Here is a 71,149-nt window from a genome sequence, read left to right as displayed (position 1 = left end):
GTACTTTGGAAGGATATTCTAACAGGACAATGGAAAGGTCCTGACCCAGTGATTGTCTGGAGTCAGGGGTCTGTTAGTGTATTTCCACAGGGAGAACAGCAGCCTATTTGGATTCCAGAGAGATTAACTAAAGCAAATTCTACAGACCAAAAAGAAGATGACTTGGCTCAAATCCATAAGAGCTGATATCCTTACATCTGCAACAGTGGTTCTCCTACACCTGGAGGCTAATGAATAATGAACACCATCAAAGCCTATTTCAGATGTAAAAAACCTTGGGGCTTGCTTGTGGGAATACCTTCAGACCCATTGTGCAAGTTACAGGAAAAAGGATGGGATATCCAAAAAAGAGTCAAACCCAGGTGGTAACCAGGATGTCTTTTTTCAATATCTATTTTATTATTGGCCTTCCCCACATACTAAAGTTTTATTTTATTTTTTGAGCTCATACAGATCTAGGTTAATATTTTTCTGATCAGTGTAATTTTTTTACTTTGGAGTTTTTAGACATTGCAATGGAGATTTCACCTGTGAAAAGCTACAAGGCCTTTACTATTGTCTTATATGTTGTATGTTATGTGTGTACACTTATGTTTTGTGTTGTCTTATGTGTTGTATGTTATGTGTGCACACTTGTGTTTTGTGTTGTATGTCTGTATGTGCATATGTCCATATATCATATATGAGGAGCACTCATGAAAAAATGAATCCAAATATTTTTATTATTCACATGATTTAAATGGTTTAATTTAAATTGAGTAAAGAGCTGTTGAGGATTGTTTTAGTATGTGAACAAATAAGGAGGTTAACAGATCTGTTTGTTTACTTTCACCTTTCCTTTTCATTATATTTAAGAATTCTGTTCAGGATAATGTAAATTGTTCAGAAAATTGTTTTCTTAGTACCTGTTGGAATGTTACATAATTTTTTTTAGCATCATTGCCAGAATTCCTATCTTCATCCCAGTGCTGGTGAAGACAAAGATAAAAACAAACTACAGCTTCTTCAATAGTTATCACAACAAACTGTATAAACTGATGCATCAATGAATAATAACTCAACAAGTAATGCTCAATCAAGGAGTCGATTTACTTTGGGAGGAAATGGACATACTGATGGATTCCTCTGCTTTAAACTGCTTGCAGAACTTGCCTGCACTATGTATCACTTGTATACATTGTGAACTATCTGTTCATGCAGCGAATTGTGGTAGTACTGGCATATCTTTGCTGATGGTGTCACCAGTGATACAATTTTTCCAAAGGAGTCATCAATTGGCTTGGTGTTGTGGCATTCTGTATCCTCCTCCCTTCTGCTAGTGATGGTCTAAAATTTGGGGGCCAACAGAGGTGAGGCAAAGAACCTCACCCCCCCACTGGCACCAAGGCCAAATTTGGGGGCCAACAGAGGTGAGGCAAAGAACCTCACCCCCCCACTGGTGCAAAGGCCTATCCACAAGTATGGCTGTAGGCTGGACCGGTAGTCAGTGACAGGTATGATCCAATTGCAGTGGTACCAACCTAAGACAGGAGGCTGACGCCTAGAGGTCAGCTCATCCTATGACAGGTAAGGACCATGTGTAGTATTGGACAGCCTAACAGGCACGGTCCCTAAGCCACATTGCTTGTTGTTTAATTAAACAGAAGTGTGGAGATGTTAAGGGCCACAGCCAAGTTGGGATGACGCATGGCATTTTTGCCAGAAGTAGTAGTTGAGAGGTGACGCCAGCGAGTTCTTGCAGAGTTACCGTTGAGTTCCAGTTGAGCTGTAGTGGGGATTCCCAAAGAGTTTCCATTGTTTGGGGAGTGCCGGAGGAGGGATATTTCCAGTTGCTGGTTCCTGGACGAGCCACGTGGTTCGAGAGTATTCCCGGGGAGCGTGTGTGGAATGTGCTGGTGGAGTTCAGATATAAAGTTTGTTCCTGCTTCAGTGGCTCGTGATTTGTGCCCAGCCAGACGGTGGCACCACAGAACACTCTTAGACATATACCCACCCTGTTGAGTTGTTTATCTACAAATAACAGGAGAGATCTGTGGAGCCAGGTGTCCCTGACTCAGTCTAGGTGAGGACACATAACAACCCCCTAGCGACCACCAATCAGCATGAGACAGGTAAAATACCTGGGATATCAGATGATCCTCCCAGTACTTTATGGTGGTTGATAACAGGTTGGGAAACTATGTAGTTCAGCACGTACTCCCCTCGTGGTTAAACCAATAAGTTCAAATAAATCCCACCTCTTGTACTTACCAATCACCTTTACCCAACTTGTTCCCACCAGTGAGTGTGCTAATCATGTTTTAGAGTTGTTTTATGATTTTCCCACGGTGTGTGATGATTTGATAAGAGATGCTATGATGTAGGTGGAGTCCCTGCCTTCCCCAACGAGTGTCTAAAACTGCTGCAAACCCTGGGCTTGGGGCTTCTCAGCATCACCAGTTGTCGTGTGCCTGTGCAAAGGACTGAGCTAACTCACAATAAACACATCTTTGCTGCTTACATCAATCTTGATCTCTGGTGGTCTTTTGGGGGTCCTGAATTCAAGAATGGCCTAGGCAGCTCTCAATAAAGTTTTCAATACAGAGCAGTCAGGTTGGGTTCTGCTGAAGCCACTTCCTACTCTTCTGTCCAGGCCTGGAGAGCAATTTGTGTGAGTACACACTGTCCCTAGTCCCAATCTGCCTTGGATGTGTGGAGGTGAATGAAGGAGTATGGAACAACTGCAGAATTTCTGGCTGGAATACACTTTGGCAAAAATCCTAAAATTCCTTCTCTGAAAACTCCTCCCGATTGCCCTAAGGGGTATCTAAGATGATGGTAGATGAGTGGCACTGAGGGAAAGCCCCAATGACATTTGCCTACATCAAGCCATGCAACACTCCCAACACCACATCCATTCCCTCCTGGATGCTCCCTTCCTTTGCCAATCAGAAACACTAGCAATTAAGATTGTGGACAGAGAGAAAGACAAGGGATGATTAGTAAGAAAACATCAGGTTTCCTTTGTTCACATAGTTAGCCTTCACAAGCCAATTTATACTCTCCCATTAGTCCTCCTGTGCTCAGATGTATTTAATGTATTAAAAAAACAAAAATGCTGCAAGAGGGAGGCACTCTATTTTAACCAACTCCTCCCATAAATTCCTCTGGAAAATAGTATTTGTTATGCACTTAACAACCAATAGATGTTCCCCTTACCCCTAGGAGATTCCTTTAGTCTACAGGACAGCAATTAGGCACAAAAGGTTAAGACAAACACAATTATTCTCTTTTTTCATAATCAGGAGTTATAGTGGCAGAGAGGAAAGCAGTAATGCTCTTAAGTCTCAATCCTCCAAGGGTCTCTGGAATACGGCAAATTGGGACCCTATCACTTTGTCAAAGAAAGCCAGAAATAACTTTGGCAAAGCCAGGTGATGAAATACGGGTTTTCTGGACCGTAATTAAGCTCAAGTTTAGGGACGTGCCCCTAACATATCAGATAAAGAATTTTCTCTGATGCAGTAGAAAACTTAAAATTTCCATCACTCAGGTGGGAGCTTCTCTCTCAAAACAGTATGTAGATTGACCACTAGTCTACATACTGAGAAATTACAAATGATCAGGAAAGTGCCTCATTTTCATGTGCTGTCAGGACTAACCTCAATGTCTACCAGGAGAGAATGCCTTAAGGAATCACCTACTGAGGAAAAGAAATCAAGGGGACCCTCCCCCAACTCAAATAAGAACAAATTCAGGGAAATTTTGGGGGGATCTAAATAAATATATTGGGATGTTTCAAAACTTATGCCAGGTGCTTGACCTCACCTGGAAAGATATTATATTATTATTTAGCCAAACTTTAGCCCTCAGTAAGAAGGAGCCACCCTAAAGCAAGAGGCTAAAAAATTGGAGGATGGACCTACATCTTGGGTATGCCCCAGCATCACAAACTACCAACAATCCTAATTATTTATCTAGAACACAGGCAATTCCAGAAACATCTTGACTGGGACCCAAATAATAAACAGGATGCTTAGATGATTACACATTTCCAAATGTTGGTCCTTGAAGCCCTCAGAAAGTTAAGCAAAAGCCCATTAACTATTCCAAGGTCTCTGAAATTACTCAGGGATTCCAGGAAAACCCTCCTATTTTCATGAGAAACTCAGGGAGACAATAAAAACACTGCCCTAAGTCCTGAATTCATAAAGGGCCTTTTAAAGGATAAATTTACCAAAAAGTTTATTCCTCCTCTGAGTTATAAACAGGTTTTTGAAGCCTTTAAGACATTAAACGGGGCCTTAATTTGAGCCCCTGTTCTCAACTTAACTATGGAGCAAAATTTTAGCAATTTGTCACTGTGGTTCTAGGAATGGTCACAGAAAATAATGGACCTGCTCAGGAAGGAGCTTAATATCATCACTTTGTTCTCAACATTAATAGAAAATAAGGTATCATAATTTTCAATATCCAAACCTGTCCAATTTCCAACAAGAAAAAAAAATGGTTAAAATGCCTTAGGCTCAGAATAGCAGTTTTTCCCCTTCCTTCCAGAATTCAGCCAGGACTTAAAATGAAATGCAAATGAAAGAAGCCTGCAAGCTCAGACTGATCTTAGGCCCAAGGAAAAAAAACTAAAAGTGTCTTTTACCTGAACTCAAACTAGACTAAATCAAAAAGTAAATTGCATGGTACTTTACTAATTACCAACCAGTTATTTTTCTAGGACTCTTGCTTTTTTCTTTGATTCTGTATTTTTTTTTAGCTTATGATTTTGATCCTACAGACCTAGGTTAATATTTTTCTGATCAGTTCTATTTTTATTTAACTATGGAGTCTTTAAACATTGCAATGGAAATTTTACCTGTAAAAAGCTACAAGGCCTTTAGTATTGTGTTATATGTGTGCACATGTGTTATGTGTTGTATGTCAATGTGCATAGGTCCATATATCATGTACATGATATAAAAATTGGAAGATAAAAGGAGCACTCATAAAATTTAAAAAATAGATCCAAATATCTTTAATTCATGTGATTTTAAATGGTTCAATTTAAATTGGGTAAATAGATAAAAATAAAAATGTCTTTACAATTAAACTTACAAGTTTTTCTAGGTGGTCAAAGAACTAATAAAATGTTGATGTCTATAAAATGTCTAATATTCCATGGTTCTAGGACTTTTATTCAACAAGGAAGAAATGGCTAATACTTGTAAATACACTTGTCTGATATTTTGGTAAAAAAATTGACTTGGGATTACTCATATGTATGAGTAATTTTGTTAGACATCTGATTAATCTACAAGATTAAATTTATAAATGTTATATATACCATCAAGTATTGATGTTTTCATAAATTTGAAAATGAAGAAAAAAGAATTTGAAGTTGCCTTATCATCACTAAAAAAAAAATGTTACAGGTTCTATATACTTAAACATTGTGTTTTCATGAAATGGTAAACAGATGTGATTCTATATACAAAGATTTATAGAAGATTTCTATATACAAAGGCCCAAAAGTTTCAACTGTTCAAATTAAGAGTACTGTATGTAAGATAAGTATTTCTTTTATTAAAATGAAATAATTTGCCTAAATTCAAAAATTTTCAAGGATTGCTTTAAAAATGTGAATAGAAAAGGAGGTTAACAGATGAAAAGGAGAAATCAGAACATTCTAGGTATGGAAACCATATTTAATAGAAGGGAAAAAAGTGATTCTAAAAAGGTTTTATGTGATGAAGTAAAGAGGGTTTAAGGAAGTGATAAAGAAGGTCTGTGTGAGTTTGTTTTTGTAATCAGTCATGTGTTAAAAGGAAAAATATTCCTTAAAACATTAGTTTACCCATAGCATTGTGTTTATTAAGTTTTGTCCTTTTTTCTAGAGCAAGTAACCTTAAAAGAAATTAAATAACTCATTAAAAAAGAACTATTATTTTAGAACATTTTACTGTCATTTCTTTAAAAGCTAAATTTGGTTAATATAAAAACATCAGTATAATTGTGGTGCTATTACTCTTCCTTGCATATTAAATGCGTTTATATCTTCCAGGTATTTAAGTTTTTAAGGTAGAAGCTTTAAAAGAGCATTATATCAAGCTGGTGTTCTCCAAACAAAAGTTGTATGGTAATTTTAGGCATAAAAAAATAACATTGGGGATTTTTTATATCATTTAATGTTCTATAACTGGACCTATTATCAATAAAACATATAAAGTTTTATGTTACTTTTTTCACTGGGGTACAATTCAAGTGAATTTCTAAATTAATGAGAGCCTAATCTATGTAAAGGTTGATATTGTAAAACACAAAAGTATTTTTCTACTTTTCCACAAAAGGTTAAAAGCTTTCAACCTTTATTTAATTCATGTTTTAAATGTGATATCTTATTGTGTTAGCTAATATTCATGTGACCTCAATCAACAATTTATGTGAACTTTATAAAATGATATTTAAGAAGCAAAGATCAGCTTCAAAACTAGAACACTTAAGATTTATGAAGAACCGAACCTTACCTGAGATAAGGTTCTGTGTCCCATCTAACTACATGTCAGAATGACTCCACAGTCGACCATATTTTAGTTCATTTAAAGTTGTGTTCAAAAGTTGGTTTTTGTCAAGATTACTAGGATCTCAAACAGGGGATATGATGTATAACTAAGCCAAAATTCAAGGTAGATATTACACGAACTAAATATGTCATTACTCTGGTTAATTTCATTTTGTAGTTTCCTTATAAATGGTCTAAAGATTGCCTATTGATGTTTTTCAGAGGTATTGCTTTAATAACACACATCCTGGGTTAATTTAAGATAATAAGCCATCACCTACAGGATAGAGAGGTAGACATTAAAGCCCAGTACTTTTAATTTAAGACAGGTGAGATTGATTTGCTAGATGTTTAAGATCACGTTTAAAAATTAAAATTAAATTAAAAGGGCCAAAACAAACAAACAAACAACAAAAACAAAACAAACAAACAAAGAAAACAATATTTGGCTCTTGCCCTCTGAGTCAGTCTGAATCCAGGAAAAAGGAGACTTCTCTAAAGAGTTTGTAGCTCTGGGCCACATAACCTCCTGATCAGGGAGATTAATGAGTCCCCTAGAAAATAGAAAGTCAATCAATGCATTTACTATGAAGAGGAGGGTCATTGGAGAAGGGAGCATCCCAATGCTTCCAAAGGAAGCCACATGGTCAAGCAAGATCTGGACCCATCTTAGCACAAATGGCACTAATAGAACTAAGAAGTTGCTCTCAAGTTCCCTTACAAGTGACACCCATGGAAACTCAGCTGACTGTTAACAATAGATAGAAACAAAAGTCAGTTTGCTTCATTTTCATCACCTAGCAAAAACAGCTAAAACCAAAACCCAGCTATTCCTGGGCATTTAAAAAAATAAATTAATAATAATAATAATAATAATAATATAACTTAAGTATATACCTTGTGTTAGCCCCCAAGAATAAGTAAGACTGGGGCTGGGTTGTGGCTCAGTGGTAGAGCACTTGCGTAGCATGTGCAAGGTCCTGTGTTTAATCCTCAGCACCACATTAAATAAATAAATAAATAAACAAACAAACAAACAAATAAATAAATAAATAAAATATATTGTGTTCAACTAAAACTCAAAAAATAAATATATGAAAAAGAATAAGTATCAAAAGAAACCAAGTGTCAATAGGAACTGCTACAGTAGTTTTAGTTTAAAGCCTAAAGTTATTCCTAACCTACACAGGTAGAATTTATGTTTACTTGCATGATTATCCAGCCCTAAGTAACAGAATTAAAAGGTTCTTAAAGGTGAGTAACACACTTGAGATGAAGATTCAACCAAGAATTGGGGGGCTGCCCGAAAGGAAAGAAGAGGAGAGGCAGAGAGCAAAGAAAGGAGAGGAGGAGGGCAGATAGGGAGAGGAAGAGAGCAGAGAGAAAGTGAAAGAGTGGGGAGAAAGAAGGGGAAGAGAACAAAGAGCAGAGAGGAAGAGGGCAGAGAGCATGAGCTTGAAAGCTTGGGCTTAAAAAGGGTTGTGTAGGCAATGTGGCGGGAGCTGATTGGCAGGGTGACTCACGAACTGTGACCAGACACTGTGTCCCGTGGGGATTGGTTGAGAAAACTTTTGAATTTGGTCCTCTTCAGCTTGTCACCCTTTGGAGAGGAGGGGGAGGGGTAAGGGATTCCCTGATGTTCTTTCCAGAGGGAAACTTAAGCAGGGAGTCTCCCACACACCCAACAGTTTCTCTATTAGACCCAGAGCTCATACATACCACTAGAGAGATTTCCCAAGGTCAGATAACATTGAATTATTCAACTACATCTTATGATGATCTTATGGGGATGGACATCTGTAACATTAAAAATTAAATGTTATGTTTACATTCCTGATAACTGGGGATGTTAAAGATCTACATTCCCAACTAACAGCCTTGTCTTTTGCAACCTTGTTTTCCCAAAGAAATGCCTTGTCCTCTCCAACTTTGTTATGGGGACAAATTCTCAGCCTTCACACCTCCTGGTGAGAAAATTTCTATTATACATTGACATGTTCCAGCTGCTGCAACATTTATTAAACTCATGTTTTTTCTTTCTCTCTCATAGAAGCTCCCATCCCCAGATGACTTTACAACCTGTTCTTCCCAACCAGACTTCAAACCAACCTGACTTCTAAAAGGGAACTCCAAAGCTACTTACCCCTTCATGTCACCCCCTCTCAGCTTTGAAGCAGCCAGAAAGATCATTGCCCATTCTCCTTACAGCAGTAAGGAGTTCCTAAAATTAGAGGGGGGAATAAAGCCAGAATTAGACAGGCAGTCAGTGTAGATAGGTAAATTGAGTCAGGATGGATCCAGGAGGCCAATTTTGAGTGACTCTGGGAAGTTGGAGACTGCCCCAGGAGGGATCTTATCAAGAACCTGCCCCTGCTCCAAATGTTGCCAAGGTAACCTGTCCCAGGAATTTCCCCTCCCTACAGGGTTGTTGATGTGTCCTTGTCTACTCTGCCCTGCCTTACCCCTTCAGCCCACCTATTTCCCACCTTTTGGCCATCCCACCAAGCATTCCTAGGCCTAGTCACATATGCAAGAAGGAGAAAGATAAGAGGGAAAAGCAGGAGAACAAAGGAATCCTAAGATGATTAAAAAGGGCCAAACACTTCACTTCTTGGGATACCAGGATACAAGCTAAGGCTCCCTTCTCTCTCACAGGAGAAGTCTATGTTACCCCTTTTAAAATAAACCCTGTCTCATATGCTTGCTTTGGCATCCTTCTCTAATGTTCAAACTTCAACACGTGGGGGGGAAGCAGGACTTGTCACCAGTAACCAGCGGTATCAATATGATGATCAAATCTTCAGGACCCTCCTCACCGCCCCTGCCTGTTTATTCCCCCATGCCAGCAAGCCTGAGAGCTCAGTCCTCTCATCTTCCTGACCTACCAACAGCCACTCTATCAGTAGATCTGATGGCTGACCTTTCACTAGGAAACTAAGAAAGACACGTCACAATATTTTACCAGTGCATTCCAGTTGGTGTGAATGTGTCAGATGGAAAAAATCTGTGATTTATACTTTTCAAACTGGAGACTTTTAGGAAAATCCACCACCTCTAGGATTTGACCTGCTATGATTCATCAGCTGACAGTACCACATGCGCTTGTGGCCTCTGCATGTCACTCAGTGTAGGGGGGTGGAACAAGCCCCCAACCTGTGGGTCAAGTCAAGTTTTGAGCTTCTCTAATATTCAAAATTCAACATATGGGGAAGCAGGACTTGTCACCTGGAACTTCTCATTTGGGGAGAATTTTTTACAGTAAAAATGAGAACTTTCCTTCCTGCTGCTATGTCACATGAGGGGCCACAGTGAATATACAATGATCTGTAAATATAGGAAAAGCTCTAAAATAGTGGCTACCTCAAATCAGGCTCTATGCTGTGTCCCTGAATATTCAGAAGCCTGCAGAAGCTGAGATGTTGTTGCTCAAGGCAGGGCCTGGTTACCACAGAGCAGGTCAGGGAACAACCTCAGACCTCCCTGCATTTACTGAGGCTTCTGAGTTTTATACAGAGCACTGTGGAGCTGAGGCTTCCTGCCCAGACTCACACGAGCTGAATGTCCAGAGGGCAGAGACACAGCAGCAGGCAAGGCTTCCTCTGACTGGAGGCCTGGACACAATCGGGACTCCACACTCTGCTGCCATTCGCTGTAGCCACCTCCTGAAGTGCTAGTCCTGCTTCCACCTGTGTCTGAGCAGCTGGACACTTCCTGTGAGTCTGTGATATGGAGCAGAACCATCACTGCTGATGACAGACACATTTGTAGCCTGTTGCCTCTGCAGAGCACAAACTCCGGGCAGAGCCTCATTTGGGTAGCAGAGGCTGGTTGAAGACAGCTGATACTAGCCCGGCCCAGTGGAGAGACCTAAATAAAGCAAGACCTAAACATGCTGGGCAAACATTTTGTGGAGCTCCACCTATAGTGTCAGGGTCACATGGCAAAAAGAGGTGATTTCCAAAGCACGTGGGCAGCCCTGCCTCCTTGGCCTTGCCAGTTGCCATGCACATGGGTGTGGTGAGCCGTTTCTGCCGCTTATGCAGATTATGGTCGCCATTACAAGATGGCGCTGACTCCGCTGTGGTATGTGACAAACAACTCCTTATTTGGGAGAGTTGGCGCATGGCTTTTCAGCACCCTATGAGAAAGTACCACGTGGCAGCTTCGCATTGGGCCTTGAGATGCTTTATTAAGGCTGGGAGGGGCATCCGAGGAGTAGTAGAAGAAATAACAAGGGCCTGAATAAACCGCTGAAAGAAGATTCCCGAGTTGTGTCTTCCTTGCGGGCAAGGGGTCGCGACACATGTGTTTCCTTTAGGCTGGCTCTCCACACAGCCAGCTGCTGTTCTCAGGAGATAGCCCACATAATTGGCACCTCTTCATTTCATTGGCTTCATCTTCACAGCATCTGCATCAATTTCAGAGGCAGACTGCAGGACTCTGACCCTCCTACACTTTGCCTGGCTTCCCAGGGCTTCCTTTGAAATATTAGTGGAAGACTCTATGAACCCCTACCTCCTCCAGCATCCTGCATTCTTGCAGAAAAGTCTCCACATGGATAATTCCAAGGCTCAAAACCATTTTGCATAGTACCTGGGCCCTCTGGGATCAAAACTGCAGCAGCCTCTGAGTGCCTGGGGGAATGAGCATGGTGAAACAATTTCCTAGGTCTCCCCATGTGAGCAGTGGGCCCCCATTGTCTCTTCACAAATGAATTTCCCCTCTTATACCCTTTAACCTGTGACTCATCTTGTTTTGCCAATCCCTGTGATGCCCTCAAGCCATCTTTTCTATTGTCTCTGTGCAAACTACCTAGCAAAATTTAGTTTCCATAATCTCAAAAAAAAAAATCAACAACAACAACAACAACAAAACACCAAGACTTTCTTGGCCTTAGTTATACATGCACATTTGTGGGCAAAATGCAATTTTTAAAAACCTTCATGCCTACTTTCTGGTCCTGATTTGCATAGTAAACCTGACTAAAATCTGTCAGCAAAGTCCAAGCCTCTGACTAAAGGCTGTGCTGCCTTGAAATTTCCTCTACCAGATTACTTAGTCCATCACCTCTGAATTTGGTCTCACAAAAAGTCTGAGGATATGAGGTAAATGGAGGCAAGTTTTTTCCCAGAATATAACACAAATGACATGCAGCTGAATTGCCAATAGAGTCCTCACTCCCCTCTGAAACTGCCTAAGCATTGGCCATATTTCTGTCAGTGTTCTGGTTTTCTGAGAATCAGAAGTAAGAACCACCCATTTAGCTCTGCTTACCACATTGTAAGGCTTCTTTGTCCTGCAACACCAACCTTTTCCGGACTTCTCTCAGCAAGTAGATCTAAATGCTTCTGAACCACATTGAAAAACTAGCCTCTATCTCAGAGCAAAGCCTGTCCAAGGAAGAGACATGGCCTTTGTCTTTGGAAAAACCCTCAGAGCACTCCTAAGCACATTCCTACCCTGCTAAGTTGTTTATCTACAAATAACAGGAGAGATCTGCTGAGCCAGGTGTCCCTTACTCAGTCAGGCTAGGTGGGGATTCATAGCAGCCCCCCCTAGCAGCCACCAATTAGCATGAGTCAGGGAAATACCTGGGATGCCAGATAACCCTCCCAGTAGTTTATGGTGGTTGATAACAAGTTGAGAAACCATGTAGTGCAGCATGTACACCCCTCTTGGCTTAAACCAATCAGTTCAAATGAATACCCCTTTTGTACTGACCAATAACCCCTACCCAACTTATTCCCACCAGTGAATGTGCTAATCATGTTTTAGAGTTGTTATTTGATTTTCCCGCAGTGTGTGATGATTTGCTAAAAGAGGCTATGATGTATGTGAAGTCCCTGCCCTCTCCAAAAAATGTATAAAAATGCTGCAAACCCTGGGCTCAGGGCCTCTCAGCATCACCAGTTGCTGTGTTTGTGCGCGGAGGACAGAGCTAGATCGCAATAAACACCTCTTTGCTGCTTACATCGATCTTGGGTCTCTGGTGGTCTTTGGGGGTCCTGAATTCGAGCATAACAACATGGGCAGGTAGTGTTATTGCAACGACCCCACCCTTAGTGCCAATTTCTGTGTTTGTCAGCTTTTGCACCCCTGTGGCCAAAAATAGCTGACAAGGACAATTGAGGGGATGAAAAGTTGACTTTGGCTCATGGTTTCAGAGATTCAGTCCCTGCTTGGCTGGTTCCATTGCTTTGTGCTCAAAGTGAGACAGAACACAGTGGCTGGAGAGCCTGGTGGAGAAAGCTGCTCAATTGATGGCAGGTAAAGAAGCAGAGAAGGGAAGAGACTGCTAGGAAGATGTGCATTCTAGGACCTGGGCCCAGTGTCCAGACCGGCAGGACACATCAATGTGGGCAGCGAACCTAGATGGGGAGGAATGAAGGGACAAGAGACAGGAAAGGTGACAGCAAGACAAAAGTTCTGATCAAGCTGTAAACTTTTATTGTTCACACAGGGGTATTTATATGCTGGGGATGGGGAAGCTCTCTAATTAGCAATTGCTGGATGTGGGTGGTAAAACTGCCAGGTGCAAGATGTCTGATGATCCTGATAACAGCAGGATGTTCCAGGGAGATAGGTAGCTGCAGGATGCCTCCCAGGCAGGATGTCTCCCAGGGAGCTGTCAGGCTAATCTTTAAAGGAGAATTTCCTTCTAGTCCCCAACAGCCCAGGGACCACCTGCTCCAGCCACACCCCACGTACCCAGAGTTAATACCCAGACTGTCCAAATAAGAAAGGACTGATGAGGCTCCAGATTTCATGATCCATTCATTTTACCTCTGAACATTCCTTCATTAGCACAGGAAGTCTGGGGCACACCTTGCTTCAGACCCTGTATTAGGGTTTGGAGATGATATCAGATGGAATTCCAATCTCTGGTCCTGTCTAGGGAAGGGGTTTGTGAGATCAGGCAAGGCAAGTGGTGACCAAAGGAGGCTGCTGAGGGCCATTGCCAAGTAGGAATGACGCATGGAAATTTCCATGCCAGCATACCCCATGTTAAATGGACTTGCCTTGGAAATCCGCTGTGACCTTGCATGTGTGTTTGAGAAAGGTGACCCTGCTCAAGGACGAGGGTGGATCCAGGTTTAAGGTGTATCCTGCAGGTTTGAGGAAGTATCCTGCTCCTTGGGTTTAGGGCATTCCCAGTTTAAGACAAGTTTAAGGCGTTCCCGGTTTAAGATGTTCCTGGTTTTAGGGAAGTTCCAGGTTTAAGATTATTGCTGCTGGGAATAGGGCGTTCCTGCTGCCTGAGTTCCCATTGAGTTCTTGTGGAATTGAGAAAGTTTTGGGGACATGAATAGGCGGCAGAACAGGGATTTCCCCTGAACGTGTTTGTAGAGGCCGGTGTGAGTTCGGGAATAAAGAATTGCTGTTTGAATCTACAAGGTGTGAGTGGCTCGTGGATCTGTGCCCAGCCAAGACATTGGCAGGAGGCTGACTTTAAAAGGCCGCTGAACGAGGCTTTATGTGAGACTCGCCCCTGGTGGAACTCGATTAGACCCACAGAGTGGACAGTTGAAGAGTCTGAGGAGAAACTGCATGGGAGCTTGACAGGAATGGAATTTTATGGGGCTTATGGCAGGAAGAGAAGGGCTTGGGACAGTAAAAGGTGTTTTTAGAGTCCCTTGTCCCTCTGCAGTTGGTTGGGAGAGCTGGCTGAACTCCAGGATTGGCCACAAGACCCTGCTGGTTGACAAGTGTTTCAGTCTGTGCCTGACTGATGTTTCTTTCCCACTTGGGCTGCTTTGTCCTAAGTCATTGCCACCAACCTGACAAGAATATTCTCTCTGACTCCTTTACAAACCTCAATTATTGTGGTTTGTAAATGATGGGTGACTTGTACCTGCTCTAGGTCTGTTGTTAGAGCTCTGAGTTTCCTGTGCATTAGTGCCTCTGTAAGGGTCCGGCAAAATGTCAGAGAAAGAGACCAAAAGAAACTGACTCATGCAATTGCAGAAGGGGATTTATTGGGGATCCATTCCAGCACGCTGGCACTCAAGAAGGGAGAGCAGCCCAGAGCTCAGAGCAGAGGTCAAGCAGAGTACACTTTTTGGGGAGGACGGGGGCTTTGCATACATCAGAACAAATCATCATGAGGCTCGGGAAAATTGAACAACAACTCTGAGACATGATTAGCACATTCATTGGCAGGAACAGGTCGGGCGGGGGTGATTGGTCACTCCTAAGCGGGGTACACATTCAAACTGATTGGTTGGGGCCCTGTAACAAACTGCACAGGGCCCTAGGCTAAATGGCCAGTAGGGCATTGTCTTAACTATCTCAGGAATTTCAGGTTCTGGGTGTAGCAGAGGAACTTAACAATACCTATTATTTTACATTTTAATTCAGGTTTTGCAGCTTAGAAACTTTACCCTTTCACCTCCATGTAAATTCCAGAGATATACTCACTTCTCATTATTTCAGAAATTTCTTCTCCTTTCAGTGTCCCAGCATGTGCAGGTCACAATGGGGCTAGGAGTCCAGAGTTCTTGAAGGTTCTGTTCTGATGTATTTGAAGCACTGGTTCCCTTTGCTCTCTCTGGGTGGTTTCTATTGAGACTCATCAAGCTCAGAGCTTCTTTCCTCAGCTGTGTCCAGTCCACTGACAGCACACCAAGGCTGTCCTCACTTCTGCTGAGTATTCTCCCCTCCAGGTCTTGCTCTGGCCTATGCTAAGTATTAGCATCTGTCTCTTCCACTGTCCATCTTCTCCTGCACCTTCTCAAGCTCTCTGTCTTGTTTTAGCAAAACTATTAAACCACATCCCTAAGATCCAGAAAGGTGTGATTTTCCCTAGGGAACCCAGATGATGTCCAGAAAAACACATGCTGGAGAGGGCTTGTGCTGGGTGGACTCTGAGGCTGCAGAACCTGGCCTTCAGAGACTGGACCCCAAGCTAGCAAAGGCCACTTTGGGTCTGAAGCTGCCTTTGGGCATTTGTCTCTGCTGGGCAGGACCATCCCTGGGGGCTCTGACTAGACATATTTGGCTCAGGCTGCCTGACCAGAGGGGGGCCCTGGTGGCAGAGTGACAGTCATGGCATCAGAGAGGCCACAGGGCAGCAGGAGCACCCAGGAGTTGACAGACTGAGGACAGAGTTTTGGCCATATAGATGTTTCCAGGTGACACCTGAGGAAATTCCAGGAGTCCTGAACTAAGGTGAAGTCCAACAAAGAGTGCTGACCTCCTTGTTCACTGGTAAATTCCTGCCCTGTAGCTAGGGCAGGTGACCTTGCCCTTGATGTTTACTACTCCTGCTCCTGGCTCACCTCATCCTTCCCAAGGAGGCCCTGTTGGCCACCAAGAGTGCTAAGTGGGCTCGTGGGTGTTAGGGAAGCCTTTTGACTTTAAATATCAGGCATTTCCTCAGCATTTCCACTTTGCTCATATTTGTTAGGGCTCAATTCCCTACTTTGGTATTCCAGCCAACTGAAACCTGAGCTAAGGCAAGATCTGAATGCCTTGTGACTTGCATGCATTTACATGGGGCCCTGTCAGGGACATAGTTGTGGTCCTGACTTGGAGATCTTCCCTCCAGGCCTCAGTCCTGGGGACCTGTAGGGACTCCCTCTATGTGAGTCCTGGTGTGGAAGTGAAAGTCCCCATGCAATTCTTCAGGTTGCCACCAGAGGGACACACACCAGAGGAGGAGGCCACCATACCTGCCCCTTAGCTGAGCTCTGAATGCCAGTGACTGCTCTGCAGCAGCCTGCTCCAGGCTGGACCCTCCTCCTCTACAGGGGCTTTCCTGGGTGACCAAGCAGGAGTGGAAAGATGTAGCGATGAGGCTGTGATATGCTCGGAATGGAGCAGACACCACATTTTGAAGCTCACTGTAATGAATGGCAGTGTGACAGTGAGGACACTGGGGCACTGAGAGCTCAGGGGAAAGGGCCTGAGGTGGACACGGGATGTCCTTCTAGGGAGTGTGAGCAGGGCACAGGGCTTTTGTAAGATCACCTGAAAGCCATTAAACCACCTGGGTATTAAGTGGCATTAAGGGTTTGTGGTAATGTTATTAGGTGTGATGTTTTGTTGTGGTTTGGGGAAAATATTTACAAAATCCTTTCTGGAAAAAAGGCATAGAATAATTCATACAATGTTGCATACCAGGTCTGAGATTTGCTTTAAGATATATTCACTATAGAGAGACAATGGATGGGATGCATTTAATAGCAGCCTGGGCCTGGCGTTCACCATGTCATGGATTACTGAGAACTGGTGGGGACACAGCCTAGGCAGGGTGGACTCACAGAGATGGCACTCCTGGACCTGAGTCAGCAGTGTACCTGAGAGGACTCTGCATGGTGGGTGAAGGAGCAAAAAAGGGAGCAGGGCCAGGGCAGAGGCGTCTGTAAGTGCCAGGCACCCCAGGAGTGTCTCCCTGTCCTGATGCCTCTGACGCCCCATGCCTCCTCTTTCTCATGCTCTGCAAATCTCAATGCTGCTGCTGGAACTCAGGGACCATAGGGAGGTCTGTCCTGCACCAGGGGCCTCACAATGTCCCTCCTCAGCTCACCATGCTCAGGAGGAGAGCTCCTGGGACAAAAGGCTGCTGCCACTTCTGGCAGGAAAAGCAGAGCTGATCTGGACCTCCACTCCTCACCAGGAGGTGAGGTGCTCCCTGGATGCTGGTGAATGCTCAGAGGTTCAGGTGGCATGAAGGGAAGGTTTCCACTGCCTGGGGCAGCCAGGGCCCACTCTCAAGAATGATGGTCGGGCTTCACCGTTGCACAGGGAGCTCTAAGAGTACTTCAGTTTGCATTGGAGAAAAAAGAAAAGATTGAAATGACTCAGATACTGGGTCTGTGCAATGCTCAAGATTAGAGAGCCAGCTTAGTGTGTGCAGGGTGCGGGCTCAGTCCTCAGCTCAGCCACACCACCAAACAAAATCTAAGGTTCTGAGAGGCCAACACTTCATTAAGAAAAGTGATGTGGATAAAACAAAGCACCAATCCTGACTTTCCTATGCAACCTGCCTTCCAGGTCAGCATGCTGTTGGTCTTACTGTTCTCACCAATAGGCAAATCTCAGCTCATATGTTCCCAAGGAAACATACAATGGGAACACTGTCCTTTGGCAGTTCCTAGTGAAAGGGGGATCTCACCCTTGCTCCTGAGTGGCTGCTCATACCATTAGGTCAAAGAGGACAGTAAATTTCATGGTGAAGATGACAGAGGCCAGAGGGTCACATGTCCTGTGCTCCATTCCTCTGGGTGGGAGACAACAGGAATCCACAGCTGGTTCCAGGAGCACAGGGTGCCAGAGCCATTGAACCATACCTGGGGTCTGTGGAACATGGAAGGCATCCAACTTCTTCAACAAAATGTTTTGCCAAAGTTAAACAAAGAGAAAACCTGACAAGGAAGCAAACAAACCTCAAGCACAGGGGGATGCTCTGAATTCAGAAGACCTGTGGAGACAGACGGCATCAGGCTGCCTGTGAGCAAGTGGGTTTCAACAGACCCACAGCCAGGAAGCTTTTGTAAGATCACCTGAAGCCATTAAATCACCTGGCTATTAAGTGACATTAAGGGTTTGTGGTCATGTTATTAGGTGTGATGTTTGGGGTGGGGTTTTGGGAAAATATTTCTGGAAAATATTTGGGAAAATATTTTCTGGAGGAAGGAAACACTGAATCTTCATAGGATGTTGCATACTAGGTTTCAGATTTGCTTTAATTATAAGGGGACAATGGGTGGGATGGATTTAACAAGATTGGGTAAATGTTGAGCACTTGGATGGTGGATCTAAGGGAGGGCACACTGCTTCTTTTCCAGTCTTCACTTTTGGGAGACTGTGGCTCTTCCCTAGAAAGCAGGTGTGTATCTCTACCTGTGAGCTCCTTTTGCAGAGCCTGAGTCTTGGAGGCGATCAGGGTTCCCTCTGGTGGCAGCTGGAGAGACTGCCATCGAGCTGGGCAGACCTGATAGGGCACGGGTGGGTGGCTTTTCTGTTGTAGCTGGCTTTATCTTTCAAAATCCTGAAAAGTTTACAGCTTATTTGTTTCTTAGGGATACCGTTAATTGCTTACATAGGGGTGCTTGTGTCAAAATAAAAATGCAAGTTCATGGTCTAGGTGAACAAAGGTCCAGGTTTTCACTCCACCTTCATTTAACCCTCAGGTGCATCAAAGGCCCTGGTGTTTGGTGAGTGACCCTAGAATTGACCTAGAAGCTTGCAGCCTGTGTATGTTTGTTCACGCAGAGGCCATTGCAGGACCCGGTGGGTTTTTCATGCTTTTGCCTCTCCTGGGTCTGTTCATGCTCAGACCTTGGTCTTTAACCACTTTCCTCCCAGAGTTCTCTGAAGCACTGACCTGCTAACATGGCTCTGAGCCCTATGCCTCTCTGTGAGAGAAAGCAGGAGCATCAGGCCCCTCAGAGTGCTGCCTGTGATGAAGAATTGGCCTATTCTAGCCTGTGCCAAGGACTCTCTGCTTCACATACTGCCCCCTTTGATGGTAGCCAATGCTGAAGGGGCCCTCTTTGTCCACATGCAGGGCACTCAGGAGAGCAGGGAGGTGCCAGGGCTATGGGCGTCCCAGCAGCACCCATCAGGTGCAGCCTGTCAGGGTGGAGGTAGCAGGGAAGACACTCTGCTATGGAGGTACCAACCCCTCCTGGCCCCAATCCTAGTCTGAGCTGTGGGCAGTGCCCCAGGTTGAGGTGGGTACCTGCTTCAGTGTGATTGATTTATATTTCTACAGAGCAATTAGTTTGCTTTTATCTCATCTATACAGAATTGTGTGATTCAGGACATCCCAACTTTGCATTTGCAGATCTAATAGGGTGATCAGCATTACATTACATGGAAGGGCATGGGCACTTAAGGTTTGTGAATGAAAAATGTAAAATAGCAAAAATAATCTCACAAATAGTTACTAGCTGATGAGTGCTTTCCTGCTGCATCTGTGCTAATGCCCTGTGCAAAGGTCCATGGTCCAGAAGTTCATAATCTCCAATAGCTAATTTGACCTAGTGTCCTGGATCTTGGGTCTCCGTGAATTTGTGTCCTGTAGAATGACCTTAGCTTAAGTTAAATAAAGAAGCAAGTAGATCCCTTGTGGCTGACTGAAAACAACACCTTCCACTCCAAAATCTTCCAAAACAGCAATCCTCACAGTTTTTGGTCTTGAGATCTTTATATCTCTAAAACACACTGGCATTCAAAGAATCTTTGGTTTATATAGGCCATATAGATGAACAGATAAACTGATGGACTGATAGATCAATATACATCTGAGGAGACCACCAGCACCTCATTGGGGTTTTCTTTTTCCTGTTTTTGGAGGGTGGAAGCTATGTATGAAATCAAAGTCAAGAATAGTTAGTGAAGGACAAAAGACAAAGTCAGAATTTGTTTTAAAGGGATGGAGCCTTGATAGGTTCAGTCCACACAGGTGTTGGAGCTAGACAATTAGAAAATGAAGGCTGGGTTTGTGGCACACTGGTAGAGTGCTTGCCTAACACACATGAAGCACTGGGTTCAATATTCAGCGCCTCATTAAAATATATATTGTGTTCATCCACAATCAGAAAATCACTCCTATGGTTTATTTAAGGGGGCACAGCAAGGCAGGGATAAGGCTTCAGGGCTAGAGTCATTTTTCATGATGTCTTCCACTCAGCGTGTTGATCAGCATCTTGGTGGGTCACACCTATCCCAGAGAAGCACTGTAGCTTCAGCAGGTCACCCCATCTCTGGTGCTGTGTGGGACATTTGGCAGAGCTGAAGAGGGCTCACACTGTGCCTGGGTGGTCAACCAGAGGAACGGTCCATGGGAAGTCCCCAGATACCATGGGGGCTCCATACACCACCACACCCACTATACAGGGGACTCTGTTCCCCAGAGGGGAGGCCTCTAAACCCTGGGTGTCAGAGGGATCTCCCCACTGCACTGCACCTAGAGTGGAAGGGACTCCCACCGCCAGGGGCAAGACCCCTCTCAACCAGGGGGAGCAGGGGAAGCGCCCCCCATCACCGCATACAGGGTGGGGGCACTCGCGGATCCAGTTTTAGAGAAACTTGGGCTCAAAACTAAATGAGCAATTCTGTGCCCTTTTTACCAAGATAAGTGACACTTAGGCCCCAGGAAATAAATAATGATTTGTGTGACTTGTTTCAGGTACTTTCTTTTTTCAAAGCAGGAGCAAGCTTTGTTTTCCAGGGTTTGCAGTCAGCTGGGCTCCCTTGCCACCCAGGCTCCCAGTGAGCTACTGAGAAGATGTGGCTGCCAGCACACTCCTAGGTGGTGACCTCTGATGAGTCCTCCTCTGCCTCAACCTTTCACCCCATTCATGGCTTCAAGAACCTAAAAGCATGGTTCCCCTTGAATCCTAGAGTAGAGTGGGAGTGTGGGAGCCTTGTGTATTCTGGGGGAAGAACCTGGGCTCTTGCACTGGATGCCCAGCTTCCCATTTGAGGCCTCCATGAGGCCCTTGGTCCCTGCTTCTTGTCCCAGGGATTCCTTTCATTCCTATCATCAGGTCACCCACCTGAGACCACAGCAGCACACACCACAGGCTGCATGATATCAGACACCAGCTGCTTTATTGAACACCAGATTTTGCCTGGTTTCTGTTCTCATGACTAAAAGGCTCAGGGGTCACTCCAGTTAAACTGGGCTAACTGGGCTGCATGAAATAACTACACAAGAGACACAAGTATCTTTTTCTTTGGGGTCACTGTGACAGCTTCTCTGACCTTAAGAGTCCCCAGGAAGAGAGAGAGCAAGAGCACACACTGACCCCTGACCCCTTTTATTGAGGGAAGCTATTCAAATGAGGCAAGGGGTCAGGTTTCAGAGGCTGAGTCTGTCTTCATGATGTCCACTGTCAGCAGGTTGACTGACACCTGGGTAGGCCACACCCAAAGGCACAGTAAGAGAAGGGGTCACACACAAGACACTTCCATGGAAGATTCTATCCTAAACAGGGCAAGATGTTATATTACAAAGGAACAGGTGAGCATAGCTTCACCCATAGGGTTGTAGCAAGACACACCCATGCATGAGACAGAGACCCTCACACTCAAGAAGGGTGGGGAAAGCTCTGCCACATTTCTGCGACTGAGCGCCTCAGCACCCATCTGGGGAGTGTAACCCAGTCACATATAAGATTGGTCTCCCACATATTCCCCCTTTCTTAATATAAAAAAAAATGTAACTGGGAAATTTTCTTTCAGTCACTTGACTCTTGGTCCAAGGTCATTACGAACTGCTATTGAAATACAAAAAGAATTAGTAGAAAACATATCATCTTCACAACACAATCAACACAATAATCTGGATCATTATTACTTTACAAAACACTCATCAGAAGATTTTTAATCTTTTTCCAATTTTATTGGGATGCATTGTGTTTGGCCATAGTAACAGACATTTTCATTGCCATGGCATTTAGGCCTCTCCATAAACCACAGAGCAAAGGGCTCACTCACATTATTTATCACATTGTCTTCTAGAACATCATTATTTAGTTCTCATCCTTCCATCAGCACTTATCTGACCATGAAGAATTTTGGAAGTAATTTAAGTCAAACATTAAGAAAATCCATCCATTGTAAGTTTTAAGACATAGCCACAAAGGCTGCAATTGAATAAGCAAGGAATAATATTTAAAATAGACACTTCAGCGATTATGAGACCAGCAGTTTGCTTAGGTCTGGTCAATTGACATACACCTGTTTTAAAGCCTGATTATTAACTTCATCATATTAGAGCTCAGTAATATTAGCTGGCAATAACTAATGATGCAATAAGTCTTATTTTTACAGGCTACAGGGTATTTATCATTTTTTCTCTTAACTCTCACATTTAAGGAGTTAATTAGGTCTGTCAGTAATGTAAATACTTTTGGAAAAATCTATTTTAATAATCTTTCCAACAATTGTCCATATGGGTAAATCTAGTCTTAGTCACTAAAGTCCAGCATAATTAGCTGGCTTGGGTTTATCATCTGCTGTCTCGCATACATTCCTGTCACTGATGTGGTCAATTTGTTGCTTGACTACTTTGGCTACCTAAGTCACGGGAGCTGGTGATAACTGGCTGGAGACAAACCTCAAGTTGACATCTAGTAGCTCAGTTTCTTTTTGGAATGCACACAACTATTATAGGGTTTGAGTGGGGCATGCCCATCAGTCATACATAAGCAAGATAATATCCATAAGCCAATCATCTTCTGCCTAATGTAACCATACTCTGAGGAAACTCTGAATGCTCATAGCTGTTAGTTGCAACTGAAGGCTATTCTAACATTTCCTCCTCTTTATTAAATTTACTGCTAAAGGAGAACCCTGATGAGAGAAGAAAGGAAAAGGGAAAAAGCATAGGAAAAAAATGGGAACCAAGAAAGCGAAAAGCATCCAGACATGGCCCATTCCTGTAGCTGCAGTTGTCTCCTGCTGTGTGAGCAGGCAGTCACTATTGACTAGATGTCTGTCTGTCACTTGGGTTCTGATCTGAGCTGGATATGGGGAGCAAAGCAGGCATGGGGCAGGAGACCCTTCTCAGAAGGGGTAAAAAATTAGGCCTTTGTACCAGTGTGAGGGGGGTGAGGTTCTGTGCCTCACCTCTGTTGGCCCCAAAATTTTCTCCTGATGGCCCCTCTGCGACTGTGCCTGTCTTAGGTTGTCCCTCCCTTGAGGAATCTTACCCGTCATTGACTAACCAGCCATCCTCCGGGGCCAAACAGGGTGATGTGGAGTGTGCAAGGCATCGTCCCCAAGGGGGCTCTCTGTCTCCTTGATAGATTATGCCCCCATGGCCTCCACGCCAGCATTTACCCTAGGATCAGCAAACTCAAGTTTCTTCTCCATGGAGGGCCCAGCTCATGGCACTGGGCTGGTGGGGCTGCATTCAGGAAGGAAGGAGACAGGCCATCGACAGACAAACAGTAATATTGTGACAAGGCCAAGAGACACAGATAGATGAAGAGAGCAGTACTAAGACTCAGGGCATGATCCCTCATAGATAACTGGCCCTTAGTTGGTGTTACTCACATCTGGTCCATAGCTGCCATCTATAAGGATGTGGAACAATCCATTATTTCAACACTGTCTTTTTCTCAAAAGATACTTCCAGACAGTCTGTTTACCACAGAATCAATATATAGGTATAATTGACCATTACAGTCAGGACAATTAATCTAGTTTCATGGGTGGACTTTCCAGTCCACACTGCAAGACACATTAAAGGTAGACCTGGGAAATGGGTCCATACAAGTCTTTTCATATTTTTTACTTACCTGACAAGCTCATGAAGCTGCATGGTTGTAAACTCTGTAGCTGGAAATTGACCTTCCTAGGCCAGGTTTCTCAGTCATTAACATGATGATTGGTTAAAACTCTCCTTTGATATCTGATTTAATTTACTGAATCATGCTCAGTAACATTAAGACTCTCAATATTACAATTTAAGAAAAAACTTGAAATATTTGTAAAATCCAGTGTGTCTCTCTCTGGGGTCCTATGTTTCCCCTTTTTTTATTAATAAAATTGAGTAAAGGCTTGGCATAAGTCATATTATCATTAGTTTAAGTTATAGACAATAGTACCAGTATTTAAATGATTAAGAATAGATTTACCTTTTATTGATTATTATAATTTTCCAATATAAGCTAGTCAATCCATCCTAACAATTTAGAAAGAACCCTCAATCTCTTTTTGAGAGAAAGTTTCAAAATATCTGTATATTTTAGAATATTATCTTTTAAATAGCTATTTCTTAATTGTCTTTTAAAAATATGATTAAGGTTATTTCCTAGTGTCTGGAGCTCTATATAAATCTTACTGTATTTTTTATAATAGGTCAAGCCAGAGAATTTTATATATAATCAATGAATTTTTTAAGTTTGTAAACTTTATTGCTCAAAAGTAACATATAGCTTTAATTTGGAGAACTTCAATCCTAACAAAATGTTTTCTAAATCTCATAATTATCTAATAAACAAAATATGTAAGAATTAACAGTGTCTTAGTGTCTCACAATCAATCAAATTTAATCTCAAAGGACAATTGTCAAAATTGGGATTTAAGTTAGTAGTTCAATATATTTAGTGTTTAATAAACGATGTGAATTTATTTACCAAAATTAATCTTTGTCTTAAACAGTAAAAATTATTAGGCAATAAGGATCTTTAAGGAAATAAACTTACATTTTAATAGATGCTTATCGTGTTAAAATATGGACAAAATCTTAGCTCACATCAGTATAGTCAATCTAGGAAAATAGCCTGAAATATCCTTGAATTAATCAGTTAAAATTTTTTATAGTCAGTCCAGTATATATAAATCTTTTTTTTAATTGTTCTAACTTTTTACATCATTTGTTTATACAATAATATAAAATGTCTTTATTTAGGAAAATACTTTTCTCATTGAAATATGAATATAAAGACCTTGTTTTACCCCAAAATGATTTCTTTCTTCTTTTTAGGATCCAATGTGTGCTTTCTCTTTGTTGAAGCATCTTTTTCTTTTAGAATTTTTTTCTGGTTATACTTTGGAACAATTTCTGAAAACCTTAAAATCTATAAACAAATTATTGTACTTTGATAAGAAATATCAATGAAAATATAGTTAAATTTTTTAGATATTTTGTAGACAGAATTACATTTGTTTATCATCTTATGAGTTTTAACAATAACTTTGAGAATTAGAAAGTACTTGAAGATTATATTTTTACTTAAAAGCAAATTTATAGTAAATACATTTATCTCAAATATCTGTAACTGAAAAGGCAAAATATCTGATAAATGTATGTATAAAACATATAAATTATGGGTTTTCTGTTGAAGAAAAACAATTAGGCAAATATATATTAACTAAACAATTAGACATGTGCTAATTATTTTATAGATTAACAAATATAGGTTGTCTGAATATCTAGAAAAATATATATTAAGAATAAGGACATAACTTATAATTGTATTAACTTTATGTAACCACGTGGTTTTTAAAATATTTGGATCCATTTCAATTTAAGGAGTGCACTCTTTTATGTGACGTCACTTGATGTAACTGAAATAAGATCCTTGAGTATACATATTTATTTTTTATAGTTAGGAATGAGAATAAGGATTTTTTGGTGATCACAGGAACATTGCCAGCTTTTGTTCCTGTGGCGAGCAAATGCATCCCCATAATCTCCAAAATTAAAGTTAAATACAAACAAGCATGTTTGATATCTCTTATTAATAGAACATTATTTAGTAACACAACTATAGAGAAAAGTCAGGTTATTTAACTCAGAACTAACTTAAATTTAGGGCTGCAACACAGAAATCTGTGGAATTAAATTTTGTCTAAAAAAGATATCTTTCGTTAGCATTTACAGGTAGGCATTCTTAAAAATACAGGCTGAGTAGCTTTGGTAAGCAGTCTGAAAGAGGAAGTACAGGTTGGTGGCTGGAAGGTGGAACTAGAAGTCCTGTCTGAGGGACTGTGGAAGAACCAATCAGAAGCCCGAAAAAGTGTGGGTGGTGGGAACAGGAAGCCTGCTCTTCCTGCCAGGCACCTCATATTTTCCATGGTGACGCAAACACCATGGAGTCTGCTGCCCTAGTCAGGGCAAAAGTTCCCCAAGTTTTCCTAGCTGGTTGCAGCCTGTGTACTCCTGCATCCTGCACTTTTTTATTTTTTTATTTTTTGTAACCAAAACTTTAATCCCAAGGATTCTCACAAAACATATTACAAATGACAGCATGGGGAAAAAAAAATCTTGCACAGTGACTCAAAAAAGTTTAGCTCTACAATGTACCCTTAAATTGGCTGGACATTGGTATTTTAAAATCTCAAATTTACAAATAATGAACGTTACAAATAGCTATGCATTCACATACAGCAATCACATAAGAACTTATGACCTAAGCAAAGGTAAATTTTCTTGAAACTTATCAGATTCTATACCAGCTAGGCAACCTCTGCCCAGGGGTGAAGACTAGTTGGATTTTACAAAACCTCTAGTTTAATAGTGCCAATTTTATCATCTTTACCTGCTTGCCTGTGTTCATCTACACCTGTGTATTATACTTCAGCTATGAAAAAACTTGAATTTTCTGTACATACTCCTGTCAAATGAAGTTATTTCCTGTACACCACTTCTCTTGCAAACTGATCTTCTATTTCCTTTCATTTGACCTAGATTGGCTACAAGACCTAGAGAAGGATCGGGATGGCTTGTGATATCTCTCTCCCGAGACAGTGATCTCTCTCTTCTCCTATCTCTAGAAAAAGACCTGCTCTGGCTGCGAGAGAATCTTCTCCTTCTTGGAGATCTGCAGCGAGGTGGAGGACTCCTCCTACGATAATCACCTCGAGGACGACGACCCCAAGATGGAGGTGGGCCACGATTTCGACTTCTTTTTTCACCATTGGACAGTTCCACTCTTACATGGCAGCCACAAAGTGTTCTTCCATCTAGCTCTCGGACAGCATCAGCTGCATCTCAGGGATCTTCAAATTCAACAAAAGCAAAGCCGGGAGGGTTTCTAGCAACCCACACCCTTCAGAGTGGTCCATAGTAGCCAAAAGCCTGTTCCAATTCGGTCTTGATGCCATTGTTTCCAAGATTACCTCCATAAACTTTACAGTCCAATGGACAAGAATCAGGATGCATTTCAAGATCATGGGTTAGAAATGCGGAGGCTCAAATCCACACGATCCGATGGATCTTCCTGCTCCTACTCCAGCTCAGCGTCTAGAGATGCGCTAGCTCACCTGGCGTCCACGGAATGGCCCAACCTGCACTTTTATCTGTGGCACGTGGGTGCTCCAAAAGTTTTTTAGCAGCAGACACCAGCGTTACCATCAGATCAGTCTGTGTTCGGCATTTAGGTCAAGTCATTTAAGGGTTAAAAGCGCTGCTGGCCCCTGGGGCTAGGACCCCTTAGTGAGCAGCAAGCTGCAGCAGCTAAAGTCTCTTGTCCCCAGCAGCTGAATTATAGCCATTCTGATTCATAGGACAATCATATAGCAAAAAGGTTAGTACATACTTTTTGAGTATTGACAAAAACAATAGAAAATTGAAACTTTTTTCTCTCCAGGTAAACATCATAACATTTTCTCTCCCTTTTTAATAACTATATTTATTTAGAATCTCTACAATTATACCCCGACATTAAAAATTTTAACATCACAGATTTTCCTTTTGTCTAATTCACTTACTTTCTACAATTTAGCCCACAATACTCTACAATCCTAAGCATGCTTAACTTCTGGAGAGAACTCAACTTCACTAAACTTTTAATATTTAAATTGGAGCCCCCTTAAGAACAAGCATTTGTTGCTTTTCTCCCGGCAGCTTAAAGACACTGACCTTTTGGCCCACGTTGGACGCCAATTGCCAGGTTTCTGTTCTCACAACTAAAAGGCTCAGGGGTCACTCCAGTTAAACTGGGCTAACTGGGCTGCATGAAATAACCACACAAGAGACACAAATACTTTTTTCTTTGGGGTTGCTGTGACTTCTCCTCTGACCTTAAGGGTCCCCAGGAAGAGAGAGAGAGAGAGCACTCACTGACCCCTTTTATTGAGGAGAAGCTATTCAAATGAGGCAAGGGGTCAGGTTTCAGGGGGCTGAGTATCTTCATGATGTCCACTGTCAGCAGGTTGACTGACATCTGGGTAGGCCACACCCAAGGGCACAGTAAGAGAAGGGGACACACACAAGGCACTTCCATGGAAGATTCTATCCTAAACAGAGCAAGAGGTTATATTACAAAGTACAGGTGAGCATAGCTTCACTCATGGGGCTATAGCAAGACACACACATGAACAAGAAAGTGTCCCTTGTACCAAAGAAGGGTGGGGAAAGCTCTGCCATATTTCTGCAACTAAGCACTTCAGCATCCAGCCGGGGAGTGTAACCCAGTCATGTGTAAGGTTGGTCTCCCACAAGATTTTCAGCAAGTATTGCCTCAGAATCATCCATGCCATTGGCAAGGGCCCCGGCCCTGGCCAAGGCACATAATCAGAGGAGAGATGCAGCCATGCCAAGTTCTGTGTTTATATAGGCTTGAGAGCATCAGTAGCTCTTAAAATCAGTCTTCCTGGAAGGAATACAGGTAAGAATGTCGCTTGATCCCAGAGTTGTGAAGACTCCATCCACAGGGTGAGGGCTTGGAGAGGGGGCCATGCTGTCTTCAGGGGTTCTGCCCTGCTGGTCAGGTCAGAGAAGCAGAAAGATCAGGCCAACACTCATAGTCCCTGGATACTGTAAAACTCAGAGAACTCCAAAACCAGGAAGGAGCTCCCTTCTTTAGATGGCAAGGAGAATAAGATGCCTTTCCAAGGCCACAGGAAGGAGGGAGCAGAATGAACCAGGATCTGGTCCAACTCCTGGGCTTTGGCTTTAGACAGCCTTAGAGATGCCCAGGCTGCCCAGGAGTTTGGAACTGGCCTTCACAAGTCTACCCTTGTGCTAGCTCTACAGAAAATAAACCCATTGGTTGAAGCTGTCACCAACCCTGGCCCAGGGACCAGGCACTCATTGCCCATTCTTGTTACTGCCTGAGAGAAGAAGGGTTCTTAGAAGAAGTCACAGAAAGTTGTAGGAGCCAGGGTAAGGCAGTCGCCCAGATAGGAGCATACCAGAGGCAGCTGGCAGTATCTTGTAGGCTCTGTAGAGCTGGTCAAGGAGCTCCTTCTTCTCATCCTCTGGGAGGAAACTGGACTTCGCTGCATTGATGTTCTAGAAGGGCCAGGGTGACAGACCACATAGAACCAGACAGCAAGGAAGGGAGCCCTTGGCAACCTACTGGTAGTCCATCCTCCTTAGAGCACGGGCAGGGGAGCTCAGGGGAAGGACTTGTCCTGGGTCACATGGCATCAAGTGCCAGGGAAGAGTGTTCTTAAAGTGGCACTACATGATACAGGATGTGCGGAGAATGTTGGAGACTGGAAGATCCTTGGAAGTGTGGGGCCAGAGACCCTTGCAGGGAGTAATGGCATCATGTCCCCAGACCCCGGGATCAGCCTGGGATCTAAGAACACATTTCTAAGCTAGGCACACCATTCTGGGGAAAGGAGTCTTTGAAGATGCTCAGCCTAAGCAGAGGCTAAACCCAAGACGCCATCACCAAGGTGTCCCCTCTGCAGAAGGCAGCTGGCAGTAGGCTTGGCTTATGGTGGACTCCCATCAACAAACCAACTCCCATTCAATGGGGGTCCTAAGCCCTGGACATGACCTACAGGCTCACAAAGCTCTGAGGCCCAGGGCAAGGAACCACTCACCAGTCGCTTAAAATCCTCCTCGGTGAAGCCCATGTCCTGTTTGGTCATGTGGTAGTCAGTCTCCAGGGTGGACTTGAAGATGAGCGGGTCATCTGAGTTGAGTGAGAAGTTGGCCTGGTCATTCTTGAACCTGGGGTGAGGGAGGGAGAAGAGCCTCCTCACTCTCCTGTGAATGGTCCCTGCATGTTGGTTCCCAGCCCCCACGGATCGTCACAGCCTTAGACCTGAAGGAGCATATTCTGGTAGAGTAGGAAACACATCGCAGAGCCCAGGGGACTTTGTCCAAAGCTACCTAACTAGCAACTTAAGACCCTAATGTATCCCATCAGTCCAGAGCCAGGCAGAGGAGGGGCCTGATGGGAGAGCAGGGAGAGGGGGGCCTGGGGCGCTGAGAAAGCAGTGGCCCTCCAGCCACCATCCTCCTGCCCATGCTCAGAGATGGTGCTCCACACCCTTCCCCAACCAGTCCTCAGTCCCCTCCCTCCACTCCCCTCTTGGCAGCATCCCTGACCTGACCCCTGTCTTATTAAATGTAATGGAGTTTTCTTAGCTGTTCCCTTATTTGACTTTTTTTTAATTTTTAGTTTTTTAATACCTTTGTTTTATTTATTTTTTTATGTGGTGCTGGGGATCGAACCTCGCACATGCTAGGCAAGTGCCACTCTGCTGAGCCACAACCCAGACCCCCTTACTTTGACTTTTGTAGCAGAATTTGACACTACTTGAAGTGCTTTCCCTAGATTTTGGTTGACACTTTTGGTTTTCCATCTACCTATGTCTTCTTCCTGTCCCTCGAATGTTCCTGGCCTCCTGGAACATAGCCTCTAGCCCACGATCTCCTGGTGTCTTTGCTTCCCCTTTAGGCACCATGACTGTGCAGATGGCTCCTGAGCCTTCGTAGCCCGCGGGCTGTCTGCCCACATGCCCCGGAAAGCCCCCACTGGGGCACCTCGACTCCAGATTCCCAAGGCCAGCTGGGGACCCTCGCCATCACACTCTCCTTCCCTTCACTAAGCGTGGCAGGCAGGCCAGCACTGGCCGCCATAGTCACTCTGAGTTATGGCTGTCCTCATCTTCCTCAGGGGAAGGCAGCTTGGCTCTCCCAGAGTCTGACACCACGTCACCACGTCCCAGCACTAAGTCACAGGACAGAAGGGCTTTGGCCTGAGAACCGGGAAAGTGGAACCAAGAGCACGCCGAGGCCTCAGGAGCAGCGTACACAGGCAAGACTGACCTTGCAGGCCCAGGAAGAAGAGCTCTGCCAGAGGGTAGGTGGGTGACCTCAGCCAAGTTCTAGCACATCTGAGCTCCAGGTTCCCCGTGTGGAAGGTGAGGACAGCTAAGCTGCTTCCCAAAGGGATCCCACAGCGTGGGCCAGTCCCCAGCCCTGCACTGCCTTCCCATCCTTGGCTTCCCAGGAACAAAATCGAATGGGTCCCAGGGACCAGACCTCACCGAATGACTGCATGCTCTGTGTCTGGCTTCCAGGCGCCTGTGAGGTAGCTAGACCAGGGGCAGACCTGCAAGAGCAGATACGTGGCTGGCAGGCAGTCCCAGGCTGCGCCACCCTGTCCCTGCACCCTGGGGTGGCCAGGGTCACCATTCTTGCTGGCCTCCGTGTGGCTGAGCCCTACAAACCCTCCATGCCTAGCACTGGAGCACCCACTGGCCGCTCCTTCCGGCTAGTCTGCTCCTCAGCTCTTGGGACATTCCTGGCTTTCTTTCTTTTTTTTTTAAACCATTGTTTTGCACTTTTTAAGAACTTTATTTAAATTTTTTTTTAATGTGGTGCTAAGGATCAAACCCGGTGCCTCACACATGCTAGGCAAGCATTCTACCACTGAGCCACAACCCCAGACCCACTCTCCTGGCTTTCTATTGCTTTGTCCAGGAGGGGATGGGACAGCCAAGGCCAGTTCCCCCTACCTGCTGGCCCCCTCACCTCAAAGTGCATGTTTTCCTGCCGCAGCCTGTTGTAGAGGGCCTGGTCATCCAGGGTGTGGTAGCCATGTCCCACCCTCTCTGTTTTGAGTATGTCCACAGCCTGTGGAGCAGCAGATGTAGCTGAGTAGGGAGAGAGGGTGGAGGGAGCAGAGAACAAGGGCCACTCCAGGGCCAGTGGCTCTCACCTCTCGGACCACCTCTGCAGGACTCGACTCTCCTGCATGGACGGTGCGGTGGATGCCGCTCCTTACCGCCTCCTGGAAGGGGAAGAGCCAGTCAGGACCCACAGGCCCACCCTTCGCTGCACTTTGGGTTTGAGTATGGGCAGGTTGAACTGTCCCACCACCAGGCTTGGCTGCTTCTACAGCACTGGGCAGCCTGGTCTTGACTCCCCCAGTCACCATCTAAGTGCTTGTGGCTCTCAGTTCTTCCACAGTTACCATGTGTCAGGAACTGTTTGAAATGGTTTGTGTACACCATCTGAGAGTCATAGTATTATAACACCCATCTTACCAAGGGAAACAAGCTCAGAAGAGCTAAGTAGAAGGACGAAGGCCAACCAGCAAGTGTGGAACCAAGGAAACAGTGACTCAGAGAAGAGACAGTCTTGCCCCAAAGTCACACAACAAATCATAGGCAGATGCAGGTTTAAACACAGGACTTCAGTGCTACATAGGACTTTCCTTTATACCCAATCCCAAGCCCTCAGCCCAGCCAAGACACATTCAGGGATGCAGCAGGCCCCACACTCCCCAACTGTATGAGTTCTTCCTAGAAGCTCACCCAGGGCCAGCCTCCCCTTCCACAGGCCCACCTCGTAGGCCTCCACATGCCCCGGGAAGTAGCTGCTTCCTTTGATGGTCTCATCACCAGCCAGGTCGATGGCCACCACAGTATGATGCTGGTACTTCTTACACAGCTCCATCACTTCCAGGGACCAGTCTGTGGTGAGACGCCCACCAGGGCTCCATCAGCAGCATGGTGGAGTGGGATCCCTCAGCCCTCCTACCTGTTGTCCTATGCACCCATCGGAGGCCAGCACAGGACAAAGATCCCAATGTTTTGTCTCAAATCCTGGCTGCTGAGTCACCCACATGGCCTTTGTCAAATTGCTCTGCCCCGCGCCTCAGACTCCTCTCTTCCCAGAGAGAACCCACTACCTCTGCCTGGTGAGGCTTTGCCGAGGCTGTGTATAAAGTACCGAGATGGGATCTGAGCTGTTCTCCCACTCAGTGCCAATCAGTCCTCCCAATTAAAGGGGAGGACACGGAGCTTAACATTGTATCTCCAATGCAACCACATGCATTCGTGGTATTGCCAGCCATACCACGAATGCATGTGGTACCCCCAGCTGTCGTCATTATGATGTGTTTACAAAGAATCCATGAACACAAGCTTCAGAACCACACTATTCTGGATTCAACGTGGGGCCAAGAGCCTTCACCTTTCTCTGCCTCGGTTTCCCATCTGTCAGATGGGAATAAACCACGTAGTCCCACCTCAGAGCTGCTTCAAGGGCTAGAGACAAGGCATGTGAATCACTGCCCAGGGTGGGCCCTGCAGGTTGGCACTGACCCTTGGCTTTGTTCCCACAGATTCTTAGGGTAGAGGGATGAGACGAGCACAATCCTTTTGTGACAATATGTCACTGAGGCCCAGGGAGGTGACGTGACCTGCCTGCCTAAGGGCACACGATGGGGCTCTGCTTCAGATTTGATCAGGTTCAAGGACAAGGACGTCCTCTCAGCAATCCCAGAAATGAGGCCCATGCAAGGGTTCTGTGGCCTGGACAGGATGAGGCTGGGCCCACAGGGTCTCATGGGAGAACTATGGGCTGTTTATCAATTGTTCAGGCTCCTCTGGTTTTGAGCTTTCTGCAGGTCAAGTAGTTGGTTGTCAAGGCCTGGTTTTCCCAGGGAGGAGGGTGTCACCAGGAAGTTTGGAGCCAACCTAGGAGGCCTCTGGTGCCTTTGGGAGCTCCAGGACCCTGCTGATGTGCTCAGGGGATACCATGGGGATACCACGTACGGCCCCGTGGCCAGGCAGAAGATTGGGGCCAGGGTCAGGTGGGCAGCTGGGCAGGCACTGATGGTACTCACTGGGCTGGTGGCGCATGCAGCACAGGATGGATCGCACTTTGACCCCGAAGGCTTGCTCCCCCTCCTTGAGGCCCTGGCCCACTATGTCCACCACTTCATCTGGGGTGAGGTCCCCTCTGTGTGGAGAGGAGTAGTGATAGCCTGAGGCAGAGGGAAGGCCTGGGATAGCCCCCGCTGAGGGGTGGGGAGTCTCCCCCACTGCACACTGCTTCTGAGGAAAGACTCACAGAGAGGACCCCGAGCCCCAGCACCCCCTGCCAGCTTTCTTAGAGCAGTCTGGGCACTTCTAGATCCGGGTGTGGGGGTGTAGGCCACCCCTCCCCACCTCTGGGTGGAGAGAGAGCATGACGAAGCTCAGCCTGCGGATTATTGCCTTCCACGGGGATCAGAATCGAGGCTCTGAAGGTGGGGCAAGCGGGCTTCATGATGTCACTCTAAATCCACGGGGGCCCAGTGTGGGGGAAGAGCAGGCCAGACTCATTCCTACCAGGGGATTGAGCAGGACCCTTAGAGCTGCTGGCTAAGTGGGTGAGCCTGCCCTGACAGCAGGCCTGCATCCAGAGCCATGGGCGTGAGACACAGCCAACACTTTTGTCCAAGGTAAATCATGAACCTCCAGCTGAGGGAGGGGGACCATATCTCTATGGCCAAGTTAAGCCCATCTTCATGAGGCCATGGATCAAGACCAAGGTCAAGGTCAGGAGCTCCCAGTGGTCCAGCCCTCTGAAAAACCTGGAAGTTTTCTCCAAGAAGAGTGGAACACAGACCCACTCATCCCAGCTCCTCTCCAGGGCTATCACTCACTCAGCCTGGTTCCAGGGAATCGGATCCACTTTGGAGTTGGCCAGCAGGTGTGGGCTGTAGCGCACCTCCACATACACCACGCCCTCTTTGGCCTTCATCTCCACAAACTCATAGGCGATTCTTTTGATGGCTTCTCTGGAGCCTCTGGGAAGGGAAGAACAGGGTTGGGACCAGCCCCCTGGGAGCTCCAGGAACAAATGAGGCTGACCCCAACCTTTTCTGGCCCCTAATCCCTCATTCCCCAACCGCAAGCTCTGGGCGTCTGCTGGGTAGGATCCCAGACCTGCAGCTCTACTTCCAAGCCACGCCTACCCTGGTTTCACCCGTGGCCGCTGGCTGGCCTGTCTCCATGCTTACCTTGCACCCCACTCTCCACACAGCCTCTGGAGCAAGCTTTTGAAAATGGAGCCGGGGCTGGGGTGCAGCTCAGGGGTGGTATACCTGCCTACCTTCCCCCAGGCCCTAGGTCCATTCCCAGCACCACAAAGACAAAAAGAGAACCAAAGCATATTGCTCCTCTCCTCCAGCCAGGGTGGCTTCCGTCTCCTGAGTGAACTTCAAATTCACGCCCAGCCCACAGGCACGATTGGCTCTCGCCAGGCTTCCCAGCGTCTTGCTTCTCACTCATTCTCTGAGGCCACCAGATCTTCTTTCTGGCCAAGGGCAGTCAAACTTGGTCATTTCCACTTCAGGACTTTGGGTAGCAGCCCCCTCCACCAGAGGGAAAGTCCCCTGCCCTGGCCTATCCTGTAATTCTTCCCTCCTTTTATAGCTTCCTGGCCTGAGTGGCCTTCCCTGACCACCTGCTTATAGGAGGGTCCTCTGTCAATCTTCACCCTCTTCCCTGGCCTTCATTTTTCTCCACGGCCCTTATCACACGGCTTTTAGAAGCCACTCCTGTCTCCCCTACTAGAATCTAGTCTCTATAAGCTACAGAGAATCAGTCATGGACTTATCTGCTGTGTAACTCTGGTTATTCACCCTCTCTGACACATCAAATGTTATCATGAAGACAGATGAGCTCTGCAAGAGTCTGTAAACAAGTCAGGATGGCGCTCGGCATTTTGCCAGGAGGAGTGGTTTGTGAGGTGGAGCCAGCGAGCCATTAAATGTGGAGATTCCTTATAGGTTGACTGCTGTATCTAGTTTATGTTAATTAAGATAAGCTGTGTGGAATGTATATATACCCTTCCTGTCCTACAATAAACGGCTCCCACTCCTGCTGTATCAATCTACACAAGTTTTTCGTCACCCCCCGGTTATTTTGCTGCAGCCAGACTGCGGCAGAGCTCAACATCATAAACCTCACCTAGGCCAGTGCTTGGAGCAGAGCCCACAAATGCTAAAAGTATTTTGGTTGCTGCTGCCGTGTATTGGCTCCAGAAGTGAGGCAGAAACCCACCTGTAAGGGCATTCGTGAGCATTGACCAAACGCCAGAGAACTACGCCTACCTAGAAGTTTTCACCAAGAAGAATGGAACATAAGGGTTAGTAAGGGAAGGTCAGGGCCTGAGAGCCCAGGTGGGAAGGTGTGCCCTGCCTGGGAGGAGGGGTCCTGAAGGCAGAGGAGGCAGGAAGCTGGCTCCTCCAGAGACAGGCCAGGGCCCTGGGCCTCAGACCTGCCCTAGGGAGGAGGCTGCTCACTCACCCCCACACACCTGGCCACTGCCCCTCCCCACAGCTGTCACTCATTCGTTCCCCAAGAGGGTGTTGAGTCCCAGCACTGTGGCCACATGGTCCTAAGCACTGTGTGTGCTGTGGGCAGGAGGGGAGGTCCCTGCTCTGTAGAGGCCGCCATTCAGCAAGAGGCCGGCCAGCAAGTGTGTGATGCGCAGTAGGCCCCACGGCTGCCAGTTCTACAGGCACCAAGAAAGCAGAAAAGGCCACTGTGACTCTCAAGACTGTAGTCAGGGAAGGACTCACTGAGAAAGGGACATCAGAGCTGAGATGTGAAGAAGGTGAGTTCTAGGCAGAGGGATCAGCAAGGGCAGAAGTCCCAGGTCACAGTGTGCCTGGTGTCCAAGGACAGGGGAGGAGTGAGCAGGGGACATGGTGGGTGGGGGTCAGGAGGTAAGGACCCAGAGCACACAGGCTGTGTCCTTGACAGGGGGCCCTTGGCTTTTACTCCAAAGGACACAGAAGACAGGGAACTGGGGCAGGGAAGGGGCTTAGATGTGAAAGGGTCAATGAGACTTCTCTGGCACTGTCCCATGCCCACCTCTGGACCCTTTTCATGGCTCAATAATGTCCCCACCCACTCACTGAGTCAAGACAGGCAAAAAGGAGCCTCAAACCCCTCCCCGAACCCAGGCCCCGGAAGCCAGCCTCCGCCTCACAACACAAGGCCCTGAACTGAGGGAGAGAGCCCTGGACTCATGGCATGCTGGCCTTTGACCCCATGTCTTCTCTGGACCTGTTTCCCTGGGTCTAGATAGGGTGCAGATGGGGCTCCCTGTCTGTCATCTGTGGTGGTGGCATGGGGGCAGGGAGGACAGACTTTCATGGACCACGCAGCTCTAGACAGATGGTATCTAATGATCTGCCCAACTCAGGCCACCAGGTACTTGGGCCTCTTCTGCCTAGTGAGATGGGAGCTGCCCAGTGGCATGGGAGATGGTGGCCTCATGAGGCACCACAGTGTGGGCCGGAGCTCCACTTGTGCACCTGTGTGGTCGGCATAGGGGTACTGTGGGGAGAAGAGACACTTGTCCCTGCATGTCTGCTCGCCAGGCCATGGGCCAGGGCAGAGGTACCTTCAACACTGGGCCCAGAGGCTTCCAGCAAGGAGTCAGCAGCCTGGGCCCACCTCGTCCTTCCCCAGATTCTGCGCTCTGTCTTGTCTCTCAGCAGCCTGTCTGGGCCACTTCACACACCCTCCTCTCTGGCCCATCTTGCAATACTTTCCTCAAATCTAGCATGATGTCCCATACCTCTGTCCCTCACAGATGGCCACCATTCCACCTCTAGGAAGCCTCCCCAGACCACCCCATCCTGTCTCTTGTCTCCTGAGTCTACAGGACTGAGTGCTAAGGCAGATCCTTGCCTGCTGTGGGGCCCTCTCCTCAGGCCAGGAGGTCTGAGACATGACCAGAATGAGGATTGAGGCATGACCAGGGTGAGAATTGTAGCTTCTCTCTGGCCAGTTCTGTGGTCCTGACAAGCTCCTTCACCACCCAGAGCCTCTGCAAATGAGGGTCATGTTTACCTTGCAGGACTACTGACAACTCACAAACTCAAATCCAATTCTGTAAGCTGTACATGTATTATACTCTTCTTTGCCTAAGAGATTTCTGCTGTTAAGAATGGAAGTCAAGCACAGTGGCACACGCCTGTGGTCCCAGCTACGCAGGAGACTGAGGCAGGAAAATCACAAGTTCAAGATCAGCCTGGGCAATTCAGTGACATCCTGACTCAAAATTTAAAAAAGGTTGGGAATGTAGCTCAGTGGTAGAGTGCCTCTGGGTTCTACCACTAGTTCTGCAAAAACAAAAACAAAAAAGGAAGCAATGAGAGCTACACTACACAGGCCCCAGTGCCTGGTGTCTACAGAGGGAGTAATTATCTTCCAATCTTCCAAGTGAGAAGGATTTGCTGAGGACAGTGCTGGGTCCCTTCCAAATTCCAGGCCTATAATACAGATGGGAAAACTGAGCCCAAAGAAGGTAACTGCCCAGTGTTGCTGTTACTCCACCCCAGAGTCTGAGATTAGCATCAGCGTTCTTAACTCCCATGTTCTGCCACTTTTTTGTAGACATTGCAGGCATTTCCATTCATCACATCCACTTTTCAGAAGGGACAAACAAGGTCTAAAGACATTGGAGAGATGTGTCCAAAAGGCCCCTCTCTGGTTCCCAGAGGCTGAGGCCTAGACCTGGTGCTAGGCACAGAGATGCACACTGCCCTGGGTCCCGTGGGTTGGGCTCACTCACGCGATAGCAGGCATGTAGTACTCAAACTTGCTCAAGAACTCGGGCAGAGACAGGGGCTTGTCCATGCCAATGATGTTCTGCAGCTCCTCTGCCGTGTTGGCTGGGAGGGCGATCCCTCGCTTCCTGAGAAGAAGACAGTGAGGGTGGAGGATCCAGCCAGGCCTGACGGGGTGGGATGGAAGACTCCACTCGGAGCCTAGCAGGAAACCCAGGGACTCTCCATCCAACTCCTTCCCTCAGATAGATGGGAAAACTGAGGTCCAGCCCCTATAGAATCAAGACTGGAATTCTTCCCAGACCTTCTGGCCCTAAGCCAGGGGAAGTCAGCAGATCTCAAGAGTGACAAGCAGGGGTTGCAGTCTCCATGTCACATACCCTCCACGTCCTTGCTGGGCCAGGATCTGCAAGTGCCAGGACCAGCCCAGGACTTCTTCCCAAGTCCCAGGAGTGGCCAGAGCCAGCTGGTCCTGTGCCCAGGCAGGGGTTATCAGGGGCAATAACTGCAGCCTCACAAAGCCTGAGGCAGAAATTGGGGCAGGACTTCCCCTTCCACCCTCCTCTGGCACATCAGAGTGGCCTGCCAGGTCTAGCACACTAGGAGGGGGTGTGTGGCAGCTCCTGAGGTGGGAGGGCTCAATGAGCTGGCCATCCAGCACAGAGCTCTGTCCCCTCCTTTCCCCAGCTCCTGGCACAGGCTGGACCTTGGCAACCTGCTGAGAATACCCCTGTGGCTCAGAGCCCCCTTTACCCACTGGTGTCCCTGCCCCTCTGTGGCTATGGGAAGGTGGTGCCAGCTCAGGGCCACCTCCTTCTGCACGTGCTCCTGCCTCCTCCTCCTGTCCCACCCAGACCCTGGCACACAGGCCTCAGTTTCCCCACTTTTAAGATAAAAGAAACGAGAGAGAGAGAGAGAGAGAGAGAGAGAGAGAGAGAGAGAGAGAGGGAGAGAAGTGACAACCAAGGAAATGCTTCCAACACGAGAGACAAAAGGGAACAAAGCAGAGAAGAGGACAGACAAAAAAAATCTAGAGGGAACGTCCTTAAGGAGTTGAGAAGATGCTGCATCCTTGAAGTAAGATTTTTTTTTTTTAAAAGGACCTCAAGGGGCTGGGGAGGTGGCTCGGTGGAGAGTGCTTGCCTATCACATTTGCGTCCCCAGCACTGAAGATGAACTTTTAAACGTGTTTTCATATGTAACTGCCTATTCCCCAAGCCCTGTGATATGCCCCTTCCTATCTGGTAGCCTTAGTTCCCTACGGGGATCCACTAGGCACCAGGTGGGTGCCCACCTGCCTGCCAGTCAGCCGTCTATGTCTGTTTACTGCAGGGGACAAGGTGACCCTGTGTGGTCCTGGTATATAGAGGACAGATGCCTGGCACCCTATGATAACCCCCAGTGTCCAGTATCCCACTGCTGGCCAGCTTGCCCCAAGGTCACCTCCATAGGTCCATGTCCAGTCACTGGACCCTCGGGAGCCTGTGGGCGAACGAGCCGTAAGACTGTGTGAAGACAATGACTTTGATGGTGGACCTGACCAGGAGATGGGGAGGCCAGAATGGACACTGGAGGCATCTGTACACAGTCGGGAGGTTATTCCCAGGGCCAAGGGAATAACCTAAGCTTCAGTTTCCCCACTTTTAAGAGACAGAGAGAGACAGCAACAGGAAGAATGGCCATGTTCAGAGTGTGCTTTGGAGAAAGCTGACAGGTCGTGAAGGAGACTGAGAAGAGGCGAAAGAGGCCCCTGGAGAAGGCGGAAGGAGTCCCGGAGCTGAAGGAAGAAGAAAGGGTGAGAAGAGACAGGAGACACTGTGGGTTGGATCTGCAGGCCACAGGCCCATGGCTCCCCCTTCCAGCCCTGCCAACTCCACACCCACATCCAGGCCCCTGTCTGCTGACTCCAGGCCAAATTCCAGTTGGCACTTCCCACCCTCTCTCCAGGGTCCACAGAGGTGGCAGGAGACAAGGGACATCAGACCAGCCGCCATACTGACTCCTTCCTCCGTTTCCCCACCACCCTGCCCCTGCGCTCTGGCCTTCATGCTTTCGCTAATGAGCGCTCTCTGACCCTTTGCAGTGGTGAGTAGATTCAACCCCACTGTCCCACCCCGAGGACCCCTCTGGGGCTCTGGGGCAATAGTGGGCAGCACCAAGTTGGCAAAGGGCAGGCAGAAATAAGACCAAGATTCACTCCATTTGCTGGAGCCATGAGGTGCTGATTGATAACACAATCGTTCTGAGCTGTTTATGGGCGGGAGGCCCTGAGCTAAGTGGGTTTTCCTGCGCTACCTCTCCAAAACCTCCAGCTGCATGTGTAATGGTGGGGGACATGGACTGGGGTCCACCTCTTGCTCAAACCTCTGCCCTGAGTTTACCAGGCAAGCTACTGCACCTGCCATGGCTCTGTGTCCTCACCTATGAAGTGGGGCACCAGAGTACCCACCTCACGAGAGGATGAGGCAGAGTGCTGAGGAGTGGGTGGAGCACCAGCAATGCCAGTGTGCCTGTGTTACACAGCTAAGGAAATCACACCAGCAGCCTCCCAGGGCAAAGGGTCACCGGAAGAGCACCAAGGTGGAGGGAGCGGCTCACCAGAACAGTCTTGGGGAGGTGGAAGAGGTGCTCCGGAGTCAGGGACAAACCCTCAAGGGCCACTAGTTCTCTCCTGAGGGACAGGTGTGATGAGGGCCACAACCAAGTTAAGATGGCGCCTGGCAGTATGCCAAGAGGAGTGGTTTGTGAAGTAACGCCAGCAAGCCATTAGGATGATGAGGATTCCTTAATGACTGACTGCTGTGTCAAGATGATGTCAATTAAGTTAAGCTGTGTGTAATTAGTTGGGTATATGTACCTCTACAGTCCGGCAGAGATACCCTGGGTGCCCGAAACTTGAGTTCTCAGTTCCTACTGAGTTCACTGGCAATAATGTAGTTCCTGCTTCAACCTTCAAGTTGCTTGTCACTTCTCGGTTATTTTGCCTAGCCGGACTACGGCAGCCTAGCCGGACTATGGCACAAGTGCCTGGACACCTGAGAGGATCCTGGTTTACAGGATAGAACATTCAAGTTTGGTGAACTTTTGAAGATCATGGGGGAGAACTGAGTCCTTCCAGCTCCAAACAGTGAGTGGGCAGCAAACAGGTACAGGATGCAGAGAGGAGTAGGAGAGGCATCTCCCAGACAGCTCTGGAAGGAGGCCCTAGCTGACCTCAACCCCCACAGACCACCCTCTTCTGCCCATGGGCTGGCTTGATTCCCGCAAAGATCCATAAGAAGCAGTGACCCTGGACTTTTCTAGGAAATTTTGAGGAGCCGTGGACTCCCTCAGCCTCTGGGGAGGCAGCTCCTGGCTATGGACTTACCTGCCGTAGTATAAGATGGTTTCAGGCTTGATGGATCCATCCAGGTGGACATGCAGTTCTACCTGCAAGGGGCAGAGGGAAGAGAGAGGGGACACCCATGGGTGCCTGAAGAAACTTTCAGGGGTTGTTAACGTCAACCATGAGGACCACTGGCCACCACTGCCTGGACACTGACCACATGCTTTGATTTAACCCTCACCATGGGGTGGGCTCAGCTGCTACCTCTCTTTCACAGTTGAGGACACTGAGGTTCCGAGAGGTTAAATTTCTTGTCTGAGGCCATGGAGCAAGCAATGTCAACAGGCATCTGACCCAGGGCCCTGCTCCTAACCCCAGCCAGGCAATGGCAGAGCCAATTCCCAAGATTGTGCTCTTAACCACAAGGCCAGCCAGGGTCCCAGGGGAACCCTTGAGCCCCAGCCACCTCTCAGATAGCTCCTACTCTCAGCCACCTCATTAAACCAAATCCAAGTTCAGCAGAGAGGACCAAGGACTACAGATTCCACAGTGAGAACCTGCAACACATTTAAAAGTTCAGGCTCCACGTTGGGGGAATTGATATTCAGCAGCACGAGGTCTTTCTAGTACTCTAGTAGGGTACTGGATACTTGGTGGTCTTGGCGATCACTTCCATGGACTCAGTCTCATCTCACATCTTGTACACAAAGCCAAGACACAAGCCAGCAGGGGCTTGGAGACCACCCATCTGGCTTTACTCCTAGTGCTGCTCCATCTCTGGCTGTGGGACCTCAGACAAGGTGCTTGATATCTCCTAAGCCTCAGCTTCCTCAATTCAAAAACAATGGGACTTTACAACGCCTTGTCTAAGAAAAATTGTAAGGACTTATAAAAGACATTGTGGCACTCAGGTATGGCCCCAGGGGAACAGCCCCTGCCTTTCAACCAGGGCATTCACTGTGAGCTGGTAAGAGGCACGGCAGGTGCCGGGAGACCGTGGGCTAAGGGACTTTGCCTATTCTAGGTCAGAGAGGAAACTTCCCAGGCCAAGAAAAATAATTTTAAAAAAAATCCCCACTGACATCTCCTCTGGAACTTGGAGGCCCAGATAAGAAAGTGAGGTGCCTTGGTGAGGAAGAGCAGCAACTAGGGAGCTGGCCCTTACAGAGACTTGGCTGGGGCCCACAGGACTGGCAAGGACCAGAGATGCCAAACCTCCTACAGGCAGGACTCAGGGTGTGCAGATCTCTCCTGAGTCTTCCACCTGGTGAGGAACAGCAGTCCTCACACCCAGACTTGGGGTCAAGTTAGCTATTGGGTCCCTGACCAAATAATTTAATTCCCACCCCTGGCTAAAGCACACTCAGCATTAGGACCCTGGAGCTTATAGCCCAGGCATCTACCAAGCAGCTGTGTGACCTAGAGTAAGTATCCTCCCCTCTGTGAATCTCTACTTTCTTATCCTTAACCCTCATAAGGCTATGGGGAAGATATAACAGAGGCAGTTATACTATTCTGAGAGCATCACGCAGTGATAGCTGGCATCCTGGCTTCTCTGTTCACTTCCCGTGTGACCTGAAGAAAGTCACCACTCTCTGTGTCTCCATAACCTCATCTGTCAAATGGGAAGAACAATATGCCTTCCTCCTAAGGCTTCATGAGGTCAACCACATTAATGCACCTGGAGCACCTGACGCACAGCGACACACAGCAAAAGGTAAACACGAGTCCACCACCAACCTTTCACTAAAAAACAGTGCCAGGTTAGGTGGCCCACACCTGGAGTCCCAAAAACTCAGGAGGCTGAGGCAAGAGGATCACAGGTCCCAGGCCAGCCTGGGCAACGGAGAAAGACCCTGTCTCAAAATAAAAAATAAAAAATTAAGAAGGGCTGGGGATGCAGCTGGGTTATAGAGCACCCCAGAACAGAAAAATCAATTAATAAAAATTATGTAGCACTGCTGGGTGCTAGGGGTGCAGACCAAAGCAAAAGGGATGAAGTCTTGTTCCTGTGTCACATGCAGTCCAGCAAGGGACAGAGGTATCAAACCAATGTCACGTGGATAAATGTGCAGTCTCAAACCAAGACAGCCCCTCAGGAAACACAAGCATAAATCCTGCAAGAGTAACAAACCAAAGAACCGAGCCCACGGAGGAGCTAACGAGGCAAGAGTCAGGAGGAAGGCAGGAAGAACATTCTGGGCAGACAGAACAAGAGAAAATGGGATGTATGGAGGAACTGAAGGTCAGGTTCAGAGAAGGAGGGAGAGGGGCACTGCAGGGCAGGACCAGCCAGGCAGGCTCTGCAGCCACAGGGAGCTGGGCTTTCTCCTGAGGCCATGGAGAAGCCATGCAGGGCTCAAAGCTGGCCAGAGGGAGAGGGTGACAGAGAGGCTTGGACCCCCTGTCACGAGGTAGACAGGGGAAAATGGGGACAGAAAGCTGTCAAAGGAAACAAACACTTCAGAGTAGGCCTGGGTGGGAGGTGATTCCCACAGCCTAAGGCAGAGAGCCTGGAAGACAGCCAGATCCTAAGGATGGGGACAGGGACGTGGGGAGAGTGGCATGGCTGGCTTGGTTCAGCCGGAGCCACCTTTGAGACATTTGAGAAAGCAGAGGCTCAGGGAAGGGAGGTCACCTTCTCTGTCAACTGTCTCACAGACAGGGTCAGGAGGCGCTCTGAGACCCAGGCGGGAGATGGCACCTGCAGCTGCAGTCAGAGACAGCACGTTAAGGAAGGAGAGGCTTGGGCCTAGGCCCCGGCCTTGACAGGCCAGCACTCCAGGGCTGAGCCAGGGAGGCAGAAGTAGGAGGGACAGAGTTGCCTGATGAGCAGCAGGGCCCGGTCATCTGACGTCAAGGGGAAGCAGTGCCCACCAGGTCAGCATAGTGGGATCTCGATGCTGACTGCCCTAAAGCTGTCTATAGCCCAATCCCCAGAACCTGTAAAATATGACCTTATATGGCAGAATATGGGACCATCAAAAATCTTGAGAGAAAGTACTTTCTCTGGACAACCTGGTGGGACCTGACACAACCTTGTGACCTTATCACAAAGACAGAGATTTGCACCCCACAGGAAGTAGCACTGTGATCACCAAGCCAGAGACCAGTGCTCCCTGAGGCTGGAAAATACAGAATGGGACCCCCTTCCCCAAGTCCTCAGAGGGTGAATAGTCCTGATTTTGGACTTCTGGCCTCTAGAACTATAAGGGAATAAATTTCTGTGGTTTTCGGCTTCCTGGTATGTGGTAATTTGTTACAGAAAACACATACAGCCAGGCCTTCCCAGAAGTCAAGGGTAGGCGGGCAGGAAAACACCCCTTGGTTTAAGAATGTAGACACTGGAGACCCTGGAGTAGTTCTCAACCCATTAGGAGCACCAGGGGACCTTTAGAAAGTCACAAATGCTCGGGCCCTAGATCAGTCATATCACGATCCTGGGGGTGGGCTCAGGCCTAGTGTGTGTGTGTGTGTGTGTGTGTGAACAAAAGGCTCAGCTGCAGACTGAACCAGGCCTCCTCCACCTGCTAGGTTAAGTGCTGTACCTTTGAGCTACACCCCAGCCCTACTGTCTTTAAAGATCTCCTCTTTTTTTTTTTTTTTAACATGCAGTCAAGTTGAGAATAAGTGCCCTAAGAGAGGCCTAAGCAGGAGCAGAATCCATACTGAACAGGGAGCGGGGGAGGAAGTAAGAAAATGGAGAAATTTCTGATTATTTCATAAATTTTATCCCTGAATGGGAAACAAATGGCCTGCGAGAGGGCAGGAAGTGGATGTGGGTTCAAGAGAAGTTTGTTTTTTTTTTAACTTGGCCCTAAACATTGGAGGGGATGAGGGAGTCTGAGAGATGAGAGCTGTTAGAGATAAGAGGCTGCTGAGAAATGAGGCTGGGGGAGGGGATCCCATGGCACATGCCTTCTAGGACAGGGGACAGGGGTCAGGCAAATGTCACATGGATAAATGTTCAGGCTCAAAACATGATGGCCCTCAGGAAATACAAACAGAGCCCTAAATGGAGAGCAACAGCCAAAGAACTGAGCCCAGCTGGAGGCCAGTGGTGGCCTCCCAGGGAAAGCAGGCCTCGAGCCACAGTATGCTGAAGGATGCAGAGGAGCCAGTGAGACAGCGCAGGAGAGGGAGGGGCAGGAAGAACAATCCAGGCACAGGGAACAGCACTGCAAACTCCACGCAGCAAGAAAGCATAGGGCAGATGGAGGAACTGAAGTTCAGGTTCAAAGAGGGTCATGGGACAGGGGATGTTGCCAGGCAGGACCACCCAGATGGGGCTCCTGCCACCACAGGGAGTTGGGCTACTTCCTCAGAGCCTCTGAGAGCAGGGAACTCAGGCAGTGAAGAGGAAAGGGGACACGGTTTGCCCCCTTGTGGGCAGCATGAAGGATCTGTGAGGTGACTTCTGGGAAAAGTGTTTAAATGCTAATGCAAGAGAGAGCCAGGGCTCTCTTCAAATGGGTACAGCAACTGACAATGTTCAGCGTGGTGATGGCCAAGCTCAGCTTGGAGACCACAGTGACCTTCCCAGGGTCACACTGATTGATGATGGTAGAGCAAGGTTGGAACCCAACTCCTCCCGCCTCTGAGCTGGAGTCTTGCCCACAGGCCTCAGCCCCTCCCTGGCCCTCCTGCTAAGCCTGTGCCTGGCCTCCTGACCTCTCTGGGGAGCAATCTCACCCTCCTTCCTTGTTCTCATCCGCTGTCCTTTGGCTCATTTATGTAACACATCTGTCTCCATCCTCTGCACTCGCCACAGCTGGCCCAGGAAACCTTCCCTGGGCTGAGGTGCAGCCTCAGCTCAGAGTGAAGCAGCCTCAGTTAGCAGCAGATGCTTACTATGTCTGTCTCAAGACATGCGAGCCAGCCAGGTGAGGCCCAGGGAGGAGCAGTCCCACCCTGCATCACCCTAGGCCACCAGTTGTCAATGGCAGAGCCAGAGTGAGGACCCAGGTCTTGGACCCCTTGCCCAGATACTCCCAGGTCTGACTCAGGCTCCTGACAACCACAGGGACAGCAGGACGGGCTGCAAACCAATCAGATGTCTTCTCCTTGGCTCTGAGCCCTCCCCCATCCCAAAACAACTCTGTCTTGTTTTCATCCGCTGACCTTTGGCTCATTTATATAACACATCTGTCTCCCCACCCCCTCCATGGCAGGGACCTTGTCTGTGTCGTCTTGCTGTACCCTCAGTGCTGGCACAGCACCTGGCACTGCAAAACATGCTCAAATGACCCAGTGATTGCCATCTCCTCCCTTGCGCCACATCTCTCTGCCGTAAGGAAGGGACTGACTTCCCACCTTGGGCCTGGTAAAAATCCAGACAGGGCCTGACCAGCCCTGGGGGCCTCAGCACTGCAGCCAGAACCCAGATGAGCCCCAGGTGCCGACTGCCAGCTACGAGCCCTTCCTTCCCAACTCTGCTCTTGGCACTAAGCTGGGTGGTGCCAGGGGTCAGTGCCTCATGCCCCCATGGTCTCTCAACTGAATTTTTTTGGGGGGAGGGGGGTAGTTCAGGTGACAGCAGCCCTGGGTCCACACACAGTTTCAGCCCTGCCTCCTCCAGGAAGCCCTTCATGCTCAGCCCACTCTTGGCTTCTGCAGCTGCTAGATACAGAGTAGAAGGTGCTGGCCGAGCAGTCCTTTGGTGCCTGGCTGAGCTCTCTGTTGCTGCCGTGAGCCTCCCCAGAGGTTTCCCAGATGGCAAGATGTGCTTTCTGCTTAAGAGAAATTATGTGGGGCCACAGCCTAGAAAGGACCCAGTTACTCCCACTTTTTAGGTGACCAGACTGAGCCTCAGAGAGAGTAACGTAAGACTGATGAGTGTCAGAGACTAATGGATACCACGGCCAGAAATTGTTTTGACCCCAAATCCAAAAGTTCTCACTGCTGCAACAAGCCCCCCGCACCCTGCGAGGCCAGGGCTGGGTATAGCATGGGCAGTCAAGCAGCACGACTCACACCTAGGCTGCAGTGCTGCTGCTGCTCACTAACCAACAGCAGCTAGCCCTGGCGCCCATGCTGAGCCCAGGCTTGAGGTCTGTGAGATGCATGTGGGTAAAATTCCCATTTTACGGGGAAAACGGAGGCACGGTGAAGGAGTTTGTTCAAACTCCCTCACTAATAAATGGGAGATCAGGACTCAGACCTGGGCCACCCAGGCCCTGTCTAGGGCTCAAGATCAAATCCTCAGCTCTTCTACCTCCCTCAGCTCCTAAAGCCAGATTACAGGCACCAACACCACAGTGGCTATCTGCCCCCACAGCTGCTCTGGGACCTTGGTGCACTTAGGGGTGAGGGAGAACCTCCCTCAGCACCATCAAACTTCACCTCGGGCTCCCCCATACCACTGTGGTCCAAGGTCAGACCATACTGTCACCTTCCCCGACTTGTCCTCCCACCCAAGCATCCTGAGAGGGGCAAGATAGAAATCATCTCAGAATGCCTGGGCGGGAGGACAAGTCCTCCCAGCTCCCCCCACCACACCATGCTGAGGTTGGATGTGGAATCATGAGGCTGGCTGGCCTCCTTGCCTCCCTGTGTACCCACGGGTCAATTCCCCTCTCCGGTCCTTGTCCTTTTCTATCAAACAAAAGGCTTTAATGAAACCCAGTCTCCTTCATTCTCCTCCCAGCAGCCATCCCCATAGTAGGCAGGCTGTCCTGGTGGCTCTGGTTACTAAAAGGCACTGAGAGCCAGGACAAGAGCAATCAGAGGCTTTGTCCCAGGGACACAAAGGAGTGCCATTCTGTGGGTGGGGAGGCTTTCCAAAGACCCTACAGCTAGGACACACACCCCCGAGGGCCTGGCAATCACTGCAGAAGAAACACTGGCACCTCAGTTTTCCCCGAGAACCCCAGGACACTGTGTTTTGGATTTTTTGTTTGTTTGCTTTTGTTGTTGTTGTTGTTTTGGTTTGGTTTTTGGTACTGGGGATCAACTAATTTGCCCAGGCTGGCCTCAAACTTGTGTTCCTCCTGCCTCAGCCTCCTGAAGCCAGATTACAGGTATGTGCTCCCAAGCCCAGAAAGACATTGGTGTTTTTCAATCCACTTTATGGAAGAAGTAGCTGAGGTTCAGGACTTGCCTACCTGAGGATGTAATGGTGAGGCAGGTATTCAACCCTGGTGTATCTCAAGTGCAAGGCCAAGTTGCCACCCTGATTCTAATTTCTCTGCCCATACCCTCCTTCCTCCTTTTACGCCCCCCACCCCCACGGACAAAGTGGGGATAACAATGTAGCAAAACAGAAAACAGTTAATAGCATTCCCTTGAATTTTAGGTCCATCTGGGTTCAAATCTAGCTTTGCTGCTTTCTGGCTGTGTGACTTTGGCAAGTTCCTCCCCTCTCTGACTCAGTTTCCTCATATAAGTAAGGCTATGTGAGCATGTAATGAGTTAACATATATGCAAAGCAGTTAGAACTGTGCCTGGTACAGGGTAGATATTTAAGTGTGTGAAAGAAAAAGCACACTGGTGCTTCAGGTAGTCCCAATCCCTCTGCATGGGGAAGAGAGAGCACAGCCCCTCCCCAGCCTGGGCGCCTCACATGCCAGTCTACAGCTTCAAGGTGCTCAGATTTTGTGTAGCCTTGGGCAAGTTCCCTCACCTCTATAGTCTCAGTTTCTTCATCTATAAATGGTGATGAAGACATCTGCCTTGTTGGGTCGTCCAGAATTCTGAGGAAAAATTGCCACAGGGTACCCAAGGCCACTCACAGGACAGCCATTGTTATAATTACAAAAATGAGTGTGTGGTCAGCCCTGCCCTCCAGGACAAATAACACCTGAGGACCACAGGATTTTCTAGCCCTGCCTCCTGGGAACAAAGAGTGATAAGGGACATACATCTACCCCCTTGCCTCCTTCTCCAGTGCCCAGAAAGTTCTTGGGAAGCATTTGTTGGAATGATCATCAAATGGGATAGCCACATCCGAGGGCCTTGCTTCTTAAAGGTGTCTGTAGACCAGAGGCAGATGTCCCCAACCAGAGCCCAAATATTCAAACACTCAAAGCCAGTTGATTTGGGTGCACATGAGGTTTGAAAAGTACCACCCATGCTGCCCTCTTAAAGCTGGCCAGGTCCTGGGCCCCAGCGAGTGACAGGTTTGAGAAGCTAAAGAACCCAGCAAATGCCCCTCTCCCAGATGTCTGCACCTAGATACCAGCATCCCCATCCCCAAGGCTCCCACAAACGGAGCTCAGGAGAGGTGGTTAGGGGCTCAAAATTTCAAAGCCACCTTCCCTGGTCTCAGGTCTCAACTCAGCTGCTTTGAACTCAGGCCTAGTTAAGTTCTCTGCCTGTTCTTCATCTCTAAATGGAGAAGAGTCTGGCTGCTTCACAGTATCCAATAAATTCTTGTAGTTACTGTGTTTAGGCTGGTGCCTGGCACAGAAAAACCAGCCCTCGGTCAGTGTCTCCTGTGATAACGAGTGGTCATCCTTATTATCTGATCACCCACAGGAAGGCCCAGTCACAGCAGCTCCTTCCCTGCCCTCTTGCCAGCTCAGTGACACAAGATCTATCATATCTCAGACATGGCAGGTGACATGCCATCTTTACTCTCAAGCATCCAGACACCCATGCAAGCAAATGGTGCCCTATTCCCCAGATGTGGAAACTGAGGCTCAGAGGGAAGAATGACCTGCCAGTAGGAATCAGATGAGGAGACTGGATGAGACCCTAGAACATGAACCACAGTATGAGGCCTCCCTATAGGACTGATAGAAAAGTATGACCAGAGTCAAATTGGTGCACATACCAAACACTACAGAAGTGTCACCTGTTATTGACTCCATAATTTCCACTTCATACCCAATCGAGGGGCTTCACCCTTATTCCCTTAGATTCACATCAGGGGATGGTGGTTCGCAGCCCAAGGGCAGAGGGAATCTAAAGCATAAACATTTTAAAAATAAAAAATAAATGCCTTCAAAGGCAAAAGGCACTGATGAGCAGCAATGATGGGCTGGGGCTTCTAGAAAAGATGCTATGGAGGCCTGGGTTGGGGCAGTAGGGCTGTCCCGACACTCCTTACTTCTGACAGGGTGTAGCAGAGCATTTTCTCTGTGGTGGTGGCATCAATAATGGGGTCCAGGCCTGCCTGCTCCTGTCTCCTCCCCCTGTGCCCCATGATTCTCACTAAAATTTTTGTGATATCCGCTGTCCTCTCTTGGATAAGTTGAGACCAGCTGCAGTTGACTAGGTCCCCAGGCCTCTCAGTCTCAACACCCTATTGGCTGATTCGCAGGACTTGGTGGACTCCTGGGACCCGCCCCTCCCCATACAGAATCTGTAGGGCTGCAAAGCAGGCCAAGTGGACCTGGAGCCACCCTGACTCCGCTGTTCCCAAGATGCCACAAAGACTCCACAGCTGGTGGGTGGAGAGACCAGGGGCTCTCCCTTGGGGCCAGGGGCAGTGTCCTGGCCCCAGTGAATCCTACTGAGGCCCGAAGCCCAGGTTCCTCAGTCCCTTGGCCCCAGCGTAGGAAGGGGCGCGCCGCGCTCGCTTCCCTCCCCTTCCTGGCTTGGCTCAGGGTTCATCCCATGGGGGCATCCACAAACCTGGGCTCCTGGGCGCGGGGAAAGCCATTATAAAGTTCACTGCTGCTTTGATCATCAGTGCGCCCTGGCTCAAAGCTAGGTGCCTACAGATGTAGACCTCAGGACTAGTATACCGCTGAGATTCAGAGACGCCCAGCCCCTGCCTAGGTTCACACAGCTGCTCAGTGCTGCGACGCGAGGCGTGCATTTGGCCGACGGGGAGGCTGAGACCAGAGAACAAGTCAGGGGCAGAAGCAGAACCGCAGGCCTCCAGGGACGCCCGCGGGTTCTGGACGCTCTCTGCCTCGTTGCCGCCCACTGAACACCCGGAGGCGAACCGAGACTTGATCCTAGGGAAGAAAGCGCCCGCAGGAGCTCCGGGGTGCTGCTGGGGTGAGCACGCCTGCGGCTGGGCCCCCTAAACCCCGACAGATCGGGAGCCAGACCCGAATCCGGAGCCCCGGCCCGCGCTCACTTTGGGCTTGTCGAAGGTGAGCCTCTGGGTCATGGTGCCAAGCGTGCGTCCCGGCGCAGCTCCTTCCGCCGAAGGCCGGTGGGTTTCCTCTGGCTCAGTGGCAGGTCTCCTTCCCCGTGGCCCTCACAGCCGGCTCCCCGCCACGCTGCTCTTTAGGGGCCGGGCCCCGCCCGCTCCCAGGCCCCGCCCCCGCTCCCAGGCCCCGCCCCGCCCCTCCCCGGAGCCCCAGCCTCGCCTCCTCCAGGCCCGCGCATTTCCTGGTATTCCGGACCCCGCATTCTGCTGGGCTGTCACTGACCCGAAAACTCGTGCAGAGCCACCTGTGGGCTCGGCCGAAGCCGCCTAGCCGGGCTCTGCCTCCTTCCCGACGCTTCCACTGCTGCCTGGGCGCCTACTGTGTGCAGGCCAGAGCTAGAGACGGCCTGATTGAGGGGGTCGGTGGGGTGAGGGGACTGGTGAGCTTCAGAAGCCTTGGAGGCTTGGGTCTACGTGCTAGATCCAAGCTCGCTGCAGAATCGCTGGACAGAACTGTGTGATTAGAGAGTTCCAATGGAGGGGTCACGGTGCAGAAGCCTCCAGGGCGCTGGGGAAAAAAGAAAACCCAGGGTGGCTGCAGATCCCCAGGGGACCAGGACACAGTAAGTCTGAGCAATTACCAGGAGAAACCTGCCCAGAGACCTGTACCAAACGTTCACACCCTCACTGGCTGTAATGGAGGCCCATTCACAGGAGGATGAGCAAATAAACTGAAATACCACACCGTGGCCTCCTTTACAGCAGTGAAACTGAATGCATTTCAGCCACAGACCCCACCAGGGGCATCTGGTAGCTGGGTGTGGTTGAGCTATGACTCCAGTGAGTCTGAAGTCTGAGGCAGAAGGATTGCAAGTTGGAGGCTAGTCTAGGCAAATCCCTGTTTTTTAAAAAAACAAAACAAAAGCTCTACTGATAGATAATGTGAGTTTGAAAAAAATCCCGAAAACTATACACATTATGGTGCAATTTTTAAAATAAATAAGAGCAAAACCCAAAATATGTATATTTAACACACTCCTCAGTAAGGAAAAATATAAAGCAAAGGAAAGATAAACATAAATATTAGAAGAACACTATCTCAGGAGTGGAGCACAAAGGGCTGCTCAAGTTATTGGTAGTATTCCAGTCTGGGGTGGGATGCTGGTTTGCTTCAAAATGATAGATAAATAAATTAAGGAATTCATAAATAGGGGGGAAAGAGCGTGAGAGGGTAAGGACTACAGAGTCAGGTGCAAAATAGATCATTGTGGGACACAGTGAGGTTTCGCCTTTCCCCCGAGAGTGCTAGGGATCCATGAAGGGTTTTAAGTGTTTGCAAGCCAGGATCAAGCTTTCATTTTGGGGGGGGGGGTGGGTTCTCCAGGTGCTCAAAGTGTGGCATGGGAACCATCAGCTTCACCATCCCAGGGGAGCTGGGTAGAAAGGGACACTCTCAGAGTCAGGCATAGTTAGTGCATGGGAAGGCTGAGGCAGGAGGATTGCCAGTTCAAGGCCAGCTTCAGCAACTTAGATCCTGTCTCAAAATAAACAAATAAAAAGGGGTTGGATACAACTCAGTGGTAGAGTGTTCCTGGGTTCAATCCCCAGTACTGGGAAAAAGAAGAAAAAGAACAGAAATGGACATTCTCAGACCCCATTCTAGATCTATGGAGCCACTATCAGAGTGTATATTTTAACAAGATCCCCCAGGCATCCTGAGTCCACAGCACAGGTTGAGAAGACTGAGTGCCCTGCCATGAAGGGAAGAATTCATTGTTGGAGTTCAGTTAAGAGTCCAAGACCAGAAAGGAGCAACAGCTGTGTTCTGGGTGGAAGATGGTGGTGACAGTAGGGAAGATGATGGTGACAGTAGAGAAGATGGGAGACTCAGATTCAAGCTACATATATTCAAGCAAAATTAGCTGGGCCTGGGCCAAACTTGGTGGCGCAGGCCTATAATTTCAGCGCCTTGGGAGGCTGAGGCAGGAGGATAGCGAGTTCAAAGCCAGCCTCGGCAAAAGTGAGGTGCTAAGTAACTCAGTGAGTCCCTGTCTTTAAATAAAATATAAAATAGGGCTGGGGGTGTGGCTCTGGGGCTGGATTGTATATGGGAATGAGAGAGAGGATCTAAAGTAATCCTTTCTAGTATATTATCAAAGCTCCAGAGTCACTTTGTGAAGATCTCTCGGTATAATTCAGGATAAATATTCATGCTGCCATGCTGATAATGCCCTTGGCCCCAGCTACCCTAGGAAGTTCTTTATCCAAACCATCCCATTTAATCTGTCCAGATGCCCTGGAAAGCAGGAACTGTTTTCATTTTACAGGTAAGGACACTGAGTCAGAGGGAACAGCATGCCTGGCTCATAGATTGTAAATAGAATGCAGAACTGGTATTTGAATTTGAACTTGACTCTAGTCTCTCCACCTAATCATCATCTCATCCTGTGGTGACATTCAAGTATCTCTCCAAAATCAGTCCCAGCGCTTCCCGGCATGTTCCTAAAACCCTGGTCAACCTGGATGACTTGCAGTTAGTTAAGGGAGTTCTTTGCTGTTCCCCTCAGTGCGTACCCAGAAGTACCCAGAAGTAACAGAAGTACCCAGCAGAGCCCAGCCCCAACTCCTGGCCTACACAATTGTGATAGCTAGAGAGAGGGTTGTTCTTTTGAGCTGGAATGTTGGGGGTGAGGGGGGCAATTTCAGTTTCCCAGATTCTAGGCTACTGGAATTCTGCTTTCTGGGCAGACTAGAGTCCCAGGAAAGCAGAGTCTGTGTGCTGAGGTCCCCTGTGTGTCCTCCAGTCGCACTCTACCTTTTGCCACAGCTCTGTGCCCCAGCCTTGCACTGTGGGTAACACCACAGGCCCCCTTGCCTCTGGCTTCTGGTTTTATTTGGTCAATGATGGGCACAGGCAGATTGGGCGAGAGGGAGGCAGAAGCCAGGTGTTTATTCTTTCTCCCTCCCTGCAGTCATGGGGGTGGTCATGGCTCTGCCATGGCTCTGGCTGATGGCAGGCCTTCCTCTCCATACAGTCCCCTCCCTCTCCAGGTCCCCTCCTGCCCTTTCTCCAAGGGTAAAGTTAGTCTCTTTCTTTCTTTCCTCCTTCCTTCCTTCCTTCCTAAACCAGCCCCCAGTTACTGTATGACCTGTTCTTTCCCTAAAGGCTGTTCTCTGGAGTAGGGTTTCCCCAGAAGCAGAGGCTGAAATAGTTTGGAATGCAAATAGTTGACCTGGGAAGAAATCCCAGGACACACAGGAGGGATAGAGTAGGAATAAGACAGGGAGCGGAGGAAGCCACTGGGCAGGTGACTACCTCTGCTCCTGGAGCTCAAGGCCCCAGTCAGTCTGGGAGATGATGGACAATGTGTCTGAGTTACCCCAACTGAGGGGCCAGGAAGCTGCGGGCTTATCCACTCTGGTATTTGCTTTGTATAGTGCTGGGGATTGAACCCAGGACCTCCACATGTTGGACAAGGACTCCACCCTTGAGCTCCACCCCCAGGCCTGCTCTGTGTTTCTAGGACTGCTTCCAGGACACTAACTTCCTGGCACTTTTAGTGAGATCAGCTTAACTGGCTAAGCTCACTCCCACAGCTGGTTAACACCTGAGGGGAGAGATGATAGATAGATAGATAGACAGATAGATAGATAGATAGATAGATGGATGGATGGATGGATAGATAGATAGATAGATAGATAGATAGATAGATAGATAGATAGATAGATAGATAGATGGATGGATGATAGATATTGAGGCTGAGGCATTAGCATAAGTAGCCATTGGCATGTAACAGTGATGCCAAGGGCACGAGAGCCTCTGGGTAGGACACTGACCACACCCACCACCCCTGGCCACACCTTTTTAAATAATTCCTTAATTAAACTATCTTTTTTTTTTTCTGTTGTAGTGCATCACCTGGCTCCTGCCAGGACCCTGGGTGAGACAAGCTGACCCTGAGTTACTGAGTTCCGTCACCCACAGAGGGCACATGTCCACAGACAGCTGGAGGAGGGATGGAGACAGGCACCTTCCCCAGATGTGTTATGCTCACATCATGAGTTGATCTAAGAAGGCATCAGAGCTATGTTCTCACACATGCAGGAATTCTAACTCACATAGCCTTCCTGGAAAATCTATTCTGAGCTCTGACTCACTTTGACAGAACAAAACAAAGCAAAACAAAAAACAAAACAGAAACAATGAATCCCAGTGTGAAAGAATACAAGAACACCAGAAAACTGGTCAGGAGTTCTCTCCAGAGAAACCACGAACTCAGTTGCAAGGATAGCTTTGGTAACACAGTACCAAGACAGCAAATGAAACTGTTAAAGTTTGAAGGGGAAAAGCTACATGAAAAAAAAAAATTTTTTTTCTTTACTTTCAAGGAAGATACATTAGTGAGGGTAACCCTAGCTCCTGTAGCACAGAGAATATTACAAATAAGCCCCACATGATGCCCATAGAGTTCTTGCTCCAGTAACAATTCTGGGTGGGAGGCCGTGTCCTCTCAATCCTTCTGGGACCTCAGGCTGAGCCTGCAGCCTACTGCTCAAGGTCACCCTGCCTGTGATCTTTATTCCATGCAGTCAAGGGGGAGAGAGTATGAGGGCTTGGGGAGACCCAGACTGGGAAGCCTTAGGTTTCACTCCAGCCCACCACAGCTTGGGCACCTGGCCATGTGGAGCTGCAGGGGAGCCTGGGAAGTGTATTCAGCACTCCCAGCAATCCCTGGGATGGGGGCACCTTTCCTGAGGAAGACTCTTGTTCCCTTCCCAAGAGACTTGCCATCACATTCCTTGCATCAAAATGTCACATGGCCTTGGCTAATATTGATAGTCTAATCAAGATAGCTAATCTGTTCCTGTCCCCAATGCCAATTTTCTCTCCAGATCTGCTGCCCTAGTCTGGGGCCTGGTGGAGAGAAGAGTATTCGTGTGTTGGAGAAATAGCAGGATGTAAGTGGGCAGTTCAGACCATCGTCCTGGGGTGCAGCAGAAGCCCTCATGGGCAGCAGGACTCCTGCTGCCTGGGTTAAGGGAGGGCAAGTTGCTGCCTAAGGGTGAGGATTTCCAGGTGTCTGCAGTCATGCCTCCCCACCACACACGTCCATACAAAAGATCACAATAGCTATTATTTATTGAGCACCTATTATGTGCTGGTCACCCTGAGAGGGGATCACATGTATGATCTCACCTTGTCTTCCCTGTGAGGTGGACACCATGATTAGCCCCATCACTGGCGGAAGAACTAAGGCTCAAAGTGGGCACTGCTGGTGAGAAGTGCAACTGGGGTTGGGTGTGAATGTGCTAGATGTCAGAGCCAGTGTGCTTGTTTTCTGTCAGCATCAGAAGAAAGCAGGTTAGGCTGGACAAGAGCTTGGTGGCAGGAAGAGGCACGGGCAGGCAGGAGTCCTGGGTTTGCATCCTGGCTCTGCTCTGGCTCCATGTGGCTGAGGGTGGGTCCCCTGTTTGTTCAGCTCACAGTCTCCTAGGCTGGCTCTGTTCCAGGCACTGACAATAGAGGGGAAACCCACTCTAGTTGCTCATGGTGCAGCAGGGAACCAGCTCCCCATTTTGACACAGTATGACTGTAGCTGAAAGCTCTGTCCCTGTCCCCAATGCCAATCAATGCCAATTAAATAATGAGGACACAGTTTTGAGAAAAAGGAAAAAGAAGATTTCTGGCTTTGCTAGCAAAGGAGAAACACAAGGGACTCCTGTCCCAAAGGCCATGACTCTCCTATCAGGGGGCCCAGAGGGGTTTTAAAGGAACCTTAAGGGTTACATTCCAGGTGTGCTCTGGTAGGGGGTCCCAGGGCTCCCAGATGGTGTGATAGGATTCATTTGTGAATTTGGGAGATAGTCACTCCCCAGATCTCCAGCATCTCCTTCCTGTAGTGGGTGTGTGGGCGGGCAGCTAACTAGGGGAGGGAAAGGTAACCCTGTCTCCCTAATCTTGTTAGGGAGTGGGAGAGGGGAGAAGAGAGAAAAAAGTATTTTTTTAAAAGCAAGCTTCAGAGCAATGAGGGCTACATTCAGAAAGTGAAAGGATCGCTGTTCTGGGACAATGGTTGTAAACATTTCCTCCTCCTTGTCTCTAGTGTTTTCCTCTATGAAAGGGAGCAGGGTTAGGAGGTCAAAGGTTGCAAACTCAAATGTTGACAGACAGGTATGGAATGCAGATGATCAGGAGTCTCAGCTCCCCCACTCACAGCTCTGTGGCTTTCAGCAAATCCTTCTAAACCTTGGTTTACTCATCCGGGGAGTGGGGATAGCACATACTCATGCTAGCTCATGGGATAAGCCATGGATGTCCCCAATTCATGAAAAACCTGTGGACATCCCTGGTTCATAAGATAACACATAGACAACTCTCTAGCAAGACCCTAGCTCCAAATTAAAAAAAAAAAAAATTAAGTGCTAGGGTAATGGCTCAGTGCTTAAGTGCCCCTGGGTTCAATTCCAAAAAAAGAAAAAAAAAAACTGTACACCAGATAGTCCTTGAACCTGTGGACTCCATACACTTAAGGTCCCTGCTGATTCTCATAGGATGTCTTAATGAAAAGAGAACAACAGAGAGATTGTCCTTCAACTCACATTTCAACTCACATCAGGATTAGCACCACTGGCACACAAGAGAAACCCTCCGAAGGATAGTAGTGAAAACAAGATAGAAGTGTATTTGTCTGACATATTATAGAAGCCCAGAGACAGCAACACAAGGCTGGTAGGGCAACCCCATGAAGATGGCACCTTCCTTCTCTCTGCCTTCATCCCTGTGTGCAGCCACTCTCCTCATTGTCCAGTATGGCTGCCGGAGCACTGGCCATCACATTTGCTGTTCAGAGATCAGAATGGAAGAAGAGGAGAAGCTGCCATGCCTCCTTGAAAGCTCCAGGTCCCTAGATTTCTTTACAACTTCTACTTGTAAAATCACATGGCCCAAATAATTGCAGAGAGACTGGGAAATGTCTTTTGGCTGGAAAGCAAGCTACCCAGATAAAAAGGGAGGCTCTGTTACTAAAGAAGAGAATAGTAGATAGATACTGGAAGGCCACCAGCCATTTCTGCCACATTAAGTAACCCAGAGGGTGAGGAGGGATGTGTGGATAAGTGGAAGGCTGGTTAATAGGAAACCAGGTGCTACTCTCCATGTCACCTGTTCATGCTTAAGTCTTTGAGCCTCCTTGTGACCCAGAGGAGAAGAGTAAGAGAGCAAAACAGAAAAGGCCATCTGAGTGCTAAGGAGCTGAATGTGCCAGCCAGTCCTGAGCCCTGTGTGAACATCACCTCAGATTCCCCTTCCAGACTCTCCAGCCAGGGGGTCCCTGCCATGGTGGGGAGGGGTTTCATCGTGTCTCTGCCAACTGGGGTAGGGGACCTAGATGTCCAGTTGCCTCAGTGCACGGGTTGAGGTGTTGGTCTGTGGCCTGCAGTGGTCTCATGGGTTCTGCCACCAGAAGAACATCTTTAGGAAACTTTTGGCTCTCCAGGAGGTGCATGTAGTGGCTGCTAACCTGACACCTCAGGCACCATACTTACTTACCATAGGCAGTTGGATTCCTGTGACACATGAAGAGGTGTTAGGCTCTCCATGGTGATTCCTTGGGGAGCCATACCCACAAGCAACACGCTTGACCCAGAACAGGAACCAAAGTTACAGGAAGCCAATGTTCCACCCTGGATCTCTCTACTCGGGACTCTCCATTTGTGCCCCAGCTGGTCTCGTGCATGACACTTAAGAAGCCTCATCTTTCAGGTTCCTTGGAAAGTGGTCTAATCTGACTAAGGATGATCCTAAACTCCAATCAATCATTACTATCCAAAGTACATGTGTGAAGACACGATTTGGTGTGAATATACTATGTATACAACCAGAGATATGAAAAATTGTGCTCTATATATGTAATAAGAATTGTAATGCATTCTGCTGTCATATATAAATTTAAAAATTACATAAAAAATAAAGATTTTTTTAAAAAAGAAATGGTTAAAAAAAAAAAGCCTCCAATCACCAAAACAGGATCTTTTGAAATTCCAAAATTGGTTTGCTTATTTGCCAAAATCCAGTTTTAAAACCAAGAAAAAAAAAAAGAACACAAGACTTGTTTTAAATGGTACTTGGACACTTCTAAATGCAGCCTATAGCCTCTCTGCAACTGGTAAATCAAAACGTTTTTCTCTGTGATGCTGGAGATGGAATCAAGAGTCTCCCACATGTTAGGCAAGGGCTGAACCACTGCTTCCTGTTGGCCATGAGCTGAGCAGCTTTCCTTGGCTGTGATGTACTATCTCACCTTAGGTCCCAGCAATGAGGTCAGCTGGCCATGGACCTCTGAAACCATGAGCCAAAATAAACTTTTCCTCACCTAAATGGCTCTTGTCAGGTATTTTGGTCACAGTGCTGAAAAGCTGAGTAATCCAGAAACTGGTACTGAGAAGTTGGGTTGGAGCTGTGATTAACCTTGACCCTGTGATTCAGAAGTGTTTGGAGTTGGTTTGCTAAAGGAGTTTAGAAAAGTTTGGAAATTTAGCCTTAGAATATTGTAAGTGGAGCTTTATGGTCAATTCTGTTGGGAGCTCAGAAGACCAGAATGCTGATAGGAATGCAAACAGTAAAGACTGTGCTCATGAGGTTTCCGGAGGAAATAATGACTGTATTAGAAATTGGACTAGAGGCCATTCATCTAGTTTTCTGGAAAAAAAAATTTCTACATTTTTCTTGTGTTTTGAGATTTAAATTTTGAGGCCAAATTTAAAGGTGATGCACTAAATAATCCAGTGGAGGAAATTTCAAAGCATCCTGTTGTAGGGACAAACGAGGCAAGGCACCAAAGATAGCAGGAAACAGTTTTATTTGGCTGCAGCCAGGTACAGAGGGTACAGCCTTTGCTGTAATCAATCAATCCCCTGAACCCAGAGTTCAGGGAGTTTCAGAGTTTTATACCCAGCATGTAAGGGGAGGGGCTCAGAAGTTCACAATCTGCAGAAGTTCACATAAAAGCAGCTTTTTCTTTCACTGTTCTGGGCATGTTAATTCTTCAAGGACAATACCTGAGAAGGGGGGAGCTTCATCTCCCCTTTCTTTCCTTCCCCTGCCAGCAGTTACTATGGGCCCATTTGTAACTTATCTTAAAAATGTAGACATCTCTGTGAAGCCCAGCTCAAGGCCAGAGGCCTTGTTTGCACATTTCTTCAAAGTAATATACTGGATACATTTGTTAAAAACTAGTAAAGGGGTATCCAGCACCTGGAGTGCTGGTATCTTCTCGGCCAGTGGCCAAGTAAACAGGGTGACATGAAAATAGGAAGTTTATCTACATTGGACTCTTTTGCTGACAGTCCTAAAATCAGCCATGGTGAAGAGGGCTTTTCTGTGGAGAAAAGGGGTGCCATTTCAATTCCCCCCTTTAATGATGCTCCCCTTAAATTAATCCTTTAAATTTAAGAGCATCATTACCATTATCTTGGCTTAAGGCCTTATATAATGCCAGAAACTTAGTTGTTGTCATCCTTTCAACAGCAGCTTCTATAGTGGACCCAATAGTTTTAATACGCAGTGGAGCCAAACATGGGAGCAATGAACTTAAGGTTAACAGCAGAATATCCACTACACCAGTTAAGTTTTAAATCTACCAAGAGTTGAAAACCATCTCCCAAAAGCATGTTTGGGACCCAAACTTTAATGCCCTTGTAGGTATGAATGAGCACATGTGCTAGTTCTCTTGTGTTTTTGGCTATATTCTTAACTGTTTGACTATTGTCATCCATTTGGATGCAACAATCTGAGCTTTTGAACTCTCCACATATTTCTTTTTCCTCAGCTAGTAAGTGATCTAATGCCAAGTGGTTTGATAGTTAGCCACTAGCATCTAGTCTGTTTTGTGGCTAAGAGGTAAAAGGCTGTGGCAGTCTGATTAATAATAATTTTTAGTACAGCTTGTAAGTGAATAATTCTGTTTAACATGTAAATTGGAGTTCTATAGCTCCAACTGCCATTTTGTGCCCAGGTAGCTGGAGCATAACTGGCATAATCCTCTGGTGTGGCCAGTTACCTTCACCCCAAGATTGGTCACTTCCTAAATCAAGTTTCTTTCCAACGGACCTCTTTTTCCTTTCCAAACAGTCATCCATCTATAGCATTTCTCTGGTGGGACAGGTCCTAAATATATATTTTACCACCTCTTATAGTAGATTGGCTTGACACATGGTTACATGATCTCCATGGTTGGAATAGGAGTGGGCAGAATCCCTTAAGGTTATCAAAGGAAACCAAACTAAATAATAGACTAACATTTTGATTAGCATAGGTTAAACAGCATGAATTACAAAGCCAAACTAATAACACCAAACAAATCCTAGAAAGCTTATATAAGCAAGATAAAAAGTATAAGTGAAATTTTGCTACCCAGAATCCAATTACTAGGAGTTACTGTTATCAAACCAGTAGCAAAAACCAAACAGAAAACTGTGTATATATATATATATATATATATAGAAGCAAGGGGTGGCAATGCATTACAGTATAGGAATTATCTTAGAGATTGAAAGAGTTCGTTAGTCTTCATGGGAGGTTTATCCTTCACTGTGCATTGATCAGCCAGTCCCTCCTGTGTGGCTGAAACAGGGCCATAGTCTCCTCAAGCTTTGGCTGTGCATAGACCAGTCAGCTTCTGGTGTGACTGGAGCAGGGCTGTTGTCCTTCTGATCCTCAAGCTTCTCTGGCGCTCCTTTTTCTTCAGGATGGTCAGCTTCAAAGGTGTAGCAGCATCTGGAGAGCACTCCCAGTCTGTAGCTGAAGACGTGAGTCTGGTATAGTGAATCCAGGGACCTATCTCTGAAAACTTTACTGCACTTGGGGTGGGTAAAATAACAGTGAAAATGCCCTTCCAAAGAAGTTTAGGGGCTGAATATTTCATTCTTTGACCCAGACTCAATCTCCAGGCTTGAAGGAGTGTACACCTGGGTCAAATTTACTGACAATCTTTCTGTAACTCATTGGTTGAGAACCTGTAAAGTTTTCCCTAAGACCTGAAGCTGTCATCTCAGGGTTAATTTTCCTATCTCTCTTAAGTCTCCCTGTAGTCCCTTAATAAAGGGGGGGGTTCCCATATATTATCTCAAAAGAAAAGAATCCAGTCCTCCTAGTGGGAGAGGATCTAAGCCTCAGCAGTGTAATAGGGAGAAGTTCATCACAATGTGAGTCTCCTGATACAGCTTACCCAATTGAGCCTTAAAGTCCTGTTCATTCTTTGAACTTTACCAGAACTCTGCATCCTATAGGCAGTATGTAACTTCCAACTGACGTTTACACTCTTGGTCAGTAATCATATCACCTCTGCCCAAAAGCTGGCCCATTGTCTGAGCCAATAATTATTGGGACACCAAATCTGGGAATAATATTTTCCAGAGAAGCATCCTACTATCTTTTTAGCCTTTTCAGTGTGGGTGGAAAAGGCTTCCACCCAGTCAGAGTATGAACACACAAAAACTAAAATTTATTTATAGCCTGTGAGCTTGGTAGTTCAGTGAAGTTTACTTCCAAGGCTTCAAAAGGTGCTCCTCCTATAGTTTAGATTCCTGGTGGGAGCTCTGGCCCCTGACAAGGATTGTTGTGAGCACAAACCTCACATTGTTTGCAGATCATCCAAGTGTTGCATGTGAGCTGGGGGACATAGAAATGTTGACTCAGAATTGTTTCAAGTGCTGTATGTCCAACATATTTTCCTGTGGAACTGTCTGATAAAGGCTGGGGCTAGAATCTCCAGGTTGGCTATCCCAAACATCAGAAAATCTCCACTATCCACCTGGGAGAAAATTTTCTTTCTCAGTCTTAAATCACTTACTTTCATCTTGGAATATGTTGGCTCCCATTCTGTTAGCTAATTGGCCAGGCAGAAAGGCAGCATTTAAACCTGGGACTGGATTTTATTCCCTTTTCTTGCAGACAGCTAAACTGGCCTCTCTGTCAGTTCTCTGGTTGCCCTGAGAAACCACAGTGTTTCCTTTTTGATGACCTTGGCAATATATAATCACAACCTTCCTGGGAGCCCACAGTGCATCCAAAAGTTCAAGAATTTCTTGTCCATCCATCATGTACCCCCCCCTTTTTTTTCCTGAGTTAATTAGCCTACATAAGGCCCTATGAACATGAAGGGTGGTGAACGCATATTTTGAGTCTATGTAAATATTCACACAGACTCCTGCTGTCAACTGAGGTGCTGAGTCAAAGCAATAAATTTTAGTTTTTGTACTGAAGTTTCCTGAGGCAGAGATTCTGCCTCGACAGTAGAGTCCAGAGTGACCACTGCATATCCAGCAAAACATACTTCGTCTTTTATAAAACTGCTTCCATGTGTGAAGTACTCTGCATCAATGTCCTTGAGAGGCTGGTCTGTTAGGTCTGGTCTGCTGGAGCCATGACCTCAACACATTTGTGATCAGGTTTTCCAGGTCCAATGGACAGCAAAGTTGCTGGGTTTAGAGTTCTGAAGACCTCAATGTGGATACGTGGGTTTTCACATAACATGCCTTGATATTTGACCATTTTTTCATTAGTCAACCAATAGTGTCCTTTATATTCTAACAATGTCAAAATTGAATGAGGAACTGTGACAACCAATTCTTGTCCAATGGCCAGTTTGTCAGCTTCTACCACCAGAAGAGCTGAGGCTGCAAGGGAATGTAAACAAGGTGGCCAGCCCTGGGCTACAGAGTCCAGCTGTTTGGACAAATAGGCCACTGGACAGTGCCAGGTCCCCAGCATCTGAGTCAAAAACTCCCATAGCCACTCCAGACCTATCATGGACATACAGAAAGAAAGGCTTTGTGAAGTCAGGGAGCCCTATCCAGGTGCACTGGTGAGTGCTTGTCTAATGTCCTCAAAGGCCTTTTGCTTAGTTGACCCCCACATCAGAGGATCCCATTCTCCCCCCTTTGTGGCTTCATAGAGGAGTTTTTGTCATAACTGAAAGTTGGGGATCCATATATGGCTGAACCCAGTAGCCCCCAAGAATTCTCTAGTCTGATGGCAGGTTGAAGGGACTGGAATTGAGCAGATCTCCTGTTTCTTTTGAGGCTCAGTGGTTGTTCTGTTCTGTTGCTGAGTTAGATGGAAATCAACGTATTCGACTTTTTTCTTGATAGCTATGGGCTTTTAAGTCAGAGTCCAGTGCTATCGCAAGGATGGTGTACTCGAGTCCCTGGGAGAAACTGTCATTTAGGAAAGGGAGGCGTACATAGAACCTCTGGCGCTTTAAGATGCAGGAATTTTTTTGTTATCTCCCAGTGCAAGATCTTGGCTACTAGGATTCTCCAACTCTTAAATCTAATGTAAATCTTAGCAGATACTGATGACCTGGGACATACTCTACAACTCTTAAATCTAATGTAAATCTTAGCAGATACTGATGACCTGGGACATACTTTGTATAAAAGTCACCTATGTCAATCTCGCCGTGGGCTGTCTGCCAAGGTTGGAGGGCAGCGATGCAGTTCCGTGAAGGTCCCAGTGTGGCAGCCACATTGTGCCCACCTAGGTGTTGTTCTTTGACTGCATGGCTTTCTTCTCTTGCCAGGTGGGAGCCTGCTCTAATTGTATATGGCGGCTGCACCGCTTGTGTTTTGTTCAGTAAGCCTGGGTACATGGGGCTCTGTGGCCCTTCCTGCTGGTGGCTCACAGTGTGTGGCTTAGAGCCAGGGTGGCAAATCCTTTTGAAGTGAGCACCCTATGGCCCACTATCAGCTGTTAACATAAATATATTCCTGGTTCATTTAGGGGCTTGCAGCAGCTGAGCCCTCCTGAGGCGCTGGGTCCCATGCATTAGATACAGTTGTGTGTGTCTATGGGACCCCTGCCATATTCGTAAATCACAGACTTCCAAGCAAGTGGGAAGAAACTGAAAGGAGAGGCTGGGACCAAAACATTCATTCCTTCTCTGTTCAAGTCTTAGCTTTTGAGGATGGCAGTGGGTACTTGTCTGCCAGGTCCACTGGAGGCTTCCTTTTTTGTCTGGCCACGTTTTTTGTTGTTGTTGTTGTTGTTGTTGTTGTTGTTTTTTGTTTTGTTTTGTTTTTCCTTATAAACATTTGGACCATTGTCTTTGTACTAGTGTGTAAGACAGCAGGAAACAGTTTTATTTGGCTTCAGGCCGGTTCAGAGGGCACAGTTTTTGCTGTAATCAATTAACCCCCTGAACCCCGAGTTCAGGTAATTTCAGAGTTTTATACCCAGCATGTAAGGAAGGGGCTCAGAAGTTCACAGTATACAGAACTTCACATAAAAGCAGCTTTCTCTTTCATTTTCCTGGCCATGTTAACCCTTCAAGGACACCACCTGAGAAGGGGAGAGCTTCTTTTCCCCTTCTTTCCTCCCTTGCCAGCTATTACCATGGAGCCCAGTTGGTAACATATCTTAAAAATATAGACATCTCTGTGAAGCCCAGCTCAAGGCCAGAGGCCTTGTTTGCACATTTCTTCAAAGTACTATACTGGATATGTTTGTGAAAAACTAGTAAGGGGTGTTCAGCAACTAGAGTGCTGGTATCTTCTCGGCCAGTGGCCAAGTAAAACAGGGTGAACAAAAACAGGAAGTTTATCCATGCTAAGAGCCACAGCCAAGTAATATGATGCATGGCATTTTTGGTTGAAAGGTGATGCCAGCAAGCCATTGAGATGATATGATTATGTCAAGATCTGCATTCATATGGATATTGGACTCCTGCTGTCCACCTCGGCCTGCTACGGGACTCCTGGAGAGTTCCCATTGGTTGGGGAAGTGCAGTAGGAGGGAATTCTGGAGGAGGGACTTCCTGTTGGGGTCCAGGAGAAGGCCACGTGGGTCGGTTGGCAATGGTCCCGGGAGCATACGGGGCATTGGCGGCATTTTCAAAAATAAACTTTGTTCCTGCTTGAGTGGCTCGTGATTTTGTGCCCAGCCAGACTGTGGCAATTGGTGGCCCGTACGGGGAACGCCTGACGCTTGGAGGTGAGTAAAATTGCTCACCCCTGAGGGAAGGCGAGAGAATGGGTGACCATTGCAAAAAACAATGTGTTCTTGTTTTGATTTATTTTGTTTTTGTTTCAAGCTGTCTATCCCTAAAACTTTCTCAGGCAAACTGGGAAAAATGGTTGGCTCAAGGTTTGAAGTTGTTCGGCCCTGAGAAAGAGAAAATTGATACAATGATTTTTTGTTCCGTTTTTGTTTCATTCTGTTTCAGTTTTGTTTTATGTTATCTTATTAGGTTGTGTTACCTTTATAGTAGATTAGAAATTAGTAAAAAAACAAACCAAAAGACTGTTAAGTAAATTGTTAGAGGTCCAGACTATGGTAGAAAACATGTTAGGTCAAGCAAAAGAGAAGGTCTCTTGAGCTAGTCAGACAGAGGAAAATTTAAAGGAAGAAAGCTTAAAAGACAAACAACCAACAGTGGGGGAGCTACAACAGGAGGCTGCTACTAACTCCGTTCTATCACCAGAGGGCATAATTCAACCAACAGCTCCATCTACAGCTGAGTGGTCCCTAAACTCCCATAGTTGATGGACGGAATCCAGAGGCAGGACCCCAAAGATTAGCATGCCCTGTACTTGAGCAGGCAGGAGGGCAATGAATTCACCATGCTTTGGATTTCAAAACAGTGAAGCAATTAAAGGAGGCTGTAACAACCTATGGTCTGCAAGCACCCTTCACTGTGAGCATGGTCGAATCCATTACCAACTTGGACATGACGCCACCAGATTGGGCTAACATGTGTCGATCTATGCTAAATGGAGGACAATATTTGTTATGGAAGGTTGCCAATGAGGAATTTTGCATGGAGACAGCTAGGCGAAATGCAGCAGCCGGTTACTCTCAAAGAAATCTAAATATGTTGTTAGGAAAAGGACCTTATGAGGGTCAACGGCAACAAATTGAATATGATCCTGGTGTATATGCACAAATTGCTGTAGATGCGGTTAGGGCATGGAAAACTTTACAGGGGCATGGAGATTTACAAGGACAATTATCTAAGGTAATACAAGGAACTAATGAACCTTACGCTGAATTTGTAGACAGGCTTATTCAAATGGCTTCCAGAATTTTTGGGGATACAGAACAAGCAATGCCATTTATAAAACAACTGGCTTATGACCAAGCAAATTGTTGCTGCAGAGAGGTCATTAGACCATGGAGACATGAAGATTTAAACACATATATTAAATTATTAATGAACAAGGGCAAGTCTTGGCAGCAGTACAACAGGCTTTAGATGCCAGGCCAAAAACATGCTACAATTGTGAACAAACAGGACATTTTCAAAGGAGTTGCCCCATAGGAGGAGGGTTTAACAAAGCTAGGTATCAAAGAAATAGAATACCGGGTATTTTCCCATGATGCCATAGAGGGAGACATTGGGCTAATGAATGCCATTCTCAAACCATCAAAGAGGGTACTCCGATATCAAAAAAGATCAATTAGGTTTGACATTAACAAATAACATCAATCCTAACACATGCACTACTAGGGCTAGACAAGGCTTTAGGAAAGAAAAAAGATTAAGAGAACAAGAACAAGGTATGACAGCACCAATTCAAATAGATCAAGGAATAAATAGACATGGATTAGGTTTTCAGAAAGGGCCACTGAGACAATCAAAATTACTTGGAAATCAGAAAGACCAGTGTGGGTTCCTCAGTGGCCCTTGACCAAAGAAAAGATACAAGTAGCCCATGACCTGGTCAAACAACAATTAGCAGAGGGACATATACAACCTTCAGTATCTCCCCATAATACTCCCATTTTTGTCATTAAAAAGAAATCTGGTAAATGGAGATTATTACAAGATTTAAGAGCCATTAATAATGAGATGATTATTATGGGACCTGCTCAATCAGGGATTCCCCAATTGTCTGCTTTACCAAAAACCTGGTATGTTTTAGCTATAGATATTAAAGATTGTTTTTTTTTTCAATTCCAATTCATCCTGAGGATAGTCCACATTTTGCATTTACTATCCCTGCACTAAATCATGAAGGTCCTGATCAGAGATATGAATGGAAAGTACTCCCTCAAGGGATGGCTAATAGTACAAGTATGTGTCAAATTTATGTTAACAAAGCAATCCAGCCACTGAGAAATCAAAATCCTGAACTACAAATATTTCACTATATGGATGATGTGTTATTGGCACATAAAGATAAAAACATATTGCTAGAATGTTATGCCACACTTACAAATTTATTAAAAAATTATAGTCTAGAGATAGCAATAGATAAAGTACAATTAAATCTTCCAATTAATTATTTAGGAGTTCTATTATCCTCAACCATGGTCTGTCCACCAAAAATTCAAATACGAGTAGATCAACTCAAATCACTTAACGACTTTCAAAAGTTATTGGGAGACATAAATTGGATAAGGCCTTATTTAGGCATACCAACAGGAGAGCTAGGACCTTTATTTGATATCCTAAAAGGTCCATCAGATCCAAATTCACCCCACATGTTAACGCCTGAAGCAAGCAAGACATTAAAAATCATTGAAACATATATGGAAAATATGCATTTGGATAGAATTTATATAAGTTTGCCTTTATTATTTATTGTACTACCAACAAAAAATATTCCTACAGGAATATTTTGGCAAGAAGGTCCATTATTGTGGATACATTTATCTTATTCTCCTAACACTATTCTTACTAGGTATCCTGAGGCTGTAGGACAATTAATACTCAAAGGAATAAGAGCAGCAAAGGGAGTGTTTGGGATTTCTCCCAATAAAATTATTACTCCATATATTATGGATCAAATTGATGAGTTAGCTAATGAGTTAAATACTTGGGCAATAATCATGTGTAAATCTAATGTTTCATTTGATAATCACTTACCATCTAATCCTTTGTTGTCTTTTTGGTCTTTGCATCCTGTAGTTTTTCCAAAAAAGACAAGAAAAACCCCTATCATGAATGCTTCAAATATATTCACTGATGGGTCAAATAATGGTACAGCAGCAGTAGTTACCCCTGATCAAACTTTTACATTTTTACTACCCAAACAATCAGCTCAAAAGGTAGAGCTTAATGCAGTATTACAAGCTTTTGTGATGTTTAAAGATTCTGTATTTAATTTATTTTCTGATAGTCAGTATGTAGTTAATGCTATAGTATCCCTTGAAGATGCTGGTAGGATTTCCCCTTCTTCTACTGTTTTCTCTTTGTTTTCCACTATACAAAGTCTAATCTGGAACAGAAAAGATCCATTCTTTATAGGACATATCAGGGCACATATAGGATTGCCTGGAGCCCTTAGTTTGGGCAATGAATTAGCAGATAAATCTACACATGACATACGTATTTTCTCCACAATAGAAGAAGCTATAAATTTTCATAAAAGGTTCCATGTCAATGTTAATACTTTACAAAAGCATTTTAAAATAACTAAAGAACAAACCAGACATATAATAAAACAATGTCAAAATTGTGTGACATTTTTACCACAAGTTAATCTTGGAGTCAATTCTAGAGGATTGATACATAACCATATTTGGCAGATGGACGTCACACACATGCCAGAATTTGGAAAATTAAAATATTTGCATGTTACAGTTGATACTTCTTCCGAATTTTTGATGGGCTCCCTTCATGCCTTCAGTGATACCAATTACAGTGGTATCAACCTAAGACAGGAGGCTGACGCCTAGAGGTCAGTTCATCCAATGACAGGTAAGAACCATATGTTGAATTGGACAAACCTAACAGGCACGGTCCGTAGCCACATTGTTTGTTGCTTAATTAAACAGAAGGGGGGAGATGCTAAGAGCCACAGCCAAGTAATATGATGCATGGCATTTTTGGTTGAAAGGTGAAGCCAGCAAGCCATTGAGATGATATGATTATGTTAAGATCTGCATTCATATGGATATTGGACTCCTGCTGTCCACCTCGGCCTGCTACAGGACTCCTGGAGAGTTCCCATTGGTTGGGGAAGTGCAGTAGGAGGGACTTCCGGAGGAGGGACTTCCTGTTGGGGTCCAGGAGAAGGCTGCGTGGGTCGGTCGGCAATGGTCCCAAGAGCGTATGGGGCATTGGCGGCAGGTTCAAAAATAAAGTTTGTTCCTGCTTGAGTGGCTCCTGATTTTGTGCCCAGCCTGACTGCAGCATATCCACATTGAACTCTTTTGCAGAGACTGTTTTGCTGACAGTCCAAAAATCAGTCTGGGTGAAGATTTCAGGAGAGGCCCACTTTTCAGTGGAGAA

The 71,149-nt window shown here is 46.8% G+C and overlaps 1 protein-coding gene and 1 pseudogene across 3 annotated transcripts; both read right to left on the bottom strand.

The window, feature by feature from the left end:
- Positions 1-21,205: 21,205 nt before the first annotated feature.
- Positions 21,206-27,836, bottom strand: LOC144378145 (serine/arginine-rich splicing factor 3 pseudogene; annotated as a pseudogene).
- Positions 27,837-27,979: 143 nt separating this feature from the next.
- On the bottom strand, positions 27,980-52,074 carry LOC101972479 (adenosine deaminase-like). 3 transcript variants are annotated; one of them, XM_078051856.1, is made up of 13 exons: positions 51,900-52,070; positions 50,664-50,773; positions 41,912-41,973; positions 38,550-38,672; positions 34,621-34,764; positions 33,817-33,932; positions 32,532-32,659; positions 31,903-31,974; positions 31,716-31,817; positions 31,229-31,293; positions 29,774-29,903; positions 29,132-29,231; positions 27,980-28,700 (listed from the first exon to the last, which is right to left on the bottom strand). In XM_078051856.1, the coding sequence occupies exons 4-13, from the start codon at positions 38,612-38,614 to the stop codon at positions 28,684-28,686; spliced, it is 939 nt and encodes a 312-aa protein (XP_077907982.1). In that variant the 5' UTR covers positions 38,615-38,672; positions 41,912-41,973; positions 50,664-50,773; positions 51,900-52,070; the 3' UTR covers positions 27,980-28,683. The 3 variants fall into 3 exon arrangements, with proteins under 3 accessions (XP_077907982.1, XP_077907980.1, XP_077907981.1); XM_078051854.1 differs by lacking the exon at positions 50,664-50,773 and having other exon boundaries at positions 51,900-52,074; XM_078051855.1 differs by lacking the exon at positions 50,664-50,773 and having other exon boundaries at positions 27,980-28,697; positions 51,900-52,073.
- Between the last annotated feature and the right edge of the window lie 19,075 nt (positions 52,075-71,149).

This window comes from Ictidomys tridecemlineatus, chromosome 5 (genome assembly GCF_052094955.1).
Source record: "Ictidomys tridecemlineatus isolate mIctTri1 chromosome 5, mIctTri1.hap1, whole genome shotgun sequence".
Taxonomy (NCBI): Eukaryota; Metazoa; Chordata; class Mammalia; order Rodentia; family Sciuridae; genus Ictidomys; species Ictidomys tridecemlineatus.
The sequence above is the reverse complement of the archived record's forward strand: the minus strand, read 5'-3'. Positions and strand labels throughout refer to the sequence as shown.

What these genes read in the sequence shown, in the direction of transcription:
- LOC101972479 (XM_078051854.1), bottom strand. Translation starts at nt 51,932, where the DNA reads ATGACCCAGAGGCTCACCTTCGACAAGCCCAAA. An exon ending in AGGAAAACATGCACTTTGAG is followed by an intron (nt 31,294 to 31,715) that starts GTGAGGGGGCCA and finishes CTGCTCTTGCAG; the next exon opens with GTCTGCCCCTGGTCTAGCTA. An exon ending in AGGAGGATTTTAAGCGACTG is followed by an intron (nt 29,232 to 29,773) that starts GTGAGTGGTTCC and finishes TGGCCCTTCTAG; the next exon opens with AACATCAATGCAGCGAAGTC.